The sequence below is a fragment of the Sphaeramia orbicularis genome, chromosome 4 (assembly GCF_902148855.1).
Source record: "Sphaeramia orbicularis chromosome 4, fSphaOr1.1, whole genome shotgun sequence".
NCBI classification, from domain to species: Eukaryota; Metazoa; Chordata; class Actinopteri; order Kurtiformes; family Apogonidae; genus Sphaeramia; species Sphaeramia orbicularis.
The window spans coordinates 15,843,738-15,915,826 of record NC_043960.1 but is presented as its reverse complement, the minus strand read 5'-3'; the positions used below and the strand labels follow the sequence as shown (position 1 = coordinate 15,915,826).

General features: G+C 36.0%; 2 protein-coding genes across 3 annotated transcripts; both read left to right on the top strand.

Moving 5' to 3' along the window:
- Positions 1–29,026: 29,026 nt before the first annotated feature.
- Positions 29,027–36,623, top strand: LOC115418365 (regulator of G-protein signaling 21). The gene is made up of 5 exons (XM_030132796.1): positions 29,027–29,231; positions 31,240–31,332; positions 31,430–31,485; positions 31,607–31,773; positions 36,000–36,623. Exons 1-5 carry the CDS (start codon positions 29,155–29,157, stop codon positions 36,183–36,185), a joined length of 579 nt encoding a protein of 192 aa, XP_029988656.1. The 5' UTR covers positions 29,027–29,154; the 3' UTR covers positions 36,186–36,623.
- A 12,441-nt stretch (positions 36,624–49,064) lies between these two features.
- Positions 49,065–53,202, top strand: LOC115418366 (regulator of G-protein signaling 21-like). 2 transcript variants are annotated; one of them, XM_030132798.1, is made up of 5 exons: positions 49,065–49,291; positions 49,606–49,665; positions 49,982–50,043; positions 50,847–51,013; positions 51,203–53,202. In XM_030132798.1, the coding sequence occupies exons 1-5, from the start codon at positions 49,215–49,217 to the stop codon at positions 51,389–51,391; spliced, it is 555 nt and encodes a 184-aa protein (XP_029988658.1). In that variant the 5' UTR covers positions 49,065–49,214; the 3' UTR covers positions 51,392–53,202. The 2 variants fall into 2 exon arrangements, with proteins under 2 accessions (XP_029988658.1, XP_029988657.1); XM_030132797.1 differs by having other exon boundaries at positions 49,073–49,291; positions 49,979–50,043.
- Positions 53,203–72,089: the final 18,887 nt, after the last annotated feature.

The window sequence follows — 72,089 nt, the reverse complement described above, 5'->3', positions numbered from 1 at the left end:
GGTTTATCGTGGGCCTCCCCAAAGACTTGCAAATAAAAAAAGTACTTACAGTGTCTAATATGATATACAATCATAAATAAACAAAATTAATTAAAAGAAGGAAATAAGTCAAAAACAAAACAAAACAAACAAAAACAAATAAATAAATAAATACATCGTAAGCAGTGCACGTAGAAATAAATAAGAATCGACAAATAACAAGATTAAAAATGACATATCATGCTAAATATATGTTGTATTCCAGACTATGTTAACCAAGTCCAGGTCATGTCTGAGAACGGAGAGTACTGAGGCCATAATGCAGTGTTTTTCAACCTTGGGGTCGCCTGGAATTCAAATGGGGTCGCCTGAAATTTCTAGTAATTGATTAAAAAAAGCCAAAAAAAAAAAAACTTACTGAAGTGGCAAGGTTTCCCTGTAAAAGGATCGACGTTATTACAATGAAAACTTTGGTGATGCTGGTGGATCTACACCCAAGGTGAGCCTTTAAATAAGACCCTCTTTCCTCCTCATTTCAGTTTAACCCCTTGAACACTGGTTTCAGATGTTTGTGGTGCAAGATTTTATCAGTTTGAGGAAGAACAGACTGTACCACACAACTTAAAAAGGGGATTGGGAGCAGTTAATGCAGTGTTTTTTAACCTGAGGGTCGGGACCCCACGTAGGATCGCCTGGAATTCCAATGAGATCGCCTGAAATTTCTAGTAATTGATAAAAAAAAATTTCTGTAAATTGGCTTAGAGTCTGGTTTTGACCAACTCTGTGTATGAAGTGTCATGAGATAACTTTTTTGTTGTGATCTGGCGCTATATAAATAAAATTTGATTGATTGAGTGATTTGATTGGTTTTCCCCTGTAAGTTGCTTTGGAAAAAAGCGTCTGCCAAATGCATAAACATAAACATGAAAAATTAAAGCTTACTGATAAAAATTTACATTATATAACCTAAATGTCACGTAAAATTAACGTTTATTTGCAACATATTATAGCAAACTATTACATGAACAAAAACAAAGTAATCTTAGCAAAAAAAATGTCTCCATTTTGAATGTCAGGGGTTGCCAGAAATTTGTGATGTTAAAATGGGGTAACAAGCCAAAAAAGGTTGGGAATCACTGCCATATTGTAAATACATTATGAGAAACAAGTATAACACAGATTAGGGTCCATCCATCCATTATCCACCGCTTATCCGGGGCCGGGTCGCGGGGGTAACAGTCTAAGCAGGGATGCCCAGACTTCCCTCTCCCCAGACTCCTCCTCCAGCTCTTCCGGGGGGACCCCGAGGCGTTCCCAGGCCAGCCGAGAGACATAGTCTCTCCAACGTGTCCTGGGTCTTCCCCGAGGTCTCCTCCCGGTGGGACATGCCCGGAACACCTCCCCAGGGAGGCGTCCACGAGGCATCCGAAACAGATGCCCGAGCCACCTCAGCTGGCACCTCTCGACGCGGAGGAGCAGCGGCTCTACTCCGAGCTCCTCCCTGGTGACTGAGCTCCTCACCCTATCCCTAAGGATGTGCCCAGCCACCCTGCGGAGGAAACTCATTTCGACCGCTTGTATCCGGGATCTTGTCCTTTCGGTCATGACCCAAAGCTAATGACCATAGGTGAGGGTAGGAACGTAGATTGACCGGTAAATCGAGAGCTTCGCCTCTCGGCTCAGCTCCTTCTTTACCACAACCGACCGATACAGCGACTGCATCACTGCAGACGCTGCACCGATCCGTCTGTCAATCTCATGCTCCATCCTTCCCTCACTCGTGAACAAGACCCCGAGATACTTGAACTCCTCCACTTGGGGCAAAGACTCCCCACCGACCCGGAGAGGGCAAACCACCTTTTTCCGGTCGAGAACCATGGCCTTGGATTTGGAGGTGCTGATCCTCATCCCACTCGCTTCACACTCGGCTGCAAACCGCCCCAGGGCACGCTGAAGGTCCAGGTTTGATGAGGCCAACAGGACAACATCGTCTGCAAAAAGCAGAGATGAAATCCTGTGGTCCCCAAACCGGACCCCCTCCGGCCCCTGGCTGCGCCTAGAAATTCTGTCCATAAAAATTATGAACAGAACCGGTGACAAAGGGCAGCCCTGCCGGAGACCAACGTGCACCTGGAACAGGTCTGACTTACTGCCGGCAATGCAAACCAGACTCCTGCTTCGGTCATACAAGGACCGGACGGCCCTTAGCAAGATTAGGGTATAAAAAAAAAAACAACTAACTAACTAAATTTCCTTCCCATAACACTGAAATAACAATTCATTTCATTAATTTATTTGTTTTTTTCAAACATTTACAAAATACACGCAAGTTCAAAAAATTCCAAAATCATTCATTTACACTTGAAAAGGAGTGGAAAGAAGAAAAACTTATTTAACCCCACCCCTATTCTCATCATCAAATATCTTAACAAAATAACGTTACTCACTCCTGTCCTTAGACTTCAAGCCAGAACAATGAACAAAATAGACCTATACCAAATTCATCCGACAGTATTTACATTATATAACCAAAATGTTTGTGAAAAATAGAAACAAAGTACATTCCTGGTGATGTTACCATCATCTTCAAGGTGATCTAAAGGGTGTGTGTGTGTGTGTGTGTGTGTGCTGTTCTTTTATGTTTCCGGTTTGTGAGTCAAATAAAGAGTTAGAAAAATGATTCACACCTGAAAGAAACATTTGACACATTTTGGACGTCCTTGCAGTTGTGGGCTAGACTGGTTTTAAAATGAAACCTCATCTCTATTTACAACTGAGACAAGACCAAGGTCAATCTTGAGTACTCCATCTAAAGCTCATAAACCTTATCTTTAAGATCTACATGCATAATCAAGTGCATTTATGGCCACTAGATGGAGACAAATATCTGACTTTAAAAATACATATGATACCGGCCTTTTTACTCATGAGACTAACATGTAAAGTAGATCTGCAAAATATATGTGGGTAAAAAGGCTTTTAACCAGTTTAATAGACAATAATTTATTCATAGGGCTTTTGAAGCTGTTCCATTTGATTACTTTGTTGGAGCACTTTAAATGTAATTAAAGCTTAATAAGTAATCTTATTATGTATGGCAGATTAGTCATTAAAGACCACTGACAGAATTGGACAGTGTGGAATATTTCACACTTTCTGAACTTGAAGCAAATCCAGTTTCCTCTTTTTTTTTTTTTTTTTTTTTAATTTGTAGAATCAGTGTCAAGTTTGTAGTCATTACATAAGTGGTGCAAAAATTAAGAACAGTTAGGTGTTTTTCACCAAAGTCAGACGGATCAGGAACTGAATGATGATGCTTGGACAGCGTCTGTGGACAGTGGACGGTATAATAGGAACCTGTCACTCTGACTTCCTCTGCGTCTGCTTCAGCCTCTGTCCCTCAGCTGTTTCACTTCCACTCAGTCTGGTGAAACACTTGCAACACAGATACCCTGCCCTTTACGTTCATTTCTGTAGCACAAAAACTGGAGAGTAGTATGACAAAAACAGCCTTTACGGGAAACTACAGATTCTTCAAATGCAGATAAACATTGTACATGATGACAGATAGTGTCAGCAGTTCAACATGCATTAGCTGTTGATTAGTTTCACTTCTGTTCTCTTCTGCTTTGGTTTTGCATTCGTTACACACTAATACTTTTATGGTGACAGGTACTTTTTCTATTGTTAGAAGAACAATACTCATATTATTATTAGCAAAATCCCCACTCTAAAGATGCTGTAGATCAGGGGTGTTGGACTCATTTCAGTTCAGGAAAATGAAGTCAAGTGGGTTGGACCAATAAAATAATAACCTATAAATAACGTCAAGTCCAAACTTTTTTCAGTTGAGGTGTTAAAGGGAATGGTTTTGTTTTCTTGTGTTTCAATGTTTATTCTTCTTGTGTTTTTACAAGAAATAGTCATTTTTGAGTGGTTTATCCATATGTGTCACGCCCAGTGGGAGGGGCTTTTCATGTATATGTCAGCCATTTGGCTTTGATGTTGGTGAAGTAGAACTAATGGTGTGTAGTGGGTGTCTTTTTTGTGTATGCAAATCGTTTTGGTTTTTTTCCTCCTTTTATGTTAACACCTTGTAAATATCCTGTCACTGGATTTGGGAGGAATGCAATAAACATCCTTTAACCCTGTAAAGCCTTAACCATTAAATCGTTGACAGAAAATTTCAGTTGTTTGAAACTGGAGCTTTTATTGGTCCTTCTGAACAACCAAAAAAACATTTTTTCAAACATCAATTTCCATGTATGAGTTTCAGTTTTGTATCATATATGACACATTGAGTCTCAATGCTAAAATATTATCATATTTGAACAAACAAAAACATAATATAACACAACACAAACATATCTAACAAATTGGTAATTCCTTTTCAAAACTGACAAAGTTCTGCCTCCTGACAATCTTGTAGTGTCACTGGAAAAGCCTCTGCTGAACAAATTTTGGTGGATTTTCTGTGTATTGCATGTATCTAATTGCATACATCAGGTTTTTCAAGAAAAAAAAAAACATATCACACTGATCACGTAGAGGGCTTCAAAACTCATGTATCAAACATGATACGTTTGATGTTATAGAGTTAAAGGAAGTCCTTTATCCTTTATTTTCGACTACTCATATTATTGAGGAGATTGTAAGAAGAGCCCCACTACAGTTTCAGAGATAAAAATGTAAAATTACATTACGAAAATGTTTATATTGACAGAGTATCCTCTAAAAAATGGGATTAACATGAACAATTATGAAAAAAAAAAATTCTTAAGAAAAATAAGTGCAATTTTAAGAATATTTTGTCTCAGTTTATTATTTACATATGCACATTACAACTTACAGTCACAGTGGATCTACAAATACACAAAACATTTAATAATAGGCAGAATACTGGTAAAATTACACTTACATCTCTGTAAAATCTTTCAAGTTGTTCATATTTGTTCATGTTATTCAGATATTTTGTGAAAGGATAGTTTTTAAATGTAAACCTTTTTTATATATTTTAACTTTTTTACACTTAAACAAAGAGAAAAAATTGCAGCTGTCATTATTTGTTGGTTGTTATTATGATAGTATTTTACTGATTGAATTGGTCTGAATGTGGAACCTGAACTAAAATGATGTTGACACCCTTGATCTGAATTGTCTTCTGTGGGATTTTTGCATTTTGTAAATTCATCCAGTGGGCCAGATTGGACCCGTTGGTGGGCCAGTTTTGGCCCATGGGCCTTATGTTTGACACCTGTGTTGTAGATGTAGAGCAGGGGTGTCAAAACCAGCCCTCCAAAGGGTCTGATCTGGCCCACAGGATGAATTTTGGATTTTCTGAAAGCGCAAAAATCACACAGAAGACATTAACAATCATGGGTGTCATTGTTTTGATCATGAAGTTAAATACTATATTTTTCAGTTCCTGATACTTGTTACTAAATACTTTGTGTCTTTGTGGATCCACTGCAATCTGTAAGATGTACATGTGCACATGTGTAAATGATAAGCTGAGGTGTCATTTATTTTTCTTAAGAAATACCACGTTGATGATGAATATTCTAGTTTTGCATTTTTTGAGAGAGGATATTTTATAAATGTAAAGATTTTTATACTGTAATTTTACTTTTTTGCACTAAAACAAGACTAATATTTGGAGTAGTCATTATTTATAAGTCATTATAATAGAACTTCAAGAATCCAACATCAAGATTTGACACTATTTACTTTATTATTATTCTATGACAAACATCAACCATCGATTGTTTGGTGTATGGGTTCTCATAACAGGACAAAACAAACTAATCATTCAGAGTGTTTGCGCATATACCTTAAACTTTAGGGGACTATATCTATTTAAAAAATGTAAAGATATGATATTACACTCCACTCCAGAATGATTATCCTAGAGCAGGGGTGTCAAACTCATTTTGGTTCAGGGGCCACATTCAGGCCAATTTGATCTCAAGCGGGCCAGACCAGTAAAATAATGACTTAAAAACCTATAAATAATGACAAATCCAAGTTTTTCTTTTTGTTTTAGTACAAAAAAAAAAACAATTAAATTATGCAAATATTTACATTTTACAAAAAGATGTGAATAACCTGAAAAAACAGAAATTTCATTTGAAAAATTAGTTCAATTTTAACAATATTATGCCTCGACTTATTATTTATACATGTGCATTACACACAATGTCACATAAACATTTGGTAACAGGCAGAATATTGTGAAAATTTTGGAGTTTGGAACTAAAATTTGAACAATTTCTACAACATTGCATCTCTTATTATTAACACAACTACAGATCACAGTGGATCTATAAATGCACAAAACATTTAGTAACAGGCAGAATATTGTTCAAATTGCAAATTTCAGGTTGTTCATCTTTGTTTTTATTTATGCATTTATTTGCATTTTATTGTGAAAGAATAGTTTTGTAAATGTAAATATTTTCACAGTGTCATGTTATTTTTTTTTTTTCACTTGAATTTTTTCCACATAATTTTTCCACAAAGAAAATTTGTAGTTGTCATTATTTATGGGTTTATCGTGCTGTTGTTTTTACCGTAGATCACATTGGTCTGTATGTGGAACCTGAACCAAAATGATTTTGACAACCTTGACTGTTCAGATTAATTTTTGTAGTTTCATCCTGCGGGCCGGATTGGAACCTTTGGCGGGCCAGATTTGGCCCCCGGGCCGCATGTTTGACACCTGTGTCCTAGAGGAAAACAAAAAAGTGTTTTAATTTGAGTCATATTCATAGACAAAACCAAGTCAAGCAAAAACACTTCTTTGGAACTGCTTAAAGATGAAAAAACAAAAACATCTCGCATAACCAATTAAATAGTAGCATTTATTTTCCTGTGCAAATTACCTCAAAGTAAATAACTGAGTGGGAAAAAAAACTAAACTCACAGCACATTAATTACATGCAGTTCTTACAACAGTCCTGAACTTCTTGGAAATTGTGTTCATAACTGAGAGAAAATTAAAAACACTGGGGGGAAAAAAAAATTATGCATGTGGCAAGTTCTCCTGAAGCACTCATATGTGGCATTTAGAAACACATTTGTTTGTGTGAGTGTTTCTCCCGTGAGGCCCACTGGCTTTTATTATGGCTGCGGTTTTAAAGATGTACGACTTTAGAGTTAAAATACAAGATAAGCCCACTTTAGTCACGTACAACGTCCCCTGTTGTCGGCCATCAAGGTGAGACGTCTCCCTCTAGTGTGAAGGTAAATGCTGTCTCAAGCAAATACAGGAATTCATGGTCCGACACACACAGGCTGATTAGGTATTCCTTGTGAAACATCAGCAAGATCACAAGAAGAACTGTTTCCCTTCACCTTCCACTGCCACTGCAGCACTTTCTCACTGACCCTGAGCATGAAGGAAGTCAGTTGCTTAATTATTCCAGGGACCACAACTGCTTTAGGCCATCACTATTCATCTGCCTTGCAAAAACAGTTTCCTTAAGCGAGCCACTGATGACAGTTTTACAACCTTTCAGTTCAGTGAAAATATTTCTTCCTGATGAAAGAATTGTGACTGATCTGGTGACTGAAGGATTTATATTTACCTGAGTCACATGTACAGTCCTTGGCGTCAGATGTGTTGGATGAGTCTGTGTTTGGTTTGATAGAAGGTTACCCACTTAAAGACAGGCAAATACACAACCCACACATGCACAGACACACGTACCAGGAGTGAGCATAGAGTAAATGATGTGTACCATACCTGACAGACAACACCTTTTATTCATGCCCAAAAAAACATAGAAACCTTAGATTTTTTTTTTTTTTTTTGGAAACCCATAAGTGGGTGGCTGTGGCTCAGGAGGTAGAGTGGGTTATCCATTAACCGAAGGGCAAGGTTATAATAGTTTTGGATTTTTCATTATAGTTTAGTTTTATTTAGTTTTGACTTTTTTTTCTCTAATTAAGTTAGTTTTCATTAGTTTTTAGAGCAGGTTTGCTAGTTTTTATTAGTTTTCCTTATTTTCTAAATGCTTAGTTTTAGTTTAGTTTTAGTTTTGTCATATCTTTTGTCTTCTTCGCCGTCGTATTCAAATAAATCCCAGACAGGACTCTGCTGCTTTCTCCCGACTTTAGTCTCCATGTTTCCAGGTAGAGTGGGGACCACAAGTGACCACAAGTGACGGACCGTTAAATATCATATGGTGCCAGCAGCTAAAATTGCTTAAGGAAAATAAATTGCTTTCAGTCTGACATTGACAAAGACAAAAACGAAGGGAATTTTATCCAGAATTTTTATACGTTTTAGTTAGTTTTGTAAACACACAATACAGTTTCAGTTAGTTATCTTTTTTTTTCATTTAATTATAGCTTTTATTTATTTCAGTTAACAGAAATGTTTTTATAGTTCTAGTTTTTGTCATTTCGTTAGTTTTCGTTAACGATAATAACTTTGCTGAAGGGTTGGCGGTTTGAATCCCACTCTGTCCTAGTCATGTGCTGTCGCCTTGCCTTGGATAAGATACTTCACCCACCAGTGTCACTCAAACTGGTGTGAGAATGTTTGGTGGTGGTTGCAGGGGTATTTGGTGCAAATTTGCAGCCATGTTTGAGTGAATGAGTAATGAATAATGAGTAATCCATTGAGTAATGAGTAATCCATTGTACTCACTTTGAATATATGTTAATAGAAAAGCAGTATATAAATCTAATCCACTATTATTATTATTATTATTATTATTATTATTATTATTATTATTATTATTATTATTATTATTATTATTATCATCTCCGCCAAGGAACGGCGGAAGTTATGTTTTCATTGGGGTTGGTCTGTTTGTTTGTTTGTTTGTTTGTTTGTTTGTTTGTTTGTTAGCAAGATAACTCAAAAAGTTATGGATGGACATGGATGAAATTTTCAGGAAATGTTAATACTGGCATAGGGAACAAATGATTAAATTTTGGTGGTGATCAGGAGGTGGGGGGGGGGGGGGGGGGGATTGATTTGCCTCGGTGGAGGTTTGTGCTCTCCGAGTGCTTTTCTAGTTATCTACATTATGAAAGCCAAGTGGCCTCTGTGTGTGTGTGTGTCTTGGGATTCACACAAAATCTGGAAAGAGCTGACTCCTGCAGTTTGGCATACTCATGGATTTTTGGTCAAGGAACAGACTAGCAAAAATGGCAAATTGATAGGACCAATATTTTTGGAGATATTAGTAATTTTAAATTACAATAGCCTTACATTCACGTTGCTATGGCCAGAACGGTTTGGCGGTGACTGCTGGACAAATGCGCTACTGCATGAATGAGTACACAACAACATAAAAACTACCACATCGAGAACCTGTGGATCCCCATGGGTCAATGCGCTAGTTATTATTATTCCTGTAGACCACAGGTGTCAAATATATGGCCCGTGAGCCAATAGCCCGCTAAAGGGTCCGTTTTTTCCTCTGGGATGAATTTGTAAAATGCAAAAATGACATGGAAGATATTAAAAATCAAAGATGTTAAAGTTATTCTAGTTCAGGTTCCAATATGATTGCAAGTGGATCAGACCATTAAAATACTATCATAATAACCTATAAATAATGACAACTTTACAAACGATCCTTTCACAAAAAATGTGAAGGACGTAAAAAATATGAACAACCTTAAATGTCTTAAGAGAATTAAGTACAATTTTAATAATATTCTGCCTGTTACTAAATGTTTTGTACATTTGTAGATCCACTGTGATCTGTGTATATGTAATACATATGTGTAAATGATAAGCCAAGGCACGATATTGTTAAGAGTGCAATTATTTTTCTATCAGGTTGTTCATGTTATTTACATTTTTAAGGAAATTTTGCAGAGGTAAACATTTTCATCATGTAATTGTACTTTTTCCACTGTTATTATTTCACTGGTCTGACCCTCTTCAGATCCTATTGGGCTGAATGTGGCCCCTGAACTAAAATGAGTCTGACACCCCCTGATGTACACTCACTTTTCTATGAATCAGTCAAAAGTGAAAATGTGGTCCACAGTGGGTGTGCACTGCATTATTGCTGCGGTTAGCATTCGTATCTCACAAATCACACTTCCTGCCAATCAGTTAGACATAGTCTGATGAAATATCTCATGATTTCCCATTATTATGTAAGATGAATGTCACAATAGTACCTCTGAAAACATCCTGAATGTTGCTCTGATACAGTAGCCTGATGAAAGAAGGATATTGCCGACAATCAGGGGAAATTCTGCAGTTGTGAACATAATGTGAAATCAAGCAAAATACATATTTGCTACTTGGAAAACTAGTTCAAGGACAAAAAAAAGCATTTCTTTTTACTCTATGTACTTCTTTATGTGCTTTGGAAGTGCTGGGTGACAGGAAAAATCACATAATCACAAGGTTGAAGAAATAAGTATATGCTTGTTATGGACGATATGTAGGTATCGATGTATCCTCTTATCCAGTCCAACTTTATTTATCGGGAAAAATTTGCTTAGAGGTCTTATTTATGTTTTTGTGCATAAGAAATCAATATAAGTGAATCCCCAAAGGAACTTTGTGTTGGTAAATGCAAGTTATGCAAATGTACAGGATTTCAGTTCTGTTGCAACATGTTGATGGTCATATGAACTATGTTTTCAGGTCAAAAATGTCCGATTTCATCACAATTAATGCTATATTTTCATGTCACAAATGGCCAAGTTATATTTTAACTGACTTTACCTGAAAAACAAATATTCTATTCCTTTAGATTCCCCAATTTTTCTTACAAGATTATATCCTACATATCACGTTTTATTTTTACAGGTTGCAATATGGAGTATGGTGCTGATCCATCCTGCTTATGTTACGCCAATACATACATTAAGAATGTCACACGTCACTTTTTAAATCAACAGTTTTCTAATAATAAGCATTTTTATAAAGAAATAACAATCCTATATTGTTATTTACTCTTTAGTATGATGATAAACTATACAATAAATAATTGTGATCCTAGTTTTTGCACAGGGATCATTTGTGGAAATGCTATTGCTATTCAAAATCCAATATTTCTGAAAATATAGCTTCCACTGTCAAATAATATCAGTAGTCTGTGCACAAATGTATTAGCATTATTTCAACACAGTTCTATGCATTTCTTACAACTTTTTTTTTTGACAAAAATGGCCACTTACTTGACCCCCTAAGTAAATTTTAGCCATTATACATTTATAGTAGCCTATGAGGATTTCCAGTTGTCTTTCTATCAAAGTTTATTAGTCCAAAGGAAATTGGGCCAACATTCTGCAAAGATATCTACAATATCACTACATATGTCACTAAAAATGTCTTCAAACAAACACATTAACTACACTGTTGTCCCTAAATTTGGGATAATTTCATTTCCAGACACATTCCTGTTTTTATTCCTCTTTATACACATCAGTAATCACCTTTGAAAAGATGTCCTGGTTACACACGGAGTCCCAGTTAATATTTTATCAAGAATAAATCACATTATTACAATCATTTCATGAGAAGAAGTAAAAACTATTTTATTCCAACATTATGGGCAACAGTGTGCAAACTTTAGAATGGCTTCACTTCCGCTACAGAAAAAGCCTACACTTTATAACAGGGTTATAATGGTGTCTGTGCTGTTATCTTACCATTACAATAGCAATATACTGCTATACAATGCAATTTTGTCTAAATTATGCTTCAGGGGATGTAGCAACACAGTGTGTTCAACACCCAGAGCAGACAATAATACAGAACATATTTCCTAGAAATTCAGCTATTTGTGGATGTGTGTGATGAAAACCATCTGGTGGTGAATATTAACCCATAAAGACCCAAACAGCCCCTTTAACCATACAAATGGAACTGTTTAATACCTGTTGATCCACTAATCCTATCAATACATGTAAATAATTGGTGCAAAATACAGTTTGTCAACTTTTCACGGTCATCAGATATGATCCATTTGGATGTTCAGGGGCTCCATAGTTACAGTGGAAACACCGTCATCTTCTACAACATTGACTCACCAGTAAAACCCATGGAGTTGGATCAATGACAGTGGATGGAGACACTTTGTTTATATTCATGTAATGCTATATTTTGCTGAAGAACTCGCTTTTTCTTCAGTTTTGTCTTTTTCTGACAAAATCCTTCAACTTTAATCTGAGCTTTAATGAACATCTACATGATCAGTGAATTAAATATTGGAAATGCATAATTTTAACTGAAAAAAAAACAGAAAATACAGTGGATAAAATGATAATAAATGGTGATAAACCACCTAAGAAAGGTTAAAATAGAGAGAAAAATTCCTTTGGGAACCTTTCACAAAAGTAGCACTGGATCTTTATGGATAAGAATAAAAGCTGAAAAGTGGTTTTAACTGTCTCATATGTGGCATGATTTCTGTGTTTTCTTCAAGATGGACTGGCTACTTTTCACACCTTTCTAAAATGTGAATATCGCGATGAGAATATTGAGTTCTGGCTTACCTGTGAGGACTACAAAAAGATCAAGTCGTCATTTCAGATGTCCTCAAGGGCCAAGAAGATACATGATTTTCACTGAAAAAATGCAAAATACAAAGGATAATATTATAATAAATGGTAATAAATCACTTAAGGAAGGTTAAATAGAGAGAAAAATTTATTTAGGAACAGCCACAAAAGTAGCACTGGGTCTTTATGGGTTAAAAGGATGAACTGGTTTTTGGCCCGTGAGGAGTGGGGGTCCGTGGTTATCCACAGAGAAACCATCTCACAGTTCTCCTCATGTTTTATGGATACCGGACTGACTGGGAGCGTGTTGACAACCTCTGCAGCAGATTCATGGTGTTGATCCAAGGTTTATGGTGGTGTTTTATCAGGGTTTCTCACACAGATATAGCGTCATATCTCGGTTTGGTAACGTCTCTCTCTACAGGTGAAGACAAAAATAGTTTGACTCCATTATTTAAGGTAATGGATGTTAGACCGTGTCCATGACTACAGCCCCTAACAGACCACTGTCATATGCTAAACAATGAGTCAAAGGTACAGCATCAAGACGGTGGTTTATAAGGCATTACATTTACCTGAATACATTCTAAAAGTCATTGTTTCTATATTAACCCATAAAGTGCTACTTTTGTGGCAGTTCCCAAATGATAAAACCGTTTTTTAGTGATTTATCACCATTCATTGTTATGTTATTCTCTGCATTTGCTTTGTATTGCCTGTATTTAATTCACTGAACATGTAGATGTTCCTAAAAGCTCAGATTAAAGTTGAGGGTTATACCAGAAACAGAGAAAACTGAAGAAAAAGTCAGTTTTTCAGCAAAGATATCAATAACTGAAAATAAAAACACATGTCTCCATCCTCTGTCATTGATCCAACTCCATGGGTTTTATTAGTGAATCAATGATGTAGAAGATGACGGTGTTTCCATGGTAACTACGGAGCCCCTGAACGTCCAAATGGGTCATATCTGATGACCATGAAAAGATGACAAACTGCATTTTACACCGATTATTTACATGTATTGATAGGATTAGTGGATCAACAGGTATTAAACAGTTTAAATCAGTGGATGCTTTTGGTCAGTGGTGGATGTTTGAGTCTTTAGGGGTTAATATTCTGGGCCAGAATGCTATTTACAGCAGGTTTGTGGGAAAGTAAAATGTTACTTATTTAACCTTTCTTAAGTGATATATCACCATGTATTATAATATTATCCTCTGTATTTTGCATTTTTCCAGTGAAAATCAGGTATTTTCCTATATTTAATTCACTGATCATGGACATGGTCATAAAAATACAGATAAAAGTTGAGGGTTTTTATGTCAGAAAAAGAGAAAACTGAAGAAAAAGGGACTTTTTCAGCAAAATCTATCATTAACTGAACATAAACCAAGTGTGTCCATCCACTGTCACTGATCCAACTCCATGGGTTTTACTGGTGAATCAATGTAGAAGATGACGGTGTTTCCACGGTAACTATGGAGCCCCTGAACGTCCAAATGGGTCATATCTGATGACTGTGAAAAGTTGACAAACTGTATTTTGCACCAATTATTTACATGTATTGATAGGATTAGTGGATCAACAGGTATTAAACAGTTCCATCTGTATGGTTTAAGTGGCTGTTTGTGTCTTTATGGGTTAATATTTACCACCAGATAGTTTTCATCACACACATCCACAAATAGCTGAATTACTGGTGAATCAATGTAGAAGATGACGGTGTTTCCACGGTAACTACGCAGCCTCTGAACGTCCAAATGGGTCATATCTGATGACCATGAACAGATGACAAACTGTATTTTACACCAATTATTTAAATGTATTGATAAGATTAGTGAATCAGAAGTTAGTAAACATTTTGGATCATTAGATAATTTTGGTCACCAGTGGTGGTTTGAGTCTTTATGGGTTAATACAAATTTTAAGAGGTTGCAGGTGAATTAATAACAGAACCATAGAACAGTTTGTGTATGTTTTGTACAAATCTTCAAGAGAGATTTTTTTTTCTTTTTTTGTCACAACTGTATGTCATTGTAATGTTATTTCTATTTAACAATGAGGTGAGTCAGTTGGTGTTATTGTCTTAATACTGTCTGTCAGTCTGCTACTGATATCTTTACTGAATTGCATGACACCAGAAACTCCTCAAACAAAAAAATAAATAAATAAATAATAATAATGCACGTCATGGTTTATTTCTGTATTTTTTATACAATAAGATTATTGTCATCGTTTTCTTAGACTTAGAGACTTAGACTAAGCGAGCTTTAAGTCTGTGCAGACACAGACAGTACCTCAATTCAGCTTTTTTTTCCTTCTCAAAATACCTCTTAACATCCATAACTACATTTTACAGAGGTATTAACAGGTTTAGGAAGTTTAATTGTCTCGTAAGAGCCCTTTAGACTAGCTAAACTTTTCAGTACACTGCCAAATAAGTCCACCTAATAGAGGACTTACATTATTTTTATAGTTCAGTTATTATGAAGTCAGAAATAAAGGAGTGATAACATAGTTTCCATATTGTTTTACAGATATTATTCATCTGACTCAACTCACTCCTGCACTTTTCTTCTCTTCTGTTTAATTTCAGAGCTTACTTACTATTTACCACTGAGTTAACTACCATTATAACTGGTAAAAAGGAGCCATGTGGTAAATAAACACACATGCTTTAGTGTAGGATTTTGTTAAATCATCATATGTCATAATTACTGGTCAAATTAGCAGCTTAATAAGTATCCAATGAAGCTGATATGCATTAATAAGCTGATTATGCTCTTCTGATATGTTAACATAACATATTATCATCCATTTATAAAGTGTTTGCTTATACTAATCAATAAATCCTTTATATGCATTTATAAGAATAGTTATATTGTGAAGTGGTATAAATCTATTTACAACAGAAACATAAATCTGCTTTGATGTTAACATCTTAACCCTGTAAAGCCTGAACCATTAAGTCATTGACAGAAAATTCCAGGTCTTTGAAACCGGAGCCTTTATTGGTCCTTCTGAACAACCAAAAAATGTTTTTTCAAAAATCAATTTCCATGTGTTAGTTTCAATTTTGTATCATATTTGATACATCAGGTCTCAATGCTATTGGCCTGCCGGCGGGCCTAAAAAATTATATTAATATTCATCTACTATAAAAATATAATAAATCAGGACATTGACAGGACAGGATGTTTTTTTCAACTTTTGCTCAAAATTTAGACCCTAATGTTAATAAAAGTACATCAAAAGTGTATTTTAGTGCAAACTTTAATGTTCAAACATGATTTTTAATCTTTGTGGGGTGAAATATACGCGATTAAAAATCTCTGACACGAACAATTAATTTATGCATATCATCGTCAATCCAGCCGAAAAAAAACAGGCGAGGATAAAAAATTCTAATTTCTCTTTTATTTTGTTACAGTTTACTCAGGCATAGTAATAGATACAATATTTTAGACAATGGGAATAGATTCTGTGAGGTCTCTAAATGTCCATAGACACCAAGAACATCCATATGAACCTTATTATTGTGAAGTAATTCTTCATTTACTTTGGGTATGTCTTTTTAGGCATTTCTCCCCTGAAAATATGGTCAGGGTTAAACAGGTTAATGTTATTATTTTTGAACCAACAAAAACACAATATAACACTAACATGTCTAACAAATTGGTAATTCCTTTTCAAAATATGCAAAGTTCTGCCTCCTTCCTTATTAATAACAATCTTGTAGTGTCACTGGAAAGGCCTCTGGTGAACGAATTCCTCCCCCCTGCTGGATTATCTGTGTATTGTATGTATCTAATTGTATACATCAGGTTTTTCAAGAAAAGAAAAATCACACTGATCATGTAGAGAGCTTAAAAGGCATGTATCAAATATGATACGTTTGGCGTTATAGGGTTAAAATCCTACTCACGCAGGGTTTGTGTAACCTGTGAACCTCTAGTAATTTGGAAATGAACCTTGCACATCTGCAATGCATGTGGCATATTCACACTAGACAAGTCAAATGTGGTTTTTACTCAGATTTACTGACATTATTCCCTGTTTCTGATGCTTCTCATGTCAAAGAGCAGGTTCATCACTTACAGATAAGTACTGAAAGATAGAAAATGTTCCTTACTGTGACTGTCGTCGTGCCACCCATCTAATCATGCTACTTTTTGAGTTGGTTCTTTCAGTGAATATTCATCTATCCTGACGTGAACCGCCTGAGTTTCTTCTCAAAACCCTTTCAAAACTTACATGCATCACCACCAGCACAACCCCCATAGTCCTCTATAAAGAAGTAGGCTGAATAAATGCATGTCAGACCCAAAACATGTCCCAGATCCCATCAGATCACAGAGATGTTTACCCGTTTGGACTACTATTATCACAGGACCTCTGTGTTTGCAACTGGCAATGAAATTAAAAATGTACAAATGATAAACATGGAAAATCATACTAACATTTGCAGTCTAATTATGGATTTCTAGTGGTTTAGTGACAGGCATTATATCACAGATATCCTCCTAAGACCCAGGAAAGAAAAATGTTATGCTTTTTTTTTTTTTACGTTAAGTAATTTTCTTGAGTGAAAACAGCATGTCATAACAGTTTTTTCACACAAATTTGCACTAAAGGTATAATAAAGTTTTGCAGAATAAGGTATTATTTAATGATTTATAATGACTAAATAGCTAGCATGCTACTAATATACATGTTAATAAGCAGCTAATGAATGATGAATATGTGTGTCTTATATATCATATAAAGTGTTATCATTTTTTATGGAATATCCTGTCAATGTGTATGTTTTTTAATAAAACAGTGAAACTCCTGTCTCCTACAGCAGACAAAAATACATTCCTAGATCTCAGGAGCATATTTTATATAAATATTAGTGCTGTCAAATGATAAAATGTTTTAATCAGATTAATCACAGGGTTGCTGTGAATTAATTTCAATTATTCACAATTAAATATTCATTTTTCATTTGTATCAATTGCGTTTCATTTTGCATGAACAAACAGACTCAAGTAAGAAGGGAATATAGATGCACTTAATGAGTTTGTCACGAGCTAGCAAGTTAGCCAAAGTGCTAACAGAACCCCCCGACTAACATATGCTTTGAGTTAATGTGGTATTTTAAACTGGAAGTGCTTCGGTTAAAAAGAAAACTCCTTCCTGCAGAGTGTGTGTAATACTTTATATCGCTCGACTGTTCCGTCTGTTTTTTTGTACTCATATTTCCATTCAGAGAACCAACGTGCATTCATTCTACGCTGCAGATGAGTTAATTGCGTTAAAATTTTTAATCAGATTAACCCTTTCATGCATCAATTATGAGAACTATAGTCTAGATTTTTTTTGTCTTGGGTGTTTTTATTCCCCCTTAGGCATGAAAAAAATAATGTGATCCGAGTTTTTTTTTTTTTTTTTTTTTTTTTTTTTTTTTTTTCATGGAGTTACAAAAATGTCCATGCATTTAATTTTTGAAGTATAGAAATGTGTTTAAAACCCAATATCAGAAAGTGATATGAAAACAATGACAGAAAAACATTTTTAATGCTGCTAATCTGATGTTTTCTCACATTTTAACATATTCTAATGCTAGTTATTACTCACTTCATTGAAATAATATGCAAAAAAACCTCTTTTTGTCTTACAAATAACAATTGATTTACACCACAGGTGTCAAATATGTGGCCCGGGAGCCAAATCCGGCCCGCCAAAGGCTTCAATCTGGCCCGTGGGATGAATTTGTAAAATGCAAAAAAATTGTAATTGAAATAATTGAAATAATGTAATTAAAATTGTAAAATGTAAAAATTACACTGAAGATATGAACGATTAAAGATGTTAGAATAATTTTAGGTCAATTCTATCTAAAGTGGATCAGACCAGTAAAATAAAGTAAAAAAAAAAAAAAAAATCTTCAATTAAGCCCAAAAAAATCTCAAATTTAGCAAAAAATCTTGAATTAAGCCAAAAAAAAAAACAAAAAAAAAATCTTCAATGAAGTAAAAAAAAATCTTGAATTAAGCCAAAAAAAATCTAGAATTAACTTAATTTTTTTTTTTCTTTGTTTTAGTGCAAAAAATAACATTAACAATAACCTATACATAATGAAAACTGCTAATTTTCTCATTGTTTTAGTGTTTACAAAAAAGTTACATTTCACAAAAATGTTTACATTTACAGACTATTCTTTCAGAAAAAATGTGAATAACCTGTGGAATTTTAATAATATTCTCCCTTTTATTAAAGGTTTTGTGTATTTGTAGATAAACTGTGATCTGTACGTTGTGAAGCACATGTATAAATGATAAACTAAGGTGTAATATTGTTAACTTTGCACTTAGAATTTTCAGGTTGTTCATATTTGCTCAAGTACAGTTCGTGGATTTAAACATTTTCATTACAGAACTTTACTTTTTTCACTCAAAAGTTCTTATACTATTATATATATTATTTTACTGGTCCGGCCCACTTTATATCATATTAGGCTGAATGTGGCCCCCGAACTAAAACGAGTTTGACACCCCTGATTTACACTAAAACATGTCACTGCTGATCAGGTTTATCAAGAACAGCAAAGTTACAGTAATGGTCTGAATGTCAGTGTATGAGATGATGCATAAGTGTCCAGTGTATTGGCTGACATGGAACTAAAACAATAAAACCCATGAATATACAAGGAAACGGCTTTGAATAACTGTCCACTGTAGTGCCCAATATGCATGAAAGGGTTAATCATGATGATGAATTAATCTGCATTAACGTGTTCATTTTGCCAGCCCTAATACATATCTTATATAAAATCAGAAGTTAAAAATACAAACGGCCACAAAATGACCAACTTGGCTGCGTCTCTGTGATCTGTTCATGGTTTGTTGTTCTGTAACAATGTAAATGTGTTTAGCCAAGAACTCACACAGAAGTTCACCTGTTTCATGTGTCAAGGGAAAATAGAAGTGTATTGTTACAAGAGGCGTGTTCTTGTGCGTTATTATCTGAGTGATCTGTTTTCAGTTACAGTCATCATGAGTTTCTCACCGCTGAGCCAAACAGCCGTTCAAGAGGAAATCGATCTGTTGTGGTGTGACATGATGACTCATTCATTTATGATCCGACAGTCTGATAAGTTCTTCCAACAGGGCTCCGTCACCAGGTGCTGAAGTGTCCTAACCTGTATGTTTCGCAGTTGCCATCACAGTCGGTATCAGTGAAAGCCTGACAGGACCAAGCCTGTACCTGCCGGCGTCGACTGAAAACAGACATGATTTTAGTTTATAACAACACACAATGTAGTTGAAGTCACGTTTCTGCATCACAAATTAGACTTTTACTGGTTTTCTTTAACACTGTGAAATAGAATTGCTGTGTTAACATATTTTGTGTTAGAACAACAACAAAAACTTATTACTTGACTTGTTGTGATAACACAAAAATACAAGTTAAAAGTACGAACTTCAAAATCCTTGTCTAGGGGTCTCAAAACATTTTGTCAATTTAACTTCAGTGATAGTTTAAGAGTGGGCGGAGTCAAGCCCTGCATCATCACGTTTTGGTCACGGAACATTTGAATGCATCATGGACAACTGGTAGGTGAGTTTCCTGATCATGAACTCATCATCGCTCTTTTGTACCTTGTTTCAAAGCTGGGAATTCATTTTACAGCACACACACACACACACACACACACACGATGCATTTAAGAGTTAAGTGCCTCACCTGCATGAACTTCAACTGTTTGAAATTACAGAAGCACAAAAGATTTGGAACTTTGTATTTTTTGAACTGAAATTGCTGCAGCAAAATAATAATCGTAGTAATAGTAGTAGTAATAGTAGTAATAGTAATAGTTGTGGTAGTAATAGTAATAGTAGTAGTAGTAGTAGAAATAGTAATAGTAATAGCAATAGTAGTAGTAGTAATAGGAATAATAGTAATAGTAGTAATAATAATAACAGAAATAGAAGTAAGAGTAAGAGTAATAGTAGTAGTAGTGATAGCATTAATAGTAATAGTAGTGATAGTAATAATAGTAATAGTAGTAATAGTAATAGTAGTAGTAATAGCAATAGCAGTAGTAGTAATAGGAATAATAGTAATAGTAGTAATAATAATAATAATAGAAATAGAAGAGTAACAGTAATAGTAGTAGAAATAGTAATAGTAGTAGTAGTAGTAATAGCATTAATAGCAATAGTAATAGTTGTGATAGTAATAATAGTAATAGTAATAATAGTAATTGTAGTGGTAATAGTAAAGGTGTTAGTAATGGTAATAGTAGTAATAGTAGTAACAGTAATAATAGTAATAGTAGTAGTAATAGTAATAGTGTTAGTAATGGTAATAGTAGTAATAGTATTAGTAGGGATAGTAATAATAGTAATAATAGTAATAGTAGTAGTAATAGTAGTAGTAATGGTAATAGTTGTAATAGTAATAATAGTAACAGTAATAGTGTTAGTAATGATAATAGTAGTAATAGTGTTAGTAGTGATAGTAATAATAGTAATAGTAGTGGTAATAGTAATAGTAGTAATAGTAACAATAGTAGTAATAGTAGTAGTTGTTGTTATTATTTATAATAATTATGCATGTAAACTTTTAATTCCACTGAATTTAACTTTTCAGTTGGAACAACCACTAAAAGAGTTCCACTAACGAACAGATCTGTGTGCATAAAACACAGACAGAGCTGCACACAGGACACCAGACAACATGAGTTACTTCAGGAGAACAAGCTGTGTTTGTTCTTTTTGTGTAAAATTGAAGGCAGCCCTTTCACTCATATTTTTAAGTTGAAACAACATGTTACATTTTACAGCAAAGCTATGCTTTTTTTTTTTTTTTTTTTTTTTTTCTTCTTGTGAGACATTTCTTCATGAAACTAAAAACAGTTGGAAAATGTGGCAGAAGTGTTGGATACAATGACTCAAAAAGAGTCTGTGAACCTGACCTTTGTGAGGAAATGATATCGTTTACAGTGTGCATTGTGAAATTAAAGTAAGCGTATAAAGCAGAGAACATCCTGTGTACTCTTTATATTCAACACACTCTTACTCATCTGATACTGATCTCTGAGATAAACTGACTGTTGGACTCTGTGTGCTCTCCTTTACAGTTTCTGTTAACATTTGCAGCTGATTTTCAGTATGAAATGTTCAAGTGTGATTAACATATTAAATATAACAAAAAATAAAGAATGGTGCAGAGATCAGCAGTTGGTTTCAACCCATAAAGACCCAGTGCTACTCTTGTCTCAGTTTCCATATGATTTTTTTTTCTCTATTTAACCTTTACTAACTGATTTATCACTGTTTATTATAATATTATCCTCTGTACTTTGCATTTTTCCAGTGAAAATCAGGTATTTTCCTATATTTATCTCACTGATCATGTACATGTTCATAAAAATTCAGATTAAAGTTGAGGGTTATTATATCAAAAACAGAGAAAACTGAAGAAAAAATGATTTTTTTCAGTAAAACGTCATTAACTGAACATAAACACACTGTCATTGATCCAACTCCATGGGTTTTACTGGTGAATCAATGTTGTAGAAGATGACTGTGTTTCCACGGTAACTACGGAGTCTCTGAACGTCCAAATGGGTCATATCTGATGACCATGAAAGATGACAAACTGTATTTTACACCAATTATTTCTATGTATTGATAGGATTAATGGATCAGCAGGTATTAAACAGTTTAGATCAGTGGATACTTTTGGTCACTAGTAGATGTGTGGGTCTGTATGGGTTAAAGTTACAGTTAGTGATAATTTTTAACACGAGTCAACATGTTTCAGCTGTGATAAGTGTGACTATTTAAAGAAACTCAAACAAACTAGATTTCTTTTTTTTTTTTGTTATCTTAAAATGAAAGCATGTTCAGCTAAAACTTGCAGGAACACATCGCAGAAATAAAGTTCACTACACAAAAATATACAAAGATCCCCAAACAACCCACATACTTCACTATGAATGCAACCCCACAATATAAGTGACAAAATATGTTTTTTATTTACTTAATTCAGGAGTGACCTGATCCTTTCAGGCAAAGGTAAAAGGGGAAAATTGTGTCAAATTAATTCCAGCAGTGCTATTTGTGAACTGAGGGTGAACTGTGGGTGGAAATGTGGTCCTAATCTTCACAAAGACCGAGGACGAAAAACTCTCAAACCGCAGCTTCACGTATCATATCAGATAGTCATAAACCAGACATATATGTTACATTATGTTTTATAAGGGACAGTGATAACGCTCAGGAAAGATAGTATTTAACCCATAAAGACCCAGCACTACTTTTATGTCAGTTCACAAGTCAAATTTTTTCTAACTCAGGGGTGTCAAACATGCGGCCCGGGGGCCAAAACCGGCCCGCCAATGGGTCCAGTCCGGCCCGTGGGATGAATTAGTGAAACACAAAAATTACGCTGAAGATATTAACCCTTTCATGCATAGGTCACTCCAGTGGACAGTTATTCTCCAGCTGTTCTCTTGTATATTAATGGGTTTTGTTGTTTTAGTTCCATATCAGCCAACACAGTGGACACTGATGCACCATCCTGTACACTGACATTCAGACCATTACTGTAACTTTGCTGTTCTTGATAAACCTGATCTGCACTAACATGTTTGAGTGTAAATCAACTGTTATTTGTTAGACAAGAAGGTTTTTTTTGCATATTATCTCCATTAAGTGAGTAATTACTAGCATTAGAATATGTTAAAATGTGAGAAGACATCAGATTAGCAGCATTAAAAATGTTTTTATTTCATTGTTTTCATATCACTTTCTGATATTGGGTTTTAAACATGTTTCTTTACTTCAAAAATTAAATGCATGGATATTTTTGTAACGCCATAGAAAAAAAAACTTGATCACATTGTTTTTTTTTTCATGCTTAAGGAGGAATAAAAACACTGAAGAAAAAAATCTTGACTAAGGTTCTCACAATTCATGCATGAAAGGGTTAACAATCAAGGATGTCAAAATAATTTTAGGTCAATTCCATCTAAAGTGGATCAGACCAGTAAAATACTATCATAATAACCTATAAATAATGAAAACCACAAATTCTTCTGTTTGTTTTAGTGTAAAAAACAAAAAAAGTTAAATTACACAAAAAAGTTAACACTCACAAACTAGCCTTTTACAAAAAATGTCAAACACCTGAACAAATATGAACAACCTGAAATGTGTTAAGAGGATTAAGAGTAATTGCACTAATATTCTGTCTGTTATTAACCCTTTCATGCATGAATTATGAGAACCTTACTCAAGATTTTTTTTTCTGGAATGTTTTTATACCTCCTTAGGCATAAAAAAAAAAAAAAAAAAGTTGTGATCGAGGTTTTTTTTTTTTTTTTTTTTTTTCATGGAGTTACAAAAATGTCCATGCATTTAACCCTTTCATGCATAGTGGTCACTATAGTGGACAGCTATTCTACAGATGTTCTCTTGTATATTCATGGGTTTACTTGTTTTAGTTCCATATCAGCCAACACAGTGGACACTTATGCATCATCTCATAAACTGCAATTCATACCATTACTGTAACTTTGCTGTTGTTGATTGGTTCTTGAGTGGAAATCAATTGTTAATTGTTATTTTTTGCATATTATCTCCATGAAGTGAGTAATAACTAGTATTAGAATATGTTAAAATGTGAGAAAACATCAGATTAGCAGCATTAAACATGGTTTCATTTCACTGTTTTCATATCACTTTATCATATTTGGTTTTAAATACATGTTTCTTTGCTTCAAGAATAAAATTCATGATGTAGCTGAGTGGACATTTTTGTAAATCTTTGAAAAAAAAACCCTCAATCTCATTGGTTTTTTCATGCCTAAGGAGGAATAAAAACACTCAAAAAAACAAACAAACAAACAAAAAAAAAACCTCAACTATAAGGTTCTCATAATTCATGCATGAAAGGGTTAATTTGTTAAGTAAAGAAATATGTATTTAAAACCCAATATCAGAAAGTAAAATGAAAACAATGAAATAAAAACATTTTTAAGGCTGCTAATTTGATGTTTTCTCACATTTTAACATACTCTAATGCTAGTTATTACCTCATATAATATGCAAAAAACAACTCTTTTTGTCTAACAAATAACAACGGATTTACACTTAAACATATTAGTGCAGATCAGGTTTATCAAGAACAGCAAAGTTATAGTAATGGTATGAATTGCAGTGTATTATGGGATGCTGCATAAGTGTCCACTGTGTTGGCTCATATGAAACTAAAACAAAACCTGTGAATATACAAGAGAACAGCTGGAGAATAACTGTCCACTGTAGTGACCACAATGCATGAAAGGGTTAAATATTTTGTGCATTTGTAGATCCACTGTGATCTGTAAGTTGTAATGAACATGTGAAAATGAGAAGCTGAGGCCAAATAATGGCATAAATTGTTAAAATTGCACTTATTTTTCTTAATAAACTTTCTTTTGGTCATGGTTGTTCATGCTTTTCCACATTTTTTTAAAGGATGTAAAAAATTTTGTTCATATAATTTTATTTTTTTCACTCTAAAACATAGAAATTAGACATACAAATTTTGGAATTGATATCATTTTTATATTATTGTGCTATTTTAATCATCCGGCCCACTGCAGGTCATATTGGGTTGTATGTGTCCCCTGAACTAACATGAGTTTGACACCCCTAATCTAACCTTTCCTAAATGATTTATCACCATTTATTTAGAATGTTATCCTCTGTATTTTGTATTTTATCAGTATAAATCATGTATTTTCCTGTATTTAACTGATTAAATCATGAAGATGTTCATAAAAGCTCAGATTAAAGTTGAGTTTGAGTTGATTATTTTAGGAAAAGCAGAGCAAACTGCAGAAAAAGGGACATTTTCAGTCAAATATTTCATTAACTGAACACAAACCAAGCATCTCCATCCATTGTCATTGATCCAACTCCATGGGTTTTACTGGTGAATCGACGTTGTAGAAGATGACGGTGTTTCCATGGTAACTACGGAGCCTCTGAACGTCCAAATGGGTCATGTCTGATGACCATGAAAAGATGACAAACTGTATTTTACACCAATTATTTACATGTATTGACAGGATTAGTGGATCAACAGGTATTAAACAGTTTAGATTAGTACATGCTTTTGGTCGGTGATGGATGTTATTATTATTATTATTATTATTATTATTATTATTATTATTATTATTATTATTATTATTAGTATTAACTTTATGGGTTAATAAATCAGGACATAAATATAAATAATATTGCGAACAAACTGCATTCAAACTGCACATACTATTTTACTTTTTACTCTTTCTTATATATGCTGTACATATTCTTACAGTGTGTTTTATACATCTACATATTCTGCATTTTTGTAATATTTTTATTTACCCGAGAACTAACTGTAAGGAAAAAAAAAAAAAACAATAAATATTCTTGAATCTTAAATCTTGAAATATTTGTAATGATGCTTAACACTGACTTTCCCAGACTATATTTGCATTCAGTGAATTTTTTCTCACCGCAGATAAAAGTACAACTCAACCATGCATGTCAAATAAAGGGTGTTGGCCTGAGAAGCAACAACCTCCCCCCCCCCCCCCCCCCCAAAAAAAAAAAGAAAAAAAAGGGGACATGCATCATCTTGAGCTCTTATACATTTCATGTGGAAAGTTTGAAATGAACTCACTTCAGTATCGGCCTAACCACAAACATAACCACCGTACACAATGACGGGACCCCTAAGGGAGTCTTCAAATGCACCACAAACGCCCCCCACCCAACTACAAACAAATACTGAGCATGTTGTAAAATTTCCACTAGTATTTCAATCTGTGTGATAGGGACGAAGAGCATTACACCGTGGATTAATGCATGTGAACTTTGTAACAGAAAATAAAAAGGATCTTCTTCTGTTTCTGAGTCATTCCAGTAACTGTTTCAGTACACAAACTTCCCAGTCGGCTTCCTGACTTGTTCAAAACATCAACCTTTGTTTGTTTCACTGCATGTTTCACTAAAATGCATGTTTCACTAAAATGCGTATTTTCTTTGTCAGTGTAATATTTTAGATTTAGACAAACTTTGTTCATCCACAAGGGAAATTACTTGGTCACAATAGCTCAGTTGCATACAAAAACACTGCTGAAAAAACACTTGCAAAAAAAAAAAAGAAAGTGTGAAGAGATAAAAGCAATAAATAATACAGGGTGTCCCATAAGTCTCCATACATAGGAAAAATAAACGTTTCTTGACATAAATCATTTTTATTTATATAATATGCTCTATATGACTGCCATTTTGTCGGGAACACATTTCAATGTGTGTCCTCCACTGCTGAAGAACTATAAAGAAGAAATATAAAGAAATACATGTTAGAACCATATGTATTATGTCTCCTATGTATGGAGACTTATGGGACACCCTGTATAAATAGAATACACTTATAAAGCAGAAAAAGTACAAGCTTTGCATATGAACAAATCCACAGGAAATGAAAGTAAATATAAATATACACTATATACATACAGATGTGAAATTTTGTGAAATTTACCATAATCCTTTATCAGGCAAGTGACTATTTTTGGTAATTTCTGTATACATTACAAGACAGTGACAGCAGCAGTTCCAGTGAGGACAGTGAGTCAACATCTCAGGTCCAATGTGGTCTCCAGGGTCTGTACGGTCCACCTCTGCATGAACAGTGAGTGTACCTGCTTTGTTAGGTACCATGGAGTAGTGGTACTAATGTAAGGAATGATGTTCAAAGAGAGAATGTGGATGAGGACAGGGGTCTGGATCAGCACTGATGTTGGTCTAAGGTTATAAAAGTGATGTTCTAATGTTCTAAAATACATGTTCCTTTCACATTACATGCGTTTTTCTTGTATTTTTTTTTTTTATATTTACTTCTTGTATTATTTTTCTTTTCTTTTTTTGCCACTTACGGGTAAGGAAGCAAATTTATTTTATTATTTATTTACTTTTATTTAACCAGGAAAACCTCATTGAGATTTAAAATCTCTTTTTCAAGAGTGGCAGCTGTACATTAACCCTTTCATGTATACTGGTCACTACAGTGGACACTTATTCTACAGCTGTTCTCTTGTATATTCATGGATTTTGTTGTTTTGTTTTTTTTACACATATCTTTATTAAAGTTTTAAGACATTACATATCGTTTCTGACATGAATTGGTAACATTGTGTAGATCTCCCCTGAGTGTAATAGTTATAGTTTTCACGCAATTATCAGTAAATGCATGTTTCTTTGCATCAAAAATTAAATACATGGTGTCCAGCTGAGTGGACATTTTTGCAACTTCATGAAAAATAGGTTCCTAAGAATTTTTTTTTATTATTATTACTATTTTTTTTTTTTTTTATGTATTTATTTATTTATTTTACTTTTTTAAAAATGTCTTTATTTGTCATAAGAACATTTTCAATCGCATTGTTTTTTTCATGCCTAAAGAGGAATAAAAACACTGAGGAAAAAAAATCTTGATTAAGGTTCTCATAATTCTTGCATGAAAGGGTTAAATAGTTACATAAACAAACTTTTATACATAAAAACGAATATAAGTTTTCAATACATAAAAAACACAAAATGAAGTCAAACCTTCCAAAGTCAACTTTGCTAAAAATGCCCACGAGATGAACATAAAGTGCATCAGACAAAACATCTGCAGCCACATGTCTCCGTCTCTAAGTCATCTAACATCCTCTTGAAAGTGTCTAATGAAACCAGATCTTTAAGTTTCAGGGGGTTTTGTAGTTCATTCCAGGTGAATGGAGCCGCAAATCTGAAGGCCTTTTTCCCCAGTTCAGTTCTAACTCTAGGAACAGACAAAAAAAAAAAGATCCCAAGGACAAAGATTAGAAGTGTGGTAACTTCATTTACCTTGGTTTTCTATATAATAACATATTTTTAAAAATTTCACAAAAGTAATAAAGCGTTGTTTGTTCTGTCCAATAACACACTTAGGGTGAAATTTTGAATTTCAGCGTATTTCTGAGTGCCCTATAAAGGGTTAAATCTGATTTCCTTTTATACACTAAATTTGCTCCATCTTGTGTCTGGGAAACCATTTTCTTCTGTTTTCTCCCTGTGTTTTACATTTGGTTTTCTGCTCCACAAAATTCTTACACAGTTTATATTAAACTTTATAAGACCTACACTGATAATTTACAGAAATGCCTGACACATTACTTCTAACATTCCTATCCCTACCCTTTCTCTGACAGTATCAAGCATCATAACTCTAAGCTATAATTAATGGTATATTCCATAGTCTCTGTCTAGCTGTGACCTTCCTTAACCTTCTAGTGTCTCCCCCTCATTGTGTGACTAAATTCACACATTTCTTCACATACAGTCATTAAATCCATACATACCTACAAAACAAGTTGCATTTTTTCAGGTTTAATAGTCAAACAAACCCAATTCTGCTGGAATTTTACAACAGTGAGTCAGTGACAGCAGTAAGTGAGTGTAAGCAGTAACGACTGTACGCTTATCCAAAAGGTATTTAAAGACCTGTACAAGCAAGTCCTCAAGCGTCACAGGTATCGCACCTTTTCTGCCTGGAACACAGAGGGATCAGTCTAGAAAAACCACAACGGATGATATTCTCCCTGGTCTCAGAGGACATAACAGGGATGTTAAGATGCCGAAACTTTTATTTTCTAAAATGCGATTCTATGACATCATGGACCTAATGCAAAATGTGAAGCGGCCCAGGCGGTAAGGACTTAATATAATAATACTTAACCCTTTAACCCCTAATGTGTCTGTGGTGAGCGTTCTGAATGTATGATTTATTTTCACCTCCTGAGACCCAGGAAATGTCAGCAAAATACAAGCTTTGTTTGTTTTTTATAAAAAAAAAGTACCTATATTGGAAACATCATGATGCAACAGTTTTTTCTAATGCAGTTTTCAAAATTTTTATGGAATGTCCTTTGTGGTGGACAGTTTTCTTTTCTTTTTTTTTTTTTTTTTTTTTGTATAAAGTTGTGAATCCCTTGTCCACAAATGTTGACAGAAAACCCATAGCTGGGTCTTAAGAGGTGAAATATTCCTAAAAATTCAACTGTTTGCTAAATAGGAAAAAAAATTCAAAATGTGCTGATAGAATAGACCTTGTTCTTTCCAAAGACATCTGAGCATGCTCAGTGCATCCCCCACCACCTAGGTAATGGGGAGGCAAAACACCGAGCAGTAAGTGAGACCGACTCACTATAAAAATAGATGGTTTGGGCTTCTTTTTTTCTTTCTTCTTCTTCTTTTTTTTTTTTTTTACACCATTTTCCTTGTTTTTTTGTTTTTACTGTTGTTTCCAGCATTGTGGTGATTTTTTTTTTTTTTTTTTACTGAGTTTTGACCGTGTAACTGCTTTTGGGAGATCAACCAGATGTCAAAAAGCGGCAGGACTAATTAAAAAAAAAAAAAAAAAAAAAAAAAAAGCCCTGAAACGAAAACTACTGGACCAAAATTCAAATCCTTGCTGTTGTTCAGTGTGTTCCAGTTCACAGTTCATGTCCAACATCCTAAATCTCTAATTAATGTACATTCTGAGGGTCTTATTTTGTAAAAACCTGTGAAACTTCGAATATCTCTCTTTGTCTTTTTCTATTATTCCACCCTGTTTTCCTCCTAAAACACACAATAAAACAAAACCACTGAAGAAAAGGAACACAAGCACACACTCACAGCAGCTTTTATGACACTGAAACAGACGCAAATTCACACACTGCAAAAATCAAAATCTTACCAAGTGTATTTTTTTTCTCATTTCTAGTCAAATTATCTCATCACATTTAAAAGAAGACATAATCACCTAAAGAGTAACTTGTAAGTGAGTTATAAGAACTTATTTTTTAGACAATAGGTCTTGAAAATCTTATTTCAAGAAATCTTACCAAGATAATTTTCACTTGTTCCATTGGCAGATTTTTTTGCTTGAATAAAGCAAAAAAAATCTTGAATTAACCCTTTCATGCATGAATTGTGAGAACCTTAGTCAAGATTTTTTTCTTCGGTGTTTTTATTCCTCCTTAGGCATGAAAAAAACAATGCGATTGAGTTTTTTTTCTATGGAGTCACAAAAATACCCATGCATTTAATTTTTGAAGAAAAGAAACGTGTTTAAAATCCAATATCAGAAAGTGATATGAAAACAATTAAATAAAAACATTTTTAATGCTGCTAATCTGATGTCTTCTCACATTTTAACATATTCTAATGCTAGTAATTACTCACTTCATGGAGATAATATGCAAAAAAAACCTTCTTGTCTTACAAATAACAATTGATTCTCACTTAATCATGTTAGTGCTGATCAGGTTTATCAAGAACAGCAAAGTTACAGTAATGGTCTGAATGTCAGTGTATGGGATGATGCGTAAGTGTTCACTATGTTGGCTGATATGGAACTAAAACATCAAAATCCATGAATATACAAGAGAACAGCTGTAGAATAACTGTCCACTGGAGTGACCTATGCATGAAAGGGTTAAGCTAAAAAAAAAAAAGAAAAATCTGTCTCGGGGGTTGAAGGGTTAACAGATATGAGCACTGCCTCATGTAGAGTTATGCTGTTTCTTGCTAATTCGTACTATACTCGTATAGTGTGTTCAGACAAATGCAAGTCAGCATCTCATCTGCAGCTTTCACTCTGTTTATTATGTGTATTAAAACTGCCATGTGCTCAAACACATAACATTTTATCTACATTTAATCTAATTTATAGGATTGACATCGTGCTCAATCGAAAACGGCACAAGAACGATATCGAGTGCATCATGGTTCGTAAAACAAATGAGCCCTATCCTACAAAATACAGGTATTGTATTCGACAGAGAGGGGAAGAATTGAAATATGGATGTCAAAGTTACATGAAGTACATTTTATGATATTAATTAAATCTTTCTTTATTACAGCTTGCAGCCTGGTCATAAAATCCATCAATCTTTGGAAAAACTACTCCGGGATAAAAGTGAGAAATGTTACTTGTTATAAAAAAGAAATAAGGTGGATCTAGAACCAAAAAAAAAAGGGTTTATCCACTAACTTTTCAGTGCTCGGTAATTATTTGTGTTTTAAATCCCTCTCTGCAGAATATTTAGCAGCATTTCGTGCCTTTCTGCAGTCTGAGTTTAGCGAGGAAAACATTGAGTTCTGGCTGGCGTGTGAAGACTTCAGGGTGACCGTCTCACCGGATGACCTCCGCTGGAAAGCAGAGAAGATCTACCAGGAGTTCATCCAGCCGACGGCGTGCAGCGAGGTCAGTCCGTCTGTCCCATCAGGGTTCACATCATAGATGAACGGTTGAAGCCGGAGAGGAGGGAAGGAATTCACTCAGTGTTTATTTGCCCTTTAGCATACTCCGATATTTGACACATGGTAAATGTACGGCAGAAACTTAAGTTCAGTATAGACGCAAATACACCCGACACCCGTGGTGATATTACAGAGTAGGACAAAGTATTACTAAAAAAAACAACAAACTCTCACGATCAGGAATATGTTGTTTTAGCGTTGGCTGAGAATTTAATAATAGCTTTCAGTTTGCTTATGTTTCTTTAAAATATGCTTCGGCTTAATATATTTTACCGGCTTTAATCGTGTATTTCTATCAAGTTTCTCTCAGGTTTAATAGCTGTTATTAAGTTTCCAGGACTGGATTCTCCCCTAGCTGCCATACTCGTAAACGCATGCATATAGCCAGAAGTCCTCCTGGAGTTTTAGGTCATTTGCATTTCATTAAATCTAAAATCTAAACCCAGTAATGAATGTGCCTGTCAAAGGTGAAGTCCAATCATCTATCAAGTCATAATTAAGGCTGAAATGTTTGCAGCTTAATTAGCATTTAATGAACGGTAGGTAACTTCTGAAGCTAGGAGGCGCTGGATAAAAACAAAAACAAAGTGATGTGAGGATTAAAAGTCGGAGGTTAACGTCAACTCACTTTATTGTTGAAGTAGGGAAATACAGTCTGTTTTACTCAACATAATACATACAGCACCTGCATTTAGCATTAGCGTTAGCATTAGGAGCAGTGAGCTGCCATTGAGGGTGCTTGGGGGCCGACTCCATATCTTCATCAGTAGCATCATCAAGGGCTCTGACAGGAGTTTTAACCTACATGTACCTGTTTTTAATGGCAGGGAACATGGAATGACCTGGAGGAACATGCAAACTTAACACAGAAAGACTATAGACCGACAGGGAATTAACCCTCTAAAGCTTGAACTATTAAATCATTGACAGAAAATTCCGGTTCTTTGAAACTGGAGCCTTTATCGGTCCTTCTGAACAATCAAAAATAAAGTTTTTTCAAATGTAAATTTTCATGTATGAGTTTCAATTTTGTACCATATTTGATACACCGGGTCTTAATGCTCAAATATTATTATTTTAGAACAAACAAAAAAATAACATAACATAAACATGTCTAACAAATTGGTAATTTCTTTTCAAAATTGGCAAAGTTCTGCCTCCTTCCTCATTAATGACAGTCTTATAGTGTCACTGGAAAGGCCTCTGGTGAACAAATTCCTCCCCCCGGTGGATTATCTGTGTATTACATGTATCTAATTGTATACATCAGGTTTTTCAAGAAAAAAAATCAGACTGATCATGTAAAGGGCTTCAAAACTCATGTTTCAAATATGATACCTGTGGTGTTATTATAGCAGTGCTAACCACTACTGCTGTGGGACAGAATCCACCTACATGATTTTTTTTCTTCGTAGTTCTTCTCAGTTCAACTAGACTGGTTTAGCTCTTTTGAAAACGTTTTCTCTCTCATCCAAGACACTTTTTCAGTTCTTATAGCTGGTATACTTAAGTTCATTAGCATATGGATTTACATCTACACAGACCACTCCCCCCACAGGTTTATAAGTCTGCATTCCTCCACCAGTTATTAGAGCCGAAGGAGTGTCTTGGATGAGAGACGAAACATTTTCAAAAGAGCTAAACCAATCTAGCTGAACCGAGAAGAACTAACTAGAAGAACGATGACCTGGACATATGAGAACCTACACAGACATCATTATGATGCAACAAATAGGCAGAAATCATGTTTGTAATGTAATAAGCTACAGCTAGTTTAGTCAAATTACTATAAATACTATATGTCAATGTAATAGCTTATACTTAATGTTATTATTAGTAGTGGTAAAGAAGTAAAAAGATATGATGCTATTGACAGAGTGTTAGTGAATAAACCCTCTGGAAATAAGGTAGGGTCATATAAGATGGCCCTACAATTTTTCAAAGTGGCACCAAATCCAGAATCAGATCCGGATCCAAATAATTTCACTAACTTTTGTTGACATCATCATAAAGAAGCTGTATACCAAGTTTGAAGTCAATCGGAATTGTAGTTTCATAGAAGAAGACGACTGAAATTTTTGTAACGGACAACAGACGACGACAGATGACAGACGACGACAACAGACAACGACAGACGCCGCCGCTGGACGCCGCATGATGACAATAGCTGACGGCCTGTTGGCCGGTACACTAAAAATAGGACCAATGGCCCTGTAGCTTACCGGCACTTCCTATCTCTTATAATGGGGAAATTTTTCAAAGTGGCACCAAATCCAGAATCAGATCCAGATCCAAATAATTTCACCAACTTTTGTTGACATCACCATAAAGAAGCTGTATACCAAGTTTGAAGTCAATCAGAATTGTAGTTTCGGAGAAGAAGACGATTGAAATTTTTGTAACAGATGACAACAGACACCTCCGCCGGAGGCCGCATGACGACAATAGCTTACAGCCTATCGGCCGGTAAGCTAAAAACGATGCGTCACACTCCCTGATGCACTCTTTCACAAACCGGATGGACCTGATGAATCCTGGCATTGTCTAATCTTTATGCTTTCTAGAAAACTGATGGTTGTTGAAGAAATAAGTTACTCACTGCATCAGTTACAGTTCAATAACTTGTTGCAGCTGAAACATATTAATCACTGAAATAATTATTCAATAGAAAAGCAGTGTTCAAGCCATTACATCAATAAGCAAGTAAGCAACAAACAAGCAGCCACCTGTATGTTTTGACACCACTGTTACTGATAAGAAAAGGATGATATTAGTCTGAACCTAATGAATCAGATACTTAGAAACGGTCCAAACTGGCTCCAGTGTTGTGTCCAGACCTGTCTGAGTCTAAGTCATCACACACACAGGCAGAGCGTGTTATAAACAGCTACAAGTGATATACCGCCACATCTGCTGACTGTTAGCAGCTAATAAAAACAGATTTGAGCGGTCATGTGAATAAAGCAAAGGGGGGAAAAAATGAGCTAGCTTAGGTCTAAATCCCTTTATATTTTTACCATGAATGTCCTGTTGGCAATTTGTACTAAATAAATCAGAATCAGATAAGAAAAGCCTTTTTCAGTTCCCGAAACTATTCTACACTGTGCTGTGTAAACAGATTGAATCAATTACAACATTTTAGGAAGATAACCTGATGTTGGGAATATCAAAATCATTTTAGATGACATGTTTGATCATTTCAAAACCTGCTATTTTTGACTGAAAAGTCATGTCAAGTAGTGCACAATCGAATGTTAAATAGTTAGAAGCAATGTTTCTATCACCCATTATTTTTGCACATTTTTTGTGATGTACTTTCTTCTTTAGTAGGCCAACAGTGTGATCCATTTCCAATTTACTAAATTATTTTTTTTGTATTTTTTAACCCATAAAGACCCAAACATCCACTGTCAACCAAAAGCATCTACTGATTTAAACTGTTGATCCATTAATTCTATCAATCCATGTAAATAATCAGTGTAAAATACAGTTTGTAATCTTCTCATGGTCATCAGATATGACCCATTTGGACGTTCAGAGGCTCTGTAGTGAATGTGGAAACACTGTCATCTTCTACAACACTGATTCATCAGTAAAACCCATGGAGTTGGATCAATGACAGTGGATGGAGACACTTGGTTTATGTTCAGTTAATGATAGATTTTACTGAAAAAGTCCCTTTTTCTTCAGTTTTTCTGCTTCTGATATGAATACCCTGAACTTTAATCAAATTTTTTATGAACGTGTACATGATCAGTGAATTAAATGTAGCAAACATACTGGATTTTCAAAGGAAAAATGCAAAATACAGAGGATATTATAATAAATGGTGATAAATCACTTAGGAAAGGTTAAATAAGTCATATTTTACTGGAAAAAGTCACCTTTTCTTTTGTTCTTTCTGTTTTAATACAATAACCTTTGAATTTACTCTGAGCTTTTGTGAACATCTACATGATCAGTGAAGTAAGCATAGGGAAGTAGATGATTTTCACTGGAAAAAACACTAAATTCAGAGGATAATAGTATAATGAGTGGTGATAAATCACTTAGGGAAGGTTAAATAGAGTCACACTGCATCCTCATGGGTTAAAACTAATACTAATTCTGAAATATACATGGGTGATATTACAAATTATTACTTTTTTTTTGTTTATTTGTCTCTTTCAGGTCAATGTGGACCACCATATAAAAGAAAAAATCAAGAAATCTCTGGAGAAGCCGAGCCTCTCCTGCTTCGATGAAGCACAGAAACATGTTTACCTGCTCATGGAAAGAGACTCTTGCCCCAGATTCCTTCAGTCAGATGCCTACTTGAGCCTAAAGCACAAATCTAGGACTCTCTGGTACATTTAGCTGAGAAACAGAGCTGTTAAAACACTGCATCAACAGTTTTTTGTTTTTTTTTCATCTTTTCAACTCTCGCTTTGTTTTATTTCTCACCATGTAAGAGATCAAACCTGTCATTGGTTCTTGCACTTGATGTATTACCAAACTGCTTTTTCAACCATCTGCAACATCAAATCTGTTTTAATTAGAATGGTAACATAATGAGGTGATGAAATGTTTTGCTAACAAATAAAACTGGAGGAATTGTGAAAGAAATGTGAAGTCAATAGAGAAAGAAAACCGTCTGAAGAAGAAAACAGTACTGTTTGAAGAGAAGAAAATATCCTGTATTTGGGATACGAAGAGTGTAAAGTTATGTTTGAAACAGTGTTAAGTGGAAGTTTGAATGTTAAAGTGCAGTGTGAAGAGTCATGAAATAAACGATTACTGATACTCAAAGTGACATGACCTATTTTAAAGATTAATATGCATAAAACAAACAAACATTCAAACCCTCTGAAACCTACAGTAACTCCATAATTTTAGCAGGTTTGTGCGTATTTGTGATGTATCATATATCGTCTTAAGAGTCTAGACTATTTCCATATCGTCAGGATTTTGAAACAAAGGTTTATATTTATCTGACAGACTGACTAACTGCGGACGCGGGGATGGGCATGAGTCAAAAAAAAAAAATAACAGAACAGTTTCCACTGCTCACCCAGCAAAGGGATTCTGTTTTTGGTCACATGTCTGATATATCCTCTAATTAGGTGCAGAGACGACTCCCCACACCCGCAATAGGGTTTACCAAACTGGAAAAAAGTAACCCAGCGGTAACCCTTGATCCCGCTCTGTTCTGTAAATGGCCTTATTCCTAAAAATTGTGCCTTAAAAAGGAGTACTGAGGCAGCTAATAATAACTCAGGGGCTTATACGACAACACTGGAGTCATCAGACAACCTGATGCGTAGCAGATCAGCCCAAATGTGCTGCCTTGTTAGGGGAATAATCTCCTACAGACAATGATGGGAAAGACATACAAGAGCTTTATGAGTGAAATAATGTGAAAGAAATAACATAAGATGGAAATATGTTAAGGAAAAAAGATCCTAAAGTCTATTTATGTTACTAAATACAGATCATGTACAAATGCAGATCTTAAAAGTAGAAAACTGACTTTACTGTATATGCAAAATATTGTCTATTAATACATCTTATGGTGTTTCTTTATGAATAGTGTATCATTAAAGTTAGGGTGAGTAGAAGTTTTTATGTTGAGATATCCATGTTACAGCTACAAACAACCTGCTCCTGTAGTTCAGCATTCATTTAATACAGAAAAGTCACGATATATAAACTATGAAAAAAGGCAAAGATATATAAAAGTATAAAGTATATAAAAAAAAATAGGACCAATGGCCCTGTAGCTTACCGGCCAAATTAAAAGCTTTGGGAAATGGATCCAGATGCCATTTATTATCACTGAGTTATGTGTATTTATTCTATTACAGAAATAGCCCATGTTTTGGTCATATTCCGATCAGATCTGTAAAAAATTCAAATTCCAACTTGATATCATTGATACTGATTTAATGGATCAATCCACTTCTTATCTGTTATAATGGGAAAATGTTTCAAAGTCGCACCAAATCCAGAATCAGATCCAGATCAACATAATTTCAATACCTTGTGTTGACATTATCATAAAGAAGCTGTATACCAAGTTTGAAGTCGATCAGAACTGGAGTTTCGGAGAAAAAGATGATTGAAACTTTTTCCCCATAAGAGCCCATGTTAAATTTTCCGTAAGTTCCCGGATCCAGAAGAAGATCCTGATCAGCATGTGGCCATTATGTTTTGGTCATCTCCCCATCAGGGCTGGACTGTAGAAATTTACACTTGATATCATTTATATTTACTGAGTTATTGCATCGATCCACTTCCTATCTCTTATAATGGGGAAATTTTTCAAAGTCGCACCAAATCTAGAATCAGATCCGGATCCAAATAATTTCACTAACTTTTGCTGACATCATCAGAAAGAAGCTGTATACCAAGTTTGAAGTCAATTGGAATTTTAGTTTCGGAGAAGAAGACGATTGAAATTTTTGTAACGGATGACAGATGCTGACGGACGCCGCATGATGACAATAGCTTACAGCCTGTCGGGTGGTAAGCTAACTACATATATAACTATGTAAAACTATATATACAGGGTGGGGAAGCAAAATTTACAATGAACATTTAGTTGTTTTTTCTCAGCAGGCACTACGTCAATTGTTTTGAAACCAAACATATATTGATGTCATAATCATACCTAACACTATTATCCATACCTTTTCAGAAGCTTTTGCCCATATGAGTAATCAGGAAAGCAAACGTCAAAGGGTGTGTGATTTGCTGAATGCACTCGTCACACCAAAGGAGATTTCAAAAATAGTTGGAGTGTCCATAAAGACTGTTTATAATGGAAAGAAGAGAATGACTATGAGCAAAACTATTACGAGAAAGTCTGGAAGTGGAGGAAGCAACAAAAAACGTATCAAAGGTTTTATTAAAGCTCTCAAATCCAAAATCCTAAAGGATCCAACCAAATCCATCCAGATACCAGGTATTGCCATGGCTTAAAGCAAACTACCCAGATGAAAATTATGTATGGACACAGGATGGTGCTCCAGCCCACACAGCTAGAAAAATACAAGATTTCTGCAAATCCAACTTTAGCAATTTTGGGGAATCATGTTTATGGCCACCTTCTAGCCCAGATCTAAACCCTCTGGATTATGCTATTTGGGGCGTTTTAGAACATGCTACCAATAGAACATCACACAGCAATGTCGACTTTCTTAAAGATACTATTAAAGAAGAATGGGAGAAGTTGTCACCCGAATATTTGAGGAACACTTGCGCAAGTTTCAGGAAGCGTGTGAAGGCAGTTATAGGGAAAGAAGGAGGACACATAGAATAAAAACATTTTCTATTATGTAAATTTTCTTGTGGCAAATAAATTCTCATGACTTTCAATAAACTAACTGGTCACACACTGTCTTTCAATCCCTGCCTCAAAATATTGTAAATTTTGCTTCCTCACCCTGTATAATATAAAAATATACAAAACTATATAAAAAAATATAAAGATAATTGATCATAAAAAAAAAGCATAATGATCACACACAAACATTTGCATTAAGATCACTTACTTAAGTCCAACTATCACACTGGAAAACACCATGAGTAAATTTCTGCATTTATAACTTGACCGTATCAGACTTAGGGGGATTTAAGAGGATCTAAATACAGAAACGGAATAAAATGTTCATCATTATCATTTCACTATTGTGTAATCACATGGATCACTGTGACGTGATGTTCATTGTTTATTTGCGCTGGACTTCCTCTTCCACTTGGCGGTGTTTCTGGCAGGTATACGCATTGAGACTCATTACTGTCATTTAGTCCGTCTGAGCGTGGACCGTGGACTGAATATAATATCAGGATAGAGGGCTGTGATGTCACCTATTGGTTTCTGAGCACCTGCTCTGAAGCCAGTATTTTTTGCGATTTGACCAGCACCGTGTTGACTTTTTGGAGCCAGAAGTGATCATATTTGGACCAAAGGCTCAGAACTATGGGAGGCCAAGGGGTCATGGTTGAGTAAAGTTCGTCAAGTATTGTAATATTGTAAAAAGTAATATTACAAGCTTGTTAGTGGAGCCTATTAACCACAACTACAGTGGAGACAGTCTTTTCCAAAGTGTCTCATTAACTCTTTAAGTGCCAGACAGTTAAGGGGCTAATAAGCCTTAAAAGTGCCACAGAATTTGGCCGTTTTTCAGTATTTCGCGTCGTTTTTATAATATTTGAAGAATCCTGCAGGAAACCGCTCGGTAACATCCGACCGATTGCTGATTAGATCCAAAACGCACCGGACGCAGCCGATTCATTATTGATCGTAAATTGCATAATTTATAATAATAATAATAATCTTTATTTATATAGCACTTTTCATACAGTAAAAACTGTAGCACAAAGTGCTTTACATATCAGTTTAAAAATCAGTACCGCCCCCCACCCACACCCACCCACTCACCCGCACACACACACACACACACACACACATACACATGCAAACCCACAAGCTCACACATACTTAAGAAGACTGACTGAGTACGGGTAGACCAGAACAAAAATGTACAAGTAAAAGTAAAACATCAGTTTAGGAGGCGCTGTCTCAGGGAGCCTTCCGCACCAGGAGGCAGCTGCCGACCCCAGCGACCAGGCACCAGCAACACAGCCCCGCATCCCAACTAGTGGGAGAGGGCCAACTGGGACCCCCACCCACCAGAAAGGAGCGGACCCCAGTGAGAGAAGGCGCCACAGCCCCCGGAGTCCACAGCCGCCCCCCGGCATGGAGGGCTCCCTCTGATGAAACACCGGAGAATAAGAAACATTAAAAAGATATAAAAATATTATTCGGTCGCGTGACCTCAAATTCCCGTCTGCTTGGTCTCAAAAGGGGGACACAGAAAGAACGTCATCGAAATGTGAGAAAGAAATGGGGGTGGATGGTTTGTTTGTACACAAATATGGCGTGTTCTCCAAAGCCGATCTGATCGGCCCGTGGCACTGAAAGTGTTAAACAAACTGAAACTCCAGAAGTCTGATTTGACTGTCATATCCATCCGTCCATCCATCCATCTGTTTGTCCATCTGTTCATCCGTCCGTCCATCCGTCCGTCCATCCATCCATCCCATCTGTGATAGCTCGAGCGGTCAAGGCGCGTTTAAAAAGGAGCACGGACCCAGGATTTTAGCAAAAAATACAAATTTCTTTTATTTTCTTCAGAGCGTCAAACCAACACTACCTTCACCAACCTACATCCAACACTAAATGACCTATATACAGGGTGACACAAAAAACGGGAACTTTTTAACAATCCAATAAAACCAAGAGTGATGGAAGAGAAATATTTTATTCATAGTAATTGAAACCTTAAACCATGCCATTTAAGAAACGATGGAATTTTCATTTTTTAAAAATTACTTCCTGTAGATGGCGTCCTCCTGTACAAATGCATTCTTGAAATCTGCTGTTGAGATTCCTCATTGACCGCTGCAACATCTCAGCTGGGATACTGTGAATTTCATCCTGAATTCTCTGTTTTAACTCATCCAGAGTTCTTGGTCGAGTCGTGTACACTTTACTCTTGAGATAGCCCCACAAGAAAAAATCACCAACGGACAAATCTGGTAATCTAGGGGGCCAGGGAACGTTACCGAATCTTGAGATCACACGGTTACTGAACAATTCTCGCACAGCCGCCAATGGTTACTAAAATGGGGGTGTGTTTACTTGCTCAAGGTCACTGTCTCGCAGTGCTACCACTTGCTCATGTCTGCCAATACGCACTTCAAAAATTCCCATTTTTTTGGGTCACCCTGTGATTTTAAAAAAATGAAAATTCCATCATTGTTTCTTAAATGGCATGTTTTAAGGTTTCAATTACTATGAATAAAATATTTTTCTTCCATCACTCTTGGTTTTATTGGATTATTAAAAAGTTCCTGTTTTTTTGTGTCACCCTGTATATACAAAAATGCACTGTGCATGTGACCAGACCATTCCATTTTTCCACAGGGGAAACACAATCTACACATACTAACTAAACAGTTCTTTCTAATTTTAAAAACACCCCAAACTCCTAAAATACACTATTTACAAATATTAAGACAAAACCAACTACACAAACATGACTATGCAAACACATATATACATATTTACATTTATCCCAACACCAAAACACCCCTCCTTCAACCACCCCATACGTGCTACCCTCCTGGAACCTTTAAGTAGTGTCCAAGCCCCCCGGGGATTCTTTTAGCTGGACACACCGGAAACGGAAGCCCACACGAGGTAAGTTCGCATCGACACCTTCCCCACAATATTGTAAAAAATAATGCCAATACATTAACTTTATACAATTTTACTACTGCTATACACCTTTAAGGCTAACTATGCATCGATTTTGTGATATTCGCAGGCACATTACACACGCCCGGCGAAAGAGGACCGCCACACACACAGCTCACCATTCCCTCGCTGGACCCGCTCCACCACAGAATCACTCTCCAACAATATTCAATAAAGATACTTTTAAACATACTGTGTGTCTATTTACTTGGTGCCATGTGATTTAACGCTTACATACAGTTACTCAATATACTAATATAATTAATACCAGACATAACGGCTACCCGCCGTTACACCATCCATCCATCCATCCATACCATCCGTCTGTCCATCCATCCATCCATCCCATCCGTCCATCCATCCATTCCATCCATCTATCCATCCATCCATACCATCCGTCTGTCCATCCATCCTTCCATACCATCCATCCATCCAACCATCCATCCATCCCGTCCATCTGTCCGTCCGTCCATCCATCCATCCATTCCATCCATCCCGTCCGTCCGTCTGTCCATCCATCCATCCATCCTTCTATTCCATCTGTCCGTCAATCCATCCATCCATCCATACCATCCGTCTGTCCATCCATCCTTCCATACCATCCATCCATCCAACCATTCATCCATCCCGTCCATCTGTCCATCCATCCATCCCGTCCGTCTGTCCATCCATCCATCCATCCATCCTTCCATACCATCCGTCCGTCAATCCATCCATCCATCCATACCATCCGTCTGTCCATCCATCCTTCCATACCATCCATCCATCCAACCATTCATCCATCCCGTCCATCTGTCCATCCGTCCATCCATCCATCCATCCCGTCCGTCCGTCTGTCTGTCCATCCATCCATCCATCCTGTCTGTCCATCCATCCATCCATCCATCCATCACCACAAAAATGGTTGAAGTCTTTAAGGGTTAAACAGAACAAACACAGTAAGAATTCAAGAATAGGAGGAAATGATAATTACATTTACTTGATCAAATATTGCATTTACAGAAATAAACTGTGTAACACCTGTTGATCCACTAATCCTATCAATACATGTAAATAATTGGGGTAAAATGCAGTTTGTCATCTTTGAACCATCATCATATATGACCCATTTGGACATTCAGAGACTCCGTAGTTACCATGGAAACATTGATTCACCAGTAAAACCCATGGAGTTTGATCAATGACAGTGGATGGAGGCACTTGGTTTTTGTTCAGTTACTGATATATTTGTTGAAAAGGTCACTTTTACTTCAGTTTTCTCTGTTTTTGATATAATAACCCTCAACTTTAATCTGAGGTTTTATGAACATCTACATGACCAGCAAATTATATATAGGAAAATACCTGATTCCTTCCATCCATCCATCCATCTGCAACCCCTTATCCAGATGCCCAGACTTCCTTCTCCCCAGACTCCTCCTCCAGCTCTTCTGGGGGGATCCCAAGGCGTTCCCAGGCCCAGCAGACAGACATCGTCTCTCCAGCGTTTCCTGGGTCTTCCCCGAGGCCTGCTCCAGATGGAACATGCCTGGAACATCTCCCCAGGGAGGCGTCCAGGAGGCATCCAAAACAGATGCCCAAGCCTCCTCAGCTGGCCCCTCTTGATGTGGAGGAGCAGCGGCTCTACTCCGAGCTCCTCCCTGGTGACTGAGCTCCTCACCATATCTCTAAGGGTGTCCCCAGCCACCCTACGGAGGAAACTCATTTCAGCTGCTTGTACTGGGGATCTTGTCCTTTCGGTCATGACCCAAAGCTCATGACATCTGCTTTAATTGGAACATATATTCAAAGATGGACCATCAGACCACTTATTAGATGTTTTACATGAAACACATGACCAGAATGAGTTCTAGGGGGAAAAACAACAAAACCTTAGTACTTTAACATTCAGTGTAAGTCTACTAGCCTTTTGGAGCTAACCCTAGTGGCCATCAGTGGTATTAAGATAAGATAAGATAAGATAAGATAAGATAAGATAAGATAAAACTTTATTGATCCCACCATGGGGAAATTTAACAGTATGCAACACACCAGTGCAAAAGAAAAACCAGGTAGAAATAACCATTAAATTACAGCTTTAATATACTTGCAGTTGCTTGTCCTTGCACCTCGGTGTGAACCAGCATCATTTAACATTCATTTTAAAGCCCACAACCAACAAAACAAATACTGGCTCTATTAAGGGACTTTTTTTTGCAACAACTGTTGGGGAGGGTGAGGGGGCCATGAGTGCACTCTACAACTTCCATACTAGATATCAGTAAATATTACACGCTGAGCCATTAAAGGATGGAAAGAAAAAGAAGTCACTGAGCAGCAAAATGGTCTCTGTACTCTGTATAAATTTATTTTATATGATGTTTGTAGCATCACTGTCCTGAAATATCTAAAGTCAACCAAAAAAGTCAACTTTTCATGGGCTTAGAAATGCAGACCTTTTACGTTTTTGGCGATATACTGTGATTCCACAAGGTCAAGAGGGATTTTAAAGAGTTTATAAAGCTGAAACAGGAATAAATCATCCTGTAGTTTATTACAAACTTCCAAAATCCACACTTTTTGAGATAAACAGTGAGCAGGAACGGGATGGGGAAAGTAACGTTAACTGTTTGTCTAAATTAGAGGACAAAAAAGTGCAATATTTGCCTTTGAGATGTAGTGGAGTGCAAGTATAAAGTTGCAAAAAATAAAATGGGAACACTCAAAGTATCTGAGTAACAGTAATCAGTTACCTCAGGATGTATGTATCTGTAATAATTTTTTTTTTTTTTTGGGGGGGAGGGGTGTTTTTTTATGACTATTCGTTTCCACTATTACCATCTTTTCTCCTTGTCCACTTAACCCTTTCATGCAATTATGAGAACCTTGGTCACAATATTTGTTTGATTTTATTGCTCTTTAGGCATGAAAAAAATATGCAATTTTTTTTTTTTGTTTGTTTGTTTGTTTGTTTTTTTTAAGGAGTTAAAAAACTGTCCACTCAGCCGGACCCCATGCATTTAATTTTTCAAGCAAAGAAACATGTATTTAAAACCTAATATCAGAAAGTGATATGGAAAAGTATGCAATAAAAACATTTTTAATGCTGCTAATCAGATGTTTTCCTACGTTTTTACATACTCTAATACTAGTTACCTCCGCCAAGGAGGTTATGTTTTTGCCAGGGTTTGTTTGTTTGTTTGTCTGTCCGTTAGTGTGCAACATAACTCAAAAAGTTATGGACAGATTTTGATGAAATTTTCAGAGTTTGTTGGAAATGGGATAAGGAAGAAGTGATTAAATTTTGGTGGTGATCGGGGGTGGGGGGCCCACGGGGGGGGGCGCAGACCAGAAAATGTCATCAAAATCTGTCCATAACTTTTTGAGTTATGTTGCACACTAACGGACAGACAAACAGACAGACAAACAAACCCTGGCAAAAACATAACCTCCTTGGCGTGGGGGGGCCCACGGGGGGGGCACTGATCAGCCTTGGTGGAGGTCTGCGCTCTCCGAGTGCTTCTAGTTATTATTCATTTCATGGAGATAATATGCACAAAAAAAAAAAAAAAAAAAATTTTGTTTGTTGATTTTCACTAAAACATGTCACTGCAGATCAGGTTTATCAAGAACAGCATAGTTACAGTAACGGTATGTGCACGAAAGGGTTAAAATTATAGTCCACCATACATGTGATGTCAATGTACTGCTTTAATGAAGCATTCATTTTACTTACTTGGTGATTTTGACACTAAGAAAAGTATAGACGGCATGTTGGTTTGACCCTGTTTCGGCTAAATTCTTGATTTTCATTTGCATATTCTTATCCAAACCTAAGTCTAAGAGCTGCTGACACCACTTTCAGGCTTTGACTACATACACAGGTATTAAAACCAGTCCTGTTAGGTCGGACTGTGCTGTGCACCGCAGGTTTTAGTTCACTGTCAAACGTCAGTAGCTCTGATTAGCCTGGGGTGTCGGGGGTTGTTCCTGAGAGATGACAAAGGTCTCACATCTTCTGCATCACATGGCGTGCTATGCTTCGCACACAATCTGTCACTGTTTTCTCATAGCCCAGCACAGTTACCATGGTTACCATTGTAGCAAAAAGGAAGTGAGTACTGTCAGTGGCAAGGAGTTAGTCAAGACGGTCACAGTTGGGGAACTTCACTGATACATCTAGATGTTATAATATACTGTATGTTGTATATACTGCAATTATCTATAAGTATATTCCAGATCAGTCTGATGGGGAGAATCAGTGACAGCTTTGAGTTTGCAGTGTTTTGGTGACTCTTCGTAACGCCTCAGTACTTATAACCGTGTTTGGGCAAAAGAGGGAGAGCTGTATCAGTAAAGCCAAAGCCAAAGGGTAGATTCTAACAGGGATGGCCTGTGTTGTAAAAAAAAAAAAAAGACAGATGTAGACAGGTTTCTGATAAAGCAAAGCCGCTCTGACGCATTTCTGTCTTTTCTTTTCCTTTCGATTTCCTGAAAGTGTTATTCCTCTTCTCTAAAACCACTACAGTATTTTTCTTTTTCAGTGCTTTGTAGGTTTGGTTTATGTTTCACTTTGGTTTTAATGTATTCTAAAAGTCTATTTGATTTTGCAATTCAACCCATTATTGGGCAAGTGACTAATTTTGGCAGTGACAGTTTGACAGTGAAAACAGCTGTTACAATAAGGGCAGTGAGGCAACAATCTCAAGCAAATGTGGTCTACAAGGTCTGTAAGGTCCACCTCTGCATGAACAGTGAGTGTACCTGCTTTGTTAGGTACCAGGAAGTAATGGTACTAATGTAAGGGATGATGTTCAAAGGGATAATATGGATGTGGACAGGTGTCTGGATCAGCACTATAACTGCTGGTTATTAAATGTGTCCACGCTTCGTACTGATGTCCACAGCAAGTTTATTCTTCACAGAAGACAGGTGGTACACCGTGAAACACCATGAAAACTAAATACAAACAGAAAATTAAACAATGTTTCACTTAAATGTCATTCATACAAAACACTGTAAACATAAATTAAAAGTCACTGTTACCGTGTTCGCCTGGTTAACCAACAGAAAAATGGGACGGGGTATAGTTCTCTCTGTTCGGACCCGCCAGATCTATCTTTTCCTCCCGCATTGTCCTTCGCGTCCGTGTTGAGGTCACATGACTGTACGTGACCTTTGACCAGGACGCACTTACTTATTACAAATACTTATTTGACTTACAAAACAACTTAAATTACAACAAATCAGATATTTCAATAATGAAGTGTAAAATAAAATTAACCCAAAAAATCTAAAATATAATAATCAGATTAATAAACAACTGTGTTGCCATAGAAACTTGACAACCTGAAACTCTATCCGTTACAAGCACTTATGTTCTAATGTTCTAAAAGTGATGTTCTAATGTTCTAAAATACATGTTCCTTTCACTTTACATGTGTTTTCCTTGTGTTTTTTATACATATATTTCATGGATTTTGTATTTTTTTTGTCACTTATGGGTAAGGAACCAAACATAGTAACTTTATTATCGTGATTTTCTACATAAAAACAAAACAAATTCACAAAAGTAATATAGTCTTGTTAGGTCGACCAATAACACACTAAAGTTCAAATGCTGAATTTCAGAGTAATTCTACAGTCGTGGAAAAAATTAGACCATCAGAATTCATCAGAAACAATGGTTATGCAATCAAGTCCTAACTCCTGTGTGTATCATGTGACTAAAACAGACAGAAAAGAAAACACGGAATGCCTAAAAGCACTGTTTTTGGCAGTACAATGCCATAGATATTGATGTAAAGTGAAGTGATTTTGGTTATTATCAAGAAAATCATGGAAAATGGATAGATATCAGCTCTGAAATTAAACTGTTATGAGCTATTTTTCTTGTTATCATCATATTTGTCCATGCAAATGTACCTTTAGTTGTACCAGGCATTAAAATGAACAAGTAATGGAAGAAAACAAGGGGCGGTCTAATAATTTTTTCCACAACTGTGTGAGTGCCCTGTAAAAGATTAAAGGTGTACAGATCAAAAAACTGAAGTCATAAATGGCATTTGCATTAAATATACACACACTGAATCCTCAAATGTGTTCCTAATATCAGACACTAGTGGTCTTGTCTGTTTTTTATGGGCACTGTATGATTTTTCAGTTACATTCACAACACTTCCACGATATCAGTTTAGCATCTGTGACCTGTTATTCTGTTAAAGCCTTCGAGGATATTTATGACGATCGTAAAAGCACAGTTACACTAAAAGATGCAACTTTTCATTTTAGAATCGACAGTTGAAGCAGAACCGTGACTAGAAAGCGGTATTTTACCCATCTTTCTAGCTTCTCGTAGCCTCTTCAGCCTTAACTGTTGCATTCAATTTGTGGTTTCCTCTTTCTCTTACGAGGCTATATATGGTTTTCTCATGTCGCGTTACTTTCTGTCCGATTTTGAACGTCCCTTTAGGTGAGATCAATAACTACTGAGGTGTACTTCGCAAAAAAACAGACGGGAGTTATATATAACTTAACAAACGGTGGGATCGGTCTGTTCATTTGTCTTCAACAGGCTTCACCGTTCAGTCCGGTTTTACAAGGAGAACTAAAACGCACAGCATGTGAAGGTCACGATTTGCCTATCACAGTCAGTTACTGTCATTTGCATCTGTGCTGCCGGACTAAAAATAATGTGAACACAGCATGCTTTCAGCCGCAGAGAGGAGAGCGCTGTCTGTTTGGTTTGTTCGGGACAGGAGGAAGGCGTGAGGATCTGCAAAAGGAGAAGGAAAAGGAAAGGAAGCAGAGAGACATATAGGGAGTAAGGCAGCAAAGAGGAGGGGGAGGGGGGGAAGGAGGAAGAGAGGGGGTGTGAGTATGTGTTGAGGTAGGAGGAGAGGAGGAACAGGAGGAGGAGGAGGAGGAGGAGGAAGGGGTGCTTCCTCCTTAGGCTGAGCTGCTGATGTATCCCAGCAGCCCCGGTCCGTAGCAACAGGAAACCTTGGTATAAAAAGCTGAGTTGCAGGGGGAACCCTCCTAAGTGTCTCACAGCCACAGCATGACCAGGACCGAGAGCCTGAGAGTGTGGACTTAACAAAACAATGCCCAGCCTAATCGTCGAACCACTCATACAGCACTTCATCATGGACAAAGATGACAGGAAGAGAAACAAGAACATGTGAGTGAAACTTTTATCGCCCATTTAGTTCATGTTTTTTCTTCGTTCGTGCATGTTCTAAATGTTAACTTAAATCTATAGGGAGATGTTTAACTTCTTTGGATTTCACAAAATAATCTTCCAAGGGTCTAAAGCTTAACATTGAAATATCCTGAAAATAGTTTGGAGTAAAAATGTCTAACTACTATGCCATATGCTCTCTATTCTGATGACTACATAAATGCCTGACATTCTTTGACAGACTCACTTGAAACTAATTTAACAGCAGCAAATCCAGCAGGGATATATTCATGTTATTTCTTATCTCTTCACAGTGGAAAGAACTTTATGTGCCGACTACAGTGTATGTTCTCACACTCGTCAAGCTCTGAGAGGTAAGGAGACTTATTGAGTGTTTTGCATACATCTCAGTTTTAAAATAGCCAGCTGGCTCCTATCATTTCCATCTATGGCATAATAAAAGGATTCAGATGAACTAGACACACCATGTTTGCTTTGGCACCGGACGCTCGCAGGCCAACATATCCAACGCTTTGACTTTTTTTTTTTTTGTACAAATTTGATAAGCACATCTGCTATGCTTTCTTGATTAATCCGCTTCTGTGTCTTTACACTGCGCAGCTCACTCTGATTTATTTTTCCCAAATTTGATTCTGGTTGAGTAATCCATCACGCATTCTCTCCCAGCAGGCTAAGTTTAGAAGATACCCAACAATGGTCACAGTCACTGGAAAAGCTTCTGGAGTCTAAATGTAAGTTGTTTTTCTCTCCAATGGAAAAGAAAATTCCTCTTTGGTTTAACCCATAAAGACCCAAAACAAACGCCAGTGACCAAAACCATTCTACTGATGTTAAATGTTTAATGTTCAACAAAGTCAATGAGATTCCCAGTTTATTGGGGTTATTACAGGTTGTGTATTATAATAAGTGTAGGTCAGGGATTCCTTTTAACCCATAACAACCTAAACATCCTCCGGCATCCAAAATCATCAACTGATCAAAACTGTTTGCTACCTGTTGATCCACTAATCCTATCAATTCATGGAAATAATTGGAGTAAAATACATTTTTTTTCATCTTTTCATGGTCATCCGATATGACCCATTTGGAGGTTCAGGGGCTCCGTAGTGAACGCGGAAACACCGTCATCTTCTACAACATTGATTCACCAGTAAAACCTATGGAGTTGGATCTATGACAGCAGATGGAGACACTTGTTTTATGTTCAGTTAATGATATATTTTGCTGAAAAAGTCACTTTTTTCATCAGTTTTCATTGTTTTGATACAATGACCACTGAATTGAATCTGAGCTTTTAAGAACATCTACACAATCAGTGAATTAAATATAAGAAAATGCATAATTGTAACTGAAAAAAACATAAAATACAGTGGATAATATTAGAATAAATGGTGATAATTTACCTAAGATAGGTTAAAAATTCATTTGGGAACTGCCACAAAAGTAGCACTGGGTCTTTATGGGTTAAAATAAAAGCTGAAAAGTGGTTTAAACTGTGTCTCATATTTGGTATGATTTTTGTGTTTTCTTCAAGATGGACTGGCTACTTTTCGCACCTTTCTGAAATCCGAATATAGCGATGAGAATATTGAGTTCTGGCTTACCTGTGAGGACTACAAAAAGATCAAGTCTTCATTTCGGATGTCCTCAAGGGCCAAGAAGATTTATGAGCAGTTCATTAAAGCAGAATCTCCAAAAGAGGTATTTTCAGTGCACAAAAAAAAAAAAAAAAAAAAAAAAGAATTTACAACATCCTCTGCTACTTTTCTACTGTTGTGTATGAATGGAGATAGTGGCTGTCAAAGAAGAGTCTCTTGCTTGAATGTTGAAACTGCAATCTCTCACCCTTGGCTTAAATCCCCTCATTCCTACCTCTCTGCTTCATTCCAGATCAACATCGACTATCACACCCGAGAGCAGATCAAAAGGAACGTCAAGACTCCCACTATGCACTGCTTTGATGACGCTCAGAAGATAGTTTATGGGCTGATGGAAAGAGACTCATATCCACGATTCCTCCGCTCTGACATTTATAGAACTCTCCTGGAAAACCTTGCCGCCGATGCCGCGAAGGGATGAAAAAGTTATCAAGAGGAGAGAAAGACATAATAGCCATAACTGGAATGTTTGTGCTCCTTCAGGAGGAAGGACTGACAACCGAAAAAAAAAAAAAAAAAGGAAGGAGAGTCGATCTGCTTGGCACATAAACAGATACAGACACTTCTCACCTCAGCGTTGTCACTAGATCAGATGCAAACTGTGCCTTAGAACTATAAAGGAGGACCCCCAACACTGTGGAACACACACCAGAGGCCTGTGCAAGAACAACAAAGAAGAGTAAACATATCCATCCATAGTGAAAATGACCATGTAGTGTGTGTTTGTACTGGATGATGAGTCCGTGTACAGTACGAAATGATCGGGTGTGAAAATAAATGAATCAGCAAACGACCGACGCGCCGCTCTAACGGTGGAGCTGCGTAAGCAAAACCATGCAACGGACCTCCTTTGGCCTTTTTGCAGAAGTGTTTCCTGTGCAGATAAAGATAGAGGATGTAAGATGCAACAGTCACCTTCCATTACTTATGTGTGTGTGAGTGAGTGTGTGTGTGTGTGAGTGTGTGTGTCAGAGAAGGAGACGGTGATAAAGGGCATTTGGTCGCAGCATCGAAGCGCCAACGCAAAAAGAGTCGGCTAATGACAGCGCTAAGGAAGACGACAAATCTATAAAGGACACAGGACTCAATAGTGATATGTCAGCCTTTGAAAAGAGTTGCAGAAGGCCGCTTACTTCTGCAAGAGGCATTCTGGGACACTATGAAAGTTTTTTTTTTCCTATAGTTTCAGCTGATATTAACAATTTGACAAGTGAAGCTTTTTTTCTTTTTTTTTTCTTTTTTTTTTTTTTTTTTAAACTCCCTACATTTGTGCCAGCATCTGACAACTTTAAAGATGACCAGTTTTGGATTAAAAAAAAAAAAAAAAAAGCAGGTAAAAGTAGCAAGTACCCTGGCTAATTATATATATTAAAAAAAAAAAAAAAAAAAAAGAACATAGTCATGCACAGGTTTGTGGTTAGTGGTAGTTAAAGTAAGTTCTTAAAGGTTCAGTGTGTGATATTCTGTGACGTCTAGCAGTGAAGGTGCAGATTGCAACCAAGTGGATTCTTTACTCTTGTTTAATAGCAGCAAAAAAAAAAGCAGAAGGTCCTCCTAAGAGCTTCTGTTTTTTTTTTTTGGTCTAATTTAACTGGCGCTTTTAGTTACAAGGAGACAATTCTGGTTGACACTCAAATATGGTGTTAATATCAGGATAAAACTCATAAATGATAAAGAAACAGAGTAGACTCAGTTAAAGTTGATAACTGGCTGTTAAAAAACTCAGTAATTCTTATCTGATACTAATTTTACACAAATAAAAACATAATTATATTCCACATCTGCATTAAAATCCTTCCAAATCCCCAAATCTTACACACTGGACCTTTAATATCTCTGCCATAAACTGAATCTTCAATCAGTTCTAACACTGAAATGATAAAAGTTTTGACTTCATGTAATAAACTACTTGAGTGGAATTATTATAGCGATAGGATATTTCACTTTGCATGATAGGATGTTGAAATTCCTTGTACACTCTGTGAATGGGTCTTACTACGGCTTTCCAGAGCATGCTGTTTGAATGTATTCCTAGGGAGTAAACAGTTAACTTAAAAGATAAACAGTTATTATTTATTTGTTATTTGTCACCATTTGAGTAAAACGTTTGTTGCAGTGTTGAAGTGCTTATTGAACTGTTAGTGATTTTCATGACATTAAATTATTTCAATTGCCTACTTTGGAACAAAGTGTGTTTTCAACAACACGTGTAATAAAGACTCTAGTTTCTTCTCTTTGGCTTTAACTTTTCCAACTTACTCGGTGCTTTGAAATCCAGTCTCAGGGACTGTTTAGGAATAACAAACCCAAGCCACCCCAGTGAAATAGATCTTAAAACACTGTGGAAATTAATGTGATGTTTGCATAATGATTGTCTGTTATGTGTTTAAAGCAATACTTGATCGCATAAGCATGGAAATAGAGCGACTGTGCCAAGTTGTGCTGCACTGACTTAGACTTATTTTCATTCTTAAGAAGAAACAACCACAGAGTCTCGCTAATGAGACTTTATACTATTGCTTGGTCTATAAAAACAAGTGGCAAAATGCATACACAATGTCCATTTAAAATGTATAAACCCTCATATAATAATCAGAAAGACAAAACATGCATTAAATATTAGGTTAAGATATAAGAGAAACGGAAAGAAAAAAACAAAAACAAAAAACAGAATGAGGTTTATTTTGGTGGCTACTTCAAGATTATGGTAAATCTTATCCATTCTTGTATCTGACAAAGGAAACTGGGTGTCTGCAGTTTCCTGTTGTACTTTTCTATCATTGTTAGGCATCTGTTGACTCACATATTATATACATGAGTGGTGTGTCAGAAACAGGAAGGCCAGGCATCCACTGTCTTGTGAAATCAGTCACTGAGAAATGAGATTTTCTCTGAAATGTATCTTCACAGCATGAAGACACACTGCCCGCTCCAACAGAGTCAACGAGAGTCCCAGTTTATTGCGGTTATTGTAGGTTGTGTATTATTCATAAGTGTAGGTCAGGGATTCCTTTTAGCCCATAAAGACCTAAACATCCACTGGCACCCAAAACTGTTAAACTGTTTACTGAGGTAAACAGTTGAATACCTGTTGATCCATTTATCCTATCAATACATGTAAATAATTGGTGTAAAATACAGTTTATCATCTTTTCATGGTCATCAGATATGACCCATTTGGACGTTCAGAGGCTCCGTAGTAAACATGGAAACACCGTCATCTTCTACAACATTGATTCCCCAGTAAAGCCCATGGAGTTGGATCAATGACAGTGGATGGACACACTGGGTTTTAAAAAATTCACTTTTTCTTCAGTTTTCTCTGTTTCTGATATGGGTCAAAACACAGTATTCAAAATCTCCCTGACAGGACATTTTAGAGACAATTTGACAGATTAGTGTTGCTAAATGATCCACATTTTTACTTTTAAATTCATTTTTGCTTTAGTTGGACCATAAAGGATTATCCAAAACAAGGAGCTGCTTTATATTGAAATAAATTTTGGAAGGGTAATCAATTAAAGTTTGCTCTCTGATGGGACATTACTGTGTTTTGACCCATATAACAACCCTCAACTTTAATCTGAGCTTTTATGAACGTCTACATCAAGGGTGTCAAACTCATTTTGGTTCAGGAGTTTGGAACTAAAATTTGAACAGTTTCTACAATATTCCATCTCTTATAATTAACACAACTACAGATCACAGTGGATCCATAAGTGGACAAAACATTTAGTAACAGGCAGAATATTGTTAAATTTGCACATTTTGGGTTGTTCGTCTTTGTTTTTATTTATGTATTTATTTGCATTTTATTGTGAAAGAATAGTTTTGTAAATGTAAAAATTTTCAAAGTGTAATGTTATTTTTTTCACTTAAATTTTTTCCACATCATTTTTCACAAAGAAAATTTGTAGTTGTCATTATTTATGGGCTATTTTGTTGTTATTTTTACTGGAGATCACATTGGTCTGTATGTGGAATCTGAACCAAAATGATTTGGACAACCTGGACTGTTCAGGTTAAGTTTTGCACTTTCATCCTGCGGGCCGGAATGGAACCTTTGGTGGGCCAGATTTGGCCCCCGGGCCGCATGTTTGACACCTGTGGTCTACACGATCAGTGAATTAAAGGCGCAGGAGACTTTCGTGACCAATTTTTCATCAAATCTGTCAAACCTCAGTCATATCCTCAGTATCATGAATCTGTAAGTCTTTCTGTGATTACTCACCTGAATCTCTTGCATTACGGTGAACAGTGTCTTAGTGCCATCCACCATAAACAGTCCATGTGTTTACAAACGAGCCGGGAGGTAACTCGGGCATCTTCGGAATTTCGTCACGACGTGCACTTTGGGAAGCGAAGGCTCGCGCAGCCACCTTACAGCAGCAGCTGAAACAGACACAATCGTAAACGGCAGGAACTCCCTTCCTTCTGTGCATATTCCTCCAGCCGTTTCCGTGTTTGTTTCATCCATATAATACCATATTGTGGCATGTTTGCCACAGTGCATTGTGGGTAGTGGGTAAATGTGTTATTTTTATGTGCAAGAATTCAGCGGGGTTGTTGTGTTAGTATTAGTTTTGACTTAATATGTGTATGGCAATGTTTATTGGCCTTTTTGTTGATTTTGTTTGTATTTTTGTAATTTGTAAAGTTGCACCCTGAGTGAGAGCCATAGGCAGAGCAAAGGCTATCCTGTTGTGATTATTTCATCAATCATCCTATCTGCATTTCAAATTAAAAACATTGCTTGCACTCATATTTGACACAGAGATAACTTACTGCTGAACTTCCACCCACACTGCAATTAACTCATGATGCCAGTGCTGCTGTCAGGTAGCTGTTACTCACAATGCACGTCATGACAAAATTCTGAAGATGCCTGAGTGACGTCCCTGGTCGGTTTGTAATACAAGAGATTCAGGTGAGTAATGACAGACAGACTTACAGATTTGTGATACTTAGGCTGTGACTGAGGTTTTATAGATCTGATGAAAAATTGGTCACGAAAGTCTCCAGCACTTTTAAATAGAGGAAAAGACATAATTTTCCCTGAAACAATGCAAAACATATGCATTTATGGGAACTGCCACAAAAGTAGTACTGGGTCTTTATGGGTTAATGATTACCAGATTCAGTCAGTCTACAACTGCAGTCAGATCTTTAGAAGATACTGCAGCCGGTCATAATCGAAATGCAAATAGTAAATTGTTTAAAAATAAACCGACAATTAAACCAATGGGTTTTTATTCCATCCAATAAAGGTGTTGCCAACTCCACACATCAATGCATTTGATTTTTATCTCCCTATCTCGTTAGTCAGTAGATTTATGAAAATGTGCAAACCAGAGCGTCCATAAGGGAAAAAATTGCTTGGTTACACCTTAACTTACACATTAATATAATTTTACTAAAAGATCAAATAAAATATTTAGTCACTGTAACTTTTCAGTGACATCCCAAATGTAAGAGATTATGGCCCAATCTCAGTTCACCCCTTACCCCTCCTCTTTACCCCTCCCCCTTGGCCCTTGCACTTGGCACTACCCCTTGAAATGGAGCTGGAAGGGGTAGGGGTTGAAACATTCCCCTATCAAATGGGACAACCCTTCGAGACAGACCTGTTACATCATCAGCAGTCATCGATGCCGCTACAAACAGATGCGACAACTTTGTCTCTGAAAGTATTCACCAGGCTGTCAGCAGCTGTAACCATCTCTGTTGCATGGGCTTTGGTCATCTTTTTATGGCTATCAACTATAAATTGCAGAAATGTGGTCTGTAACACATTGAAATCAAATGATTAAGTTGTTTATGAAGAAAATACGTACATTTGTGTGTTTCTTTCATCACACTGCAGCACTTTTTGGCTGTGTTTACCTCCATCTTGCCAATGATTCGAACAGAATTATGGGAAATTTCTCCTACCCCTCCATTTGTAGTGTGGTCCTGAAAAATCTATACAGCCCTCCGCTTTAGCCCTTCCCCTCAGACTAATCAAAAATTGGGACAACACTACCCCTTCACATGTATGTGCAAAACAGAGGGGTAGGGGTAAGGGGGAGGGGCCAAAGGGTGGATTGGGATTTCCACAATCAGGATGAAAGCAGGAAAACATGCAGGTAGTTACTAGTTTTTGTCATATTTCAACATGATTTACTGTGGTAAAGAAACAACTGGGTTTCATATGTGACTTAAATTCCCTCATCAGCACTGTACCACCTTAAAAAAAAAAAGACACATACAAGGGAGAATACAGCATAACTGACCGGACATGAGTGGAATTCTTTACCAAGTTAACACGACAGAGGTACATTCATGTTATGCAGATTATATTTTTAATAGATACGTCTGCATTTGTGGGTTGAAAGTGTTGGTATAAACCAGATGGATTTGTTTAATATGTTTTAATGTTTTATATTAGGTGTGTTCTTGAAGTTTGTGCAGAAAAGCTTTGTGACTAATTGCATTTGCAGTGTTGTTTTTTATTAATCCTCTAGTTTTGATGCCATGTTTTACGCCAAACCACGATGTTTCCTGTTGCCTCCCTGTGCAACAAGTCAAATGCAGGGGAAGTGTGCAATACAGGACAATGGTGGCATGGAATACACTTCCACAATGTTTAATTTCAGAAATTCAAGCAGCTGGTTTTTCTAAAAGGTCGAGAACTTTCATATTTACCCAAGAATATTCAATTCATTGTTTGTTGTGGAGCTGTTTTTGTTTTTATTTTTGAATCTTGGGTTTTATTTTATTTATTAATTATTTTGTTGTTGTTGGTACTATTAGTGTTATTGTAATTGTTTTGCATTGTGTGCTTGCTGTGTAATTTTGGTTTTCGTGTTATGTTGTTTCGGGTGTGTGCACATCTTGTTTGCGGAGCGAGTTGTGGAATTTGTAGTGCTTAGTTTTTATGTTGTTAATCACCGCAGGAGGAGTAGCTGCTGTGGTGTGGAGCATCGAATGGGGATTAAAACTGATAAACTAATAAACCATGACTGCTAGATGTTGCTGCAAAAAAAATATTTAGCAACATTAGAGATTATTTTGCAATTCTGTAGATTTGACATTAGTCATCACCAAACCTGGTGCAGTAATGTGTTCATCATACCTTTGTGGGGATTTTCAGGTGTTTGTATTAGGTCACGTCTCTTTTTGCACGTTCTACCACTTTAACCCTTTCATGCATAGTGGTCACTACAGTGGACAGTTATTCTACAGCTGTTCTCTTGTATATTCATGTATTTTGTTGTTTTAGTTCCATATCAGCCAAAACAGTGGACACTTATGCATCATCCTAAACACTGTAATTCAGACCATTACTGTAAAATTGCTGTTCTAGATAAACCTGATGTGCACTAACATGTTTGAGTGTAAATGACTTGCTTGTTAAAGTTATTAAACTGCAATTAAAAGTTTTTTTTTTTTTTTAATTATTATTATTATTTTGCATAATATCTCCATGAAGTAAATAATGACTAGTATTAGAGTATGTTAAAATGTGAGAAAACAACAGATTAGCACCATTTAAAATGTTTTTATTTCATAGTTTCGCACAGTGTATCAGTAAATACATGTTTCTTTGCTTCCAAAATTAAACGCATGGTGTCCAGCTGAGTGGACATTTTTGGAACTGCATGAAAAATTGGTTCGTAAAAAACTTTTCAATTGCATTCTTTTTTTTCATTTCTAAAGAGGAATAAAAACACTCAGGAAAAACAATCTTGAATAAGGTTCTCATAATTCATGCATGAAAGGGTTAAACCATGAAGAAAAAGATGAATAATTCCCACAATAATCACATACAAAAGATGAAAACAGAATAATCTGGCGATTTCTTTTGTTTTTGTCAAGATTTCTTTAAATATCCTCCTCCGATACAGCGATGCATTCTTGTCTGAGACATGAATATCACAATTTTAGCCAAATAAAATAAAAATAAAATAAAATAATTGTACTTTTTGTGGTGTCAGGAGGATAAGTCAAACTCTTATGGGTAAATATGTTTCTGCAAATCAATTGCTACTGTGTTAAAGTCAATGGGCTGTCCCTCATGAGAACAGACATCTGACCAAACCCGTCTGCTTTCACACAAAGTCCATCCACTCATTTTAATTGCTGTATCTAATCATTCTGTATGCAAAGCTGTTGGCTCATAGTTCGTCATCATCTGGCTCAAACCACCAGGACAGCAGCCAAAAAAGCCAGGACAAAAATGACTGGGTGCCTCACATTGTTTTCAGCTAAATAAGCAAGTGTCCTCAGTCCAAGTGCCTTGTGGGAAGTTAATTAAGGTGACGGGTACTTCATATTCTCATTTCAGTTCGCTAAAGTGGTACCTGCGTTATCTCAGTCGCAGCTACGAGATGCCTGGAAACCAACAGCGCTTTAACCGTCTGTGATACTCACAACAAAAATGTCCACTTACATATGCGCATACCGGGAGCAAGTCAGTTTAATTAATGCACTTACTGTTATCATTCTGATTTCTCATGTTTTTGTGTGTTTAAAGTCTGAACTGCCACTGGATTTGAGATGAAAATTCACATTGAAATGACACTAAATGATTCATGATCCAATTCTCTCATTAATTCTCATAATTTTTACATTTTAACCCAAGATACAGTCTCAATTGATTCGCATTTTTGATTTTTTTTGTTTTTTGTTATTAGTGACTCAAACTTGATAAAGTTTCACCTGAGGACGTTTTACTTGTAGATTTGCAGACATGGCACATTCACACGGGATTAAGATCACAGATGTCTTCGGAAATTTTTTAAGAAAACCAGTGTTGCACAGAAAATACTAGTCTTAAGTAAAATATCCGACCTCTATCCTTGGGAATGGTCAAATTTGTTCTGCATGTATCCTTACAAATAAAAACTAAAATTTAGTTTAGCCCGTTATAGGGAACTCAGAGAAATACTTAACCTTAGTGTGTTATTGGAGGAGATAACACGACCTTATTACTTTTGTGAAATTTTTAAAAAATTTTGTATTGTTATGTAGAAAATTAGGGATGCACCGATCCAATACCAGTGTCGGACATTGGCTCTGATACTCATTGTGTGTACTCATATTCATACTTGTAAAAGTAATCCGATACAAATGCACCGATACCACTTACGGCCGTGTGACATTCACAGTTCAGTGCAGCAGGTACGAGGAGGAGGAATAATGTGTGGGGAGTGTGGAGATTTTTCAAAATAAATGACGGTGATAAAAGTAACGCTGACTGCAAGTAACGTTAAAGACACAGACAGATACAGACGCAGCGTTCTGTCCATCCTCTGCGTATATTCCATCTGTTTTCCAGGTGCTGGTGGATGCGTACCCAGATGGAGAATACCAGCGGGAACCGTGGAGGTAGAGGATCTGTTCAAAGAGCGACTGTGAGTTAGAGAAAAACTACTGACAGATTTATGACAACTACCCAGGGCCGAGCTGGAGGTACAGAGCAGTGCGGACCACCGCCAGCGGAAGTGACAATGAAACTTATCGCTCATTTCTCTTTTCTCTACCTGCGGAAGCTAAGCTGTTAAACCTTAGCAGCGAAAATGCTGCAATTTTAGTATCACATTAGTGTTACCTCTGTCATCTCCATGTTTGTTATTACTGACTTTCTTCTTCTTCTTCCCAAAAAACTTTACTCTTCTTCGTGGTATTTGTCCAGTACGGTTAATAAAGAGCAGCGCCCCCTGGTGGATTAATTGAGAAACGCTCATTCCAACACATTAAATGTCAGTAGCAGCACTTTGTTCCAGTCGGACTAATGACAACGACAATAAAGCACATTTACAAAAGGAACTAAAAACGGGAATGGGATTATTAAGTACTCGTATCAGTACTCGGTATCGGCAAGTACTCAAATGTAAGTACTTGTACTCGTACTTGGTCTAGAAAAAAGTGGTATTGGTGCATCCCTATAGAAAATCAAGGTTAATGAAGTTACCATATTTGGTTCCTTACCTGTAAGTGACAAAAAAAGTATACAGGGTGGGGAAGCAAAATTTACAATATTTTGAGGCAGGGATTGAAAGACAGTGTATGACCAATTAGTTTATTGAAAGTCATGAGAATTTATTTGCCACAAGAAAATTGACATAATAGAAAATGTTTTTATTCTATGTGTCCTCCTTCTTTCTCAATAACTGCCTTCACACGCTTCCAGAAACTTGCGCAAGTGTTCCTCAAATATTGGGGTGACAACTTCTCCCATTCTTCTTTAATAGTATCTTCCAGACTTTCTCGTAATAGTTTTGCTCATAGTCATTCTCTTCTTTCCATTATAAACAGTCTTTATGGACACTCCAACTATTTTTGAAATCTCCTTTGGTGTGACGAGTGCATTCAGCAAATCACACACTCTTTGACGTTTGCTTTCCTGATTACTCATATGGGCAAAAGTTTCTGAAAAGGTATGGATAATAGTGTTAGGTATGATTATGACATCAATATATGTTTGGTTTCAAAACAATTGACGTAGTGCCTGCTGAGAAAAAACAACTAAATGTTCATTGTAAATTTTGCTTCCCCACCCTGTATTAAAAAAATACAAGAAAAACACATGTAAGGTGAAATCATTATTTATGCATTATTTATTTGTTAGGTTTTACTCCTATTATTTTAATATAGAACTAAGTTTATAGGATTTTTTTACGATGTACATTGCTGGTCCTTAGTAGTGATTTGTTTCATGTATACACATATAATGACAATAGAATTGAGAACTGAAATTGAATTGCATTTGAATTTAAAGGAACATGTATTTTAGAACATTAGAACAACATCAGTGCTGATCCAGACCCCTGTCCTCATCCACATTCTCCCTTTGAACATCATTCCTTACATTAGTACCATTACTTCATGGCAGGGGCGTCAAACTCATTTTGGTTCAGGGGCCATATTTAGCCCAATTTGATCTCAAGCGGGCCAGACCAGTAAAATAATGACTTAAAAACCTATGATTAATGACAACTCCAAGTTTTTCTTTTTCTTTTAGTTCAAAAAAACCCCCATTTAATTATGAAAATATTTACATTTTACAAAAAAAGATATGAATAACCTGAAAAAACTGAAATTTCATTTGAAAAATTAGTGCAATTTTAACAATATTATGCCTCGACATATTATTTGTACATGTACATTACACACAATGTTACATAAACATTTGGTAACTGGCAGAATATTGTTAAAATTTTGGAGTTTGGAACTCAAATATGAATAATTTCTACAATATTACATCTGTTATTATTAACACAACTACAGATCACAGTGGATCCATAAATGCACCAAACATTTAGGAACAGACAGAATATTGTTCAAATTACACATTTCAAGTTATGCATCTTTGTTTTTATTTATGTGTTTATTCGCATTTTTTTTTGTGAAAGAATAGTTTTGTAAATGTAAATATTTTCACAGTGTAATGTTATTTTTTTCACTTCAATTTTTTCCACATAATTTAAAAGAAAATTTGTCATTGTCATTATTTATGGGTTATTGTGTTGTTATTTTTACTGGAGATCACATTGGTCTGTATGTGGAACCTGAACCAAAAGGATTTTGACAACCTGGACTTTCATTGCACTTTCATCTTCCAGGCCAGAATGGAATCTTTGGTGGGCCAGTTTTGGCCCCCGGGCCGCATGTTCGACACCTGTGCTTCATGGTACCTAACAAAGCAGGTCCACTCACTGTTCATGCAGAGGTGGACCTTACAGACCCTGTAGACCACATTGGACCTGAGATTGTTGACTCACTGTCCTCACTGGAACTGTTGCTGTCACCATCTTGTAATATGTGTGGAAATGACCAAAAATAGTCACTTGCCCGATAAAGGGTAAAGGATGGTCTCTTATCAGCTCTGAATTCTCCTATTATTTAGAAAGATGTGAAATGAAACGATTCATGAATAAACAAGTATGTTGCATAAATGTCTCTGGCAGTCATGCTCTGTGATCACAGGACAGGTACATTTTCCATGTGAAGCACAAGCGATGACATTTTCACACCAACCCATCCGGTCGAGAAAAAGTCGTTTTCTGGAGTTTTGCTTTTATATATGTGGTGCCACGACCTCCAAATGTCCTCCATCCAACAAGTCAGTGATTACGGTGATGTTTGAGGCCGGTGCATTCACTAGAATATGATTCAGTCCATGGCTTCGGTCTAACGAGCCCAGAATGCTTAAAAATGGGCATTGGTGAGACATCAAAACAACATGAGCTGTCACTATGGAGATGTGCTGCCATCCCAAAAACCCAGCAAAGCCTAAAGCAATAAGGCAGGGTTTAATGTTCCTGTCTAAGCCTGTCTGAGTGTGTGAGGAACAGGAAAGGGTCACAGTCGAGTCACATACAACCTTTCACCACTGTTTACATGTACACATAGGAGACCAGAAACAGGACACCAGTGTATCTGCATGTCCGTTATATAGACACATATGTCTGATTGGACCGTGTATCTTTTTGGTAATTGGATTTTCTTTTCAGAAACAAAAGAAAAACTAGTAATTCATTGATTTTCATTTTAAAATAGAGGAATTAAAATTGAATTTCAAGGCGTTCTTTTTCAGTGTCAAAACAGATAAAACTAAATGAAAAAAAAAAAAAAAAACCAGATTGATTTTCGTTTTCTCTTTCTAATAACAAAAAAGAAAGTTACTACCTGACAGAAATGGGAAAACGGACCAAAAACAGATGTTTTTTTCATTTTCTTAGACCAGATTTTGTCATTTTCAAGGAAACACCACTAATTCCTACGTCACAAAGATTCTTGCAAACAATGGGTTTGTTCGAATATTCCAATTTGTACAAAATCTGGAGTTCGTAGGCATTTGTGGAAGGATCATGTCTACGAGGTCCAGATGTCGTACGAAATGGAAGATTACAAACCCATTGTTTGTAAGAATCTTTGTGACCTACCTACCCATTAGCGCTCTTTCCTTGAAAATGACAATATTCGGTCTCAGAAAATGAAAAAAAAACAGCCGTTTTTAGTCTGTTTTCCATTTGTGAGGTAGTAACTTTCTTTTTTATTAGAAAGACAAAATAAAAATCTATCAGTTTTTTTAAATTTAGTCTTATCTGTTCTGACACTGAAAAAGAAAAACGCCTTGATATTCAATTTTAATTCCTCTATTTTAAAATGAAAATCAATGAACCACTAATTTTTTTTCTTTTGTTTCTGGAAAGAAAATCCAATAACCAAAGAAGTTTCACTGACCCTTATTACATTCAGAATAAACACATTTATAATATAACATACTCAGAGCATGAAAAACACACTTTTTTTAGCAGGTTAAGTATTGGAAATAAATATTCTTTTCTCTTTTTGTAGCAGTGCAAAGCAATTGACCCTTTATCGGAAGTGACTATTTTTGGTCATTTCCTCAAACATTAAATACGGGGCCAATCCTGTACCTCAGTGAGGTCTGGAAGCATGTTGGTTAGAGAGATGTTATAGAAATTTTGAAGCTGTAAATAGTGAATGTAAGTGATTTTGGTCAGTTTATGACCTTATAACAGTTGTTTCATTACCTCTGGCAAGGAAATTATGTTTGTCTGTCTGTTTGTTTGTTTGTTTGTTTGTTTGTCTGTTAGCAAGATAAGTCAAAAAGTTATCGACGGATTTTGATGAAATTTTCAGTAAATGTTGATACTGACACAAGGAACAAATGAAGAAATTTGGTGGTGATCGGGGGGGACTGATGTGTCTTGGTGGGGGTCTGCGCTCTCTGAGTGCTTTTCTAGCTTTTGCATGTTTTTACTTTTTAGCAAGTGTTGCTCGGTTGTTTTCTGGCAAGAGGAGGGACTGTTGTCATGGCAACCAACGAGGAAGCAGTTGACGATGTCCATTAACACACTACAGTATTTCAGCGAGTGTCCTTTAAAGGGTTAAACATGGGGAATCCATTCTAAAACGATGATACATTGTGATGTTTAGCTCTGAACTTTCTTATTAGCTCTACTTCCCATACTCTTTTTATTGTGTATTACATAAGAGTATCATTTAACAGCACATTCAATATTCAAGCTTTTTTTTTTTCAAACTCACAACTTTAAATACATTTTCCCTCTACAGATACAGGACCTGCTGTGCATTGTATTGCATTGTGGGAGTTGGAACAATGCTAGCCTAAGCATAACTTACAGAGTTTAATAACTTTAGATGCTACAAGTGGACTTTTATATTGCGAGAACAGATTCCATCGGGAAACATGCTGACAGTGAACGTTTCTCAAACAAATTCAGTTTGTGACTAAACACAGTGAGGTTAGTGATGACATTTTTCGATTATGTTGATAAAAATTGTAATCAGGGCAGTATTGTGTTTCTTTTAAAAGCACATTTGCATTCGTAGTGAATGAGTCTGATCTCGAGGCCAGAGCTGATGAAACAGCAGCTGTCAGAGGCTCTACGAACACAGAGCTCGAATGAAAAAACACTTGTCCTGTTATTTTCTTATGAACTGACTGTTTGGACAGGAATGTTTTTAATGACTATTTTTATTGATTATACAGTCAAAGTGATTTTAACCCTTAACCCTTTCATGTATACTGGTCGCCACAATGGACAGCTATTCTACAGCTGTTTTCTTGTATATTCATGGATTTTGTTGTTCTTCCCGTTGTTTTTTTTTTGTTTGTTTGTTTTTTACACATATCTTTATTAAAGTTTTAAGACACTACATATCTTTTCTGACATGAACTGGTAACATTATGTAGATCTCTCCTGAGCATAAACCCCCAGAATCACAAGCCCTCCCCATAGTTTTCACACAATTTATCAGTAAATACATGTTTCTGTGCGTCACAAATTAAACGTGTGGTGTCCAGCTGAGTGGACATTTTCACAACTTCATGAAAAATAGGTTCATAAGAATTTTTTTTTTTTCATTATTTTTTTTTTGTATGTATTTTTTTTTTTTTAAATGTTATTATTTTTATTTTATTATTTTATTTATTTTTCAGAAGAAAATTTTCAATTGTATTGTTTTTCATGCTGAAAGAGGAATAAAAACACTCAGGAAAAAAAATTTTGATTAAAGTTCTCATAATTTGTGCATGAAAGGGTTAAAGACCCAGTGCTACATTTGTGGCAGTTCCCAAATGATTTTTTATTTTGCTAATATATAACATTTCCTAAGAGATTTATGAATGAATGAATGAATGAATATTTTTTATTTTGGTACAAAACACATGCATATAAGGAACATACAATTGACACAGTTAGTAACTGAAAAAGGAAGAAGCTGAGGCCAGAGGTTTATTTGTGCATCTCCAACTCCCATCCTTTGAGTTACCTTTTGTATAGAGTTTTTATTCATCACTTCAGATCTGCACTGTTTCTTTTAAGCTCAAAGTTTTTATCTTTTTTATCAGTATTATTAATTTATCTGTTTTTTTGTTTGTTTTTTCTCATGCCTATACTTTTGATTGCTTCCTTGCTGTAATGCTTTTAATGTTTAACGTAAAGCACTTCGAATTGTCTTGTACTCATACATGAAATGCGCTATATAAATAAACTTGCCTCGCCTTAACCTGAAATTGCAGCAAATAAAACTTTAACACAAATTAATCTACATTCAATTTCTTAAGTCACTTAGAGATCATTTTACCTTTATAGCCCTTGAGGATTTGACAAATTAAAACTTTTTTTTTTTTAAACTCAACAACAAGCTACACAATTTCAATTCATCATTCAACTGATTCCATAATTTGACACCAATAACAGAAACACTGCAATATTTAACATTTGTTCTTACTTTACCTGTTTCAAACCCAAACAACTCTCTGAAATTATAATTCCCTTCTCTTAACTTAAAAAAAAATTAATACAAACAGGAAGACTTTTGTTCTTAACAAGGAAAAAAAATTCCATTGTTTTTAAATATACAATATCAGAAAATTTTAAGATACCAGATCCTACAAAAAATGGATTGCTTGATTGATGATAATCAGCTTTATTTATTACTCTAATAGTTTGTTTGTTTGTTTGGTTTTTTTTATACTTTACTCTGAGCTTTTATGACGATCTATATAATCAGTACATTAAATATTAAAAAGTGCCTAATTTTTACTGGAAAAATGCAAAATACAGAGGATTATTTTATAATAAATGGTGATAAATCGCTTAAATCTCTATAATACATGATGTATAAAACTAACATAGACAATATAATTAAAGTTGAGGGTTATTATATAAAAAAAAAAAGAGGAAACTGAAGAAAAAGTGACTTTTTATCAAAGATATCAATTACTGAACATAAAAACAAGCATCTGCAACTTCTGTCATTGATCCAACTCCATGGGTTTTACTGGTGAATCAATGTTGTAGAAGATGACGGTGTTTCCACGGTCACTACAGAGCCTCTGAACGTCCAAATGGGTCATATCTGATGACCATAAAAAGATGAAAAACTGTATTTTACACCAATTATTTACATGTATTGACAGGATTAGTGGATCAACATGTATTAAACAGCTTAGATCAGTAGACAGTTTTGGTGGACGGTGTATGTCTGAGTCTTCATGGGTTAATGCCAACACTTCATTTATTTTGGTGTTTAGCAGCAAACTGATCCTGCTTTGACCTGAACTCAGCATGTATTGGTTTTATTGGGATGCAGCTGTCCTATTCAGCTATTTATCCCACGTGTTGAACTGTCACTGCCAAAGCGATAGTTTATTTAACCACAATACAACTAGTACACTTTGTTTAATCCTTTTTTCCCTCCTATGCCTTTTTTGTGCAACAGATAAACTGGGTCATGCATTTTTTATGGGTTGTATTCTACAAGTTTACTCTGGCTGTGTTGGTTTTTCTCTACCTTTCATGCAAAGTCATACTAATGGCCCCCTTTCATACTGTATTTGCAAAGTTGTTCACATATTTCTGGGAGCACTTCAGCTTTTTGGTTGTAGTCCTGAAAGTGACAGAAAGAAATAAGCAATGCTAAAGGAGTGATGTTTTGCTTTTTTAAATGGAATTATGCATTTTAACTCCACAGGTCCATCTTCAACCCTATTTCTGATTAATGACACCAGAAAGGTTGTTTGGAGCGCTGGCCCTTTAAATACACATGAGCCACTTCAGGCCCCGCCCCCTCCAGGTTGTTGACTGTGCTGCTCTGTCCCGTTCAACCAGCGACTGAACATTTTAGGTAATCAGCTCAAAGTTTGGACATATTTTTAGTATGGACTACAACCGCTGTTTCTGATAAACAATTATGGCGTACCCGAAGAAATGTTCATTGGAAGTCTTGACCTTATATGTGGGTGCTTCTATGAAACTGGGGTTTTTTTTGGTACCTGGCACTTTGCCAGCTTTTTTAGAGCCAATAATAAAAGAGAAATTTAGACATATGTCCCCCCAGAATGTAAAAATAATTGCAAAGGCAAAAAAAAAAAAAGTGTATGTATACATATATATATATATATATATATATATATATATATATATATATATATATAGTCTTGCTCAGAGCCATCCCAAAATTAATGAATTTTTAATACAATATTGGGGCCAAAAATAGGACCAAAATTGGGACAGGAAAAGCTACGTAGGTGTCAGTGCATTTGATCTGGAAAACATGGCTTGAAATGGTCTTATATGCTGCTTTAAATAAAGACACTGTGTTAAATTTGTCGATCCTAGTGTTTTTTCTAATCCAGACATGCAGGTTTTTCATGAATCTCAGTCTCATTCTAGGTTTCATGTGTAACCCATTGTGTCCACTTGTGTTACATGCAGAACCTGCTCAGTTAACCTCCTAAGCCCCAGGAAATGTCAGCAAAGTACAAGCTTTTTTTGTTTTTTATTAAATAAGTGCCTATAGTGGAAACATCATGATGCAACAGTTTTTTCAGATGCAGTTTTTACATTTTTTATGGAATGTCCTTTATGGTGAACAGTTTTCTTTTCTTTTTTTTTTTTTGTATAAAGTTGTGAAACTCTTGTCGACAAAGGTGGACAGAAAACCCATAGCTGGGTCTTAGGAGGCTAAAGGTAAATAAATCGCGAATGATTTTGCAACAGCGGTCATTTTTGTGAAACACTCTGTGGTGCATAACTAGTTCGATTCCCAAAATGCACCTGTGAGAGAATAAAAAATATTCGGAAAATAGTAGGGCATTAATTTTGTGTCCCTTTGATCGTGTCACATGCGGATTTTTGTATTAAATATAATGTAAAATAATATAAAAATGTGTTTTATCTGAAAAATAGTTTCTCTTTTATCTCAGTAAATATTTATTTTTAAAACAGACCCAAAATGCTTCCAAACTTGCTTCATAACATTAGTCTACGTCTGGTTTGAATTTTTAGCCCTCATGTCCTGTTTTTAGGGACCAGTTCCATAGAAGTACCTATGTGCAAATGTTGTGACGTAACTAGTTATAAAACATAACAAATTATTCATTCATTCATTCATTATCTGAACCGGTTTTATCCTCACTAGGGTCACGGGGGTCGCTGGAGCCTGTCCCAGTTACTTATGGGCGAAGGCGGGGTACACCCTGGACATGTCACCAGTTCATCGCAGGGCTGAACATATAGAGACAAACAATCACTCTCACATTCACACCTATGAACAATTTAGACTGATTAACCTATGAGTGCATGTCTTTGGATGGTGGGAGGAAGCCAGCTGTACCCAGAGAGAACCCACGCAGACACGAGGAGAACATGCAAACTCCACACAGAAAAGTCCCACCCCCATCCGTAACAAATTAAGCAAGAATTAAAACAGTTTATAGAAATCCACTCGACTTTTGCCAGGATAAATATAAAGATAGCTTTGCAGCACCTGGAGGGTTCAAATTCAAACATGTTGAACTATTAGGGTACAAATACACAAATAAATGAACCAAAGACTAATAAAAGTGGGTTTAGCAAAATATGACCCCTTTAAAAGTGCAACCTGGCACTGTGAATACTTCAAGTTCCAAACAGAAAGAGAACAAACTCTGCAGCTGGTGCTGGGAATCACCTTCTGCGTAAGGCCCTTTGGCCGGACCTCGTGCCTGAGTGGAAACTTGGCTCTGTTCTTCATCCACTTCTAAACAGACGACTGCTTACACACAGTCTGCACATCATAATAAACACACAAGGTGGACACCATGTTTTCACCCAGCAGCACTCCAAACTAGTGCAACAGAACAAGGAAGGTCAGAGATAATGACAACATAACACAGCAATGTGACGCAGAAGCATAATGGTACATAACCTTAAATAAATCATCATTATAGTACAGGGTTTACTGCTGCTGTGTGTTTTGTTCTGCAACACATGCCCTTTTGGTGTTTCTGGGATATGATGATGGTGGTGTCAGTTTTAATAAGGAGTTCAGGAGACTCAAAAGGTTCTTATGACAGGAATTAAGTTCCATTCTCCTTTAGATAACATGCAGATTGTTTAACTTGGCTCTAACTTTGTGTGTTGCAAATGTTTTTATATTTGATGAGGTTTAATTTTACATCATTCAGCTCACGTTCCGTTATTATTGTCCAAAAAAAAAAAAAAAAAAGCATAGTGTACAGTATTTTGGGTTTGTGTTTAGTTTTCCACTACATTGTCAGACAGACAAATTGTTCCTAATATGGAATGAGAAATATTTTCATAGCAGCAGCTTTGCATGTAAGTGTGAGTGAATGGAAACATGGCAGCGTTTGTGCCCAGTTAACACAGGGCAGGTTCCTTATCTACAGTGCATGAAAAAAACCTGATATGCAGGTTTAGCCTCACAATGATCACGTATGTGATGTGAACATCCTGTAAAAAAACAAACACTGAAAAAGGTGCACCTGCATACTGTAAACATTCAGATAAGTAGTCTGAGCATGACATCTACCATGCATATTTATTTAACTAAACTGATCGTCTGCGCGTTAATCACAAGGATCTGTGCTGTCTGGACTAAAAATAGAAAGCTGATTTAAAAATATTTCTCAATTGAAATAATTTTGTCTAGATGTCTGAAGATAGCTAAAATGTTCTGACATGACTGATCATGCAATGAATTATGAAATAATAATGAATGAGAAAAACAGCAAGATGAAGTTCTATTGATAAAACTCAGTTCAACTCCAACTCTTTTTAGTGTTTTTGTTACGGTCAGTTGTTTAATTAACTCTTCGCTTTCTATTGCTTTAACCCGTTATCAGGCAAGTGACTATTTTTGGTCATTTCTGCACATATTACAAGACGGTGACAGCAACAGTTACAGTGAGTCAAAAAATCTCAGGTCCAATGTGGTCTCCAGGGTCTGTAAGGTCCACCTCTGCATGAACAGTGAGTGTACCTGCTTAGTTAGGTACCATGAAGTACTGGTACTAATGTAAGGAATGATGTTCAAAGGGAGAATGTGGATGTGGACAGGGGTCTGGATCAGCACTTACTGTATGTTGGTCTAACATTCTAAAATACATGTTCCTGTCATCTTATATGTTTTTTTCTTGTATTTTTTATACTTGTGGGTGTTTTAATTTATTAATATATTTATCTTTTGCCACTTACAGGTAAGGAACCAAATATGGTAACTTCATTGACCCTGATTTTCTGCATAACAGTAATACATTTTATAACATTTTAACAAAAATAATAAATTCTTATGTTCTCCAAAAAAAACAAACACTGAAAAAGGTGCACCTGCATACTGTAGACATTCAGATAAGTAGTCTGAGCATGACATCTACCATGCATATTTATTTAACTAAACTGGTCATCTACACGTTAATCACTAAGATCTGTGCTGTCTGGACTAAAACTAGAAACCTGATTTAAAAATACTTCTCAGTTGAAATAATTTTGTTTAGATGTCTGAAGATAACTGTTTACACTGACGTAAAATAAAATGCTCTGACTGATCATGCAATGACATATGAAATAATAATGAATGAGAAAAACAACAATAAGATGAAGTTCTATTGATAAAACTCAGTTCAGCTCCAGCTCTTTTTACTGTTTTTGTTACGGTCAGTTGTTTAATTAATTTTTTGCTTTCTATTGCTTTAATCACCAACGTTAAATTCTTAAATCTGGTAGGATTTCCAGCAAAAACATTGGATCAGCCACACACTAGTTTTGTTTTGATATCACCATAGAGCAAACATG

What these genes read in the sequence shown, in the direction of transcription:
- LOC115418365 (XM_030132796.1), top strand. Translation starts at nt 29,155, where the DNA reads ATGCCGAAACTTTTATTTTCTAAAATGCGATTCTATGACATCATGGAC. An exon ending in AATGTGAAGCGGCCCAGGCG is followed by an intron (nt 29,232 to 31,239) that starts GTAAGGACTTAA and finishes TCTAATTTATAG; the next exon opens with GATTGACATCGTGCTCAATC. An exon ending in CCCTATCCTACAAAATACAG is followed by an intron (nt 31,333 to 31,429) that starts GTATTGTATTCG and finishes TCTTTATTACAG; the next exon opens with CTTGCAGCCTGGTCATAAAA.
- LOC115418366 (XM_030132797.1), top strand. Translation starts at nt 49,215, where the DNA reads ATGCCCAGCCTAATCGTCGAACCACTCATACAGCACTTCATCATGGAC. An exon ending in AAAGCTTCTGGAGTCTAAAT is followed by an intron (nt 50,044 to 50,846) that starts GTAAGTTGTTTT and finishes GTTTTCTTCAAG; the next exon opens with ATGGACTGGCTACTTTTCGC. An exon ending in AAGCAGAATCTCCAAAAGAG is followed by an intron (nt 51,014 to 51,202) that starts GTATTTTCAGTG and finishes GCTTCATTCCAG; the next exon opens with ATCAACATCGACTATCACAC.